The sequence below is a fragment of the Ranitomeya variabilis genome, chromosome 5 (assembly GCF_051348905.1).
Source record: "Ranitomeya variabilis isolate aRanVar5 chromosome 5, aRanVar5.hap1, whole genome shotgun sequence".
Lineage (NCBI taxonomy): Eukaryota > Metazoa > Chordata > Amphibia > Anura > Dendrobatidae > Ranitomeya > Ranitomeya variabilis.
The window spans coordinates 685463795-685534883 of NC_135236.1; the positions used below are offsets into that span (position 1 = coordinate 685463795).

At 54.4% G+C, this 71089-nt stretch overlaps 2 protein-coding genes across 3 annotated transcripts in view; one reads left to right on the forward strand and one right to left on the reverse strand.

Moving 5' to 3' along the window:
• LOC143777143 (sulfotransferase 6B1-like) overlaps nt 1-3981 on the forward strand; it is a 22520-nt gene extending 18539 nt beyond the window's left edge. The window contains exons 5-6 of the mRNA XM_077267220.1: nt 2433-2619; nt 3460-3981. Of these exons, the coding sequence (XP_077123335.1) occupies nt 2433-2619; nt 3460-3578 (306 nt within the window). The 3' untranslated portion in view covers nt 3579-3981. The remainder of the gene's footprint in view (nt 1-2432; nt 2620-3459) is intronic.
• A 23718-nt stretch (nt 3982-27699) lies between these two features.
• On the reverse strand, nt 27700-52359 carry LOC143777144 (N-acylneuraminate cytidylyltransferase-like). 2 transcript variants are annotated; one of them, XM_077267221.1, is made up of 9 exons: nt 52162-52359; nt 51917-52069; nt 48359-48501; nt 48031-48186; nt 47102-47232; nt 46831-46925; nt 46533-46701; nt 30557-30710; nt 27700-28225 (listed from the first exon to the last, which is right to left on the reverse strand). In XM_077267221.1, exons 1-9 carry the CDS (start codon nt 52314-52316, stop codon nt 28053-28055), a joined length of 1329 nt encoding a protein of 442 aa, XP_077123336.1. In that variant the 5' UTR covers nt 52317-52359; the 3' UTR covers nt 27700-28052. The 2 variants fall into 2 exon arrangements, with proteins under 2 accessions (XP_077123336.1, XP_077123337.1); XM_077267222.1 differs by lacking the exon at nt 51917-52069 and having other exon boundaries at nt 52162-52356.
• Between the last annotated feature and the right edge of the window lie 18730 nt (nt 52360-71089).

Sequence of the window (71089 nt, forward strand, 5' to 3'; positions counted from 1 at the left end):
ATGTCGTCCTGTAGGTGCACAGTGCACGCTGGGAGTAGTAGTTATCTATGATGTCTTGTAGGTGCACAGTGCACGCTGGGAGTAGTAGTTATCTATGTCGCCCTGTAGGTGCACAGTGCACGCTGGGAGTAGTAGTTATCTATGATGTCGTCCTGTAGGTGCACAGTGCACGCTGGGAGTAGTAGTTACCTATGTCGTCCTGCAGGTGCACAGTGCACGCTGGGAGTAGTAGTTATCTATGATGACGTCCTGCAGGTGCACAGTGCACGCTGGGAGTAGTAGTTATCTATGTTGTCCTGCAGGTGCACAGTGAACGCTGGGAGTAGTAGTTATCTATGTCGTCCTACAGGTGCACAGTGCACGCTGGGAGTAGTAGTTATCTATGTCGTCCTGTAGGTGCACAGTGCACGCTGGGAGTAGTAGTTATCTATGATGTCGTCCTGTAGGTGCACAGTGCACGCTGGGAGTAGTAGTTATCTATGTCGTCCTGTAGGTGCACAGTGCACGCTGGGAGTAGTAGTTATCTATGATGTCGTCCTGCAGGTGCACAGTGCACGCTGGGAGTAGTAGTTATCTATGTCGTCCTACAGGTGCACAGTGAACGCTGGGAGTAGTAGTTACCTATGTCGTCCTGCAGGTGCACAGTGCACGCTGGGAGTAGTATTTATCTATGATGTCTTGTAGGTGCACAGTGCACGCTGGGAGTAGTAGTTATCTATGTCGTCCTGTAGGTGCACAGTGCACACTGGGAGTAGTAGTTATCTATGTCGTCCTGTAGGTGCACAGTGCACGCTGGGAGTAGTAGTTATCTATGTCGTCCTGTAGGTGCACAGTGCACGCTGGGAGTAGTAGCTATCTATGTCGTCCTGTAGGTGCACAGTGCACGCTGGGAGTAGTAGTTATCTATGTCGTCCTGCAGGTGCACAGTGCACACTGGGAGTAGTAGTTATCTATGTCGTCCTGTAGGTGCACAGTGCACGCTGGGAGTAGTAGTTATCTATGTCGTCCTGTAGGTGCTCAGTGCACGCTGGGAGTAGTAGTTATCTATGTCGTCCTGTAGGTGCACAGTGCACGCTGGGAGTAGTAGTTATCTATGTCGTCCTGTAGGTGCACAGTGCACGCTGGGAGTAGTAGTTATCTATGTCGTCCTGTAGGTGCACAGTGCACGCTGGGAGTAGTAGTTATCTATGTCGTCCTGTAGGTGCACAGTGCACGCTGGGAGTAGTAGTTATCTATGTCGTCCTGCAGGTGCACAGTGCACGCTGGGAGTAGTAGTTACCTATGTCGTCCTGCAGGTGCACAGTGCACGCTGGGAGTAGTAGTTATCTATGTCGTCCTGTAGGTGCACAGTGCACGCTGGGAGTAGTAGTTATCTATGTTGTCCTGTAGGTGCACAGTGCACGCTGGGAGTAGTAGTTATCTATGATGTCGTCCTGCAGGTGCACAGTGAACGCTGGGAGTAGTAGTTACCTATGTCGTCCTGCAGGTGCACAGTGCACGCTGGGAGTAGTAGTTATCTATGTCGTCCTACAGGTGCACAGTGAACGCTGGGAGTAGTAGTTACCTATGTCGTCCTGTAGGTGCACAGTGCATGCTGGGAGTAGTAGTTATCTATGATGTCTTGTAGGTGCACAGTGCACGCTGGGAGTAGTAGTTATCTATGTTGTCCTACAGGTGCACAGTGCACGCTGGGAGTAGTAGTTATCTATGTCGTCCTGTAGGTGCACAGTGCACGCTGGGAGTAGTAGTTATCTATGTCGTCCTGTAGGTGCACAGTGCACGCTGGGAGTAGTAGTTATCTATGTCGTCCTGTAGGTGCACAGTGCACGCTGGGAGTAGTAGTTATCTATGATGACGTCCTGCAGGTGCACAGTGCACGCTGGGAGTAGTAGTTATCTATGTCGTCCTGTAGGTGCACAGTGCACGCTGGGAGTAGTAGTTATCTATGTCGTCCTGCAGGTGCACAGTGCACGCTGGGAGTAGTAGTTATCTATGTTGTCCTGTAGGTGCACAGTGCACGCTGGGAGTAGTAGTTATCTATGTTGTCCTGTAGGTGCACAGTGCACGCTGGGAGTAGTAGTTATCTATGTCGTCCTGCAGGTGCACAGTGCACGCTGGGAGTAGTAGTTATCTATGTCGTCCTGTAGGTGCACAGTGCACGCTGGGAGTAGTAGTTATCTATGTCGTCCTGTAGGTGCACAGTGCACGCTGGGAGGAGTAGTTATCTATGTCGTCCTGTAGGTGCACAGTGCACGCTGGGAGTAGTAGTTATCTATGTCGTCCTGCAGGTGCACAGTGAACGCTGGGAGTAGTAGCTATCTATGTCGTCCTGCAGGTGCACAGTGCAAGCTGGGAGTAGTAGTTATCTATGCCGCCCTGTAGGTGCACAGTGAACGCTGGGAGTAGTAGTTATCTATGATGTCGTCCTGCAGGATCCTTTCCAGTCGGTCAGGAAGATCAGCAGTTTCCTAGGGATCAACATTAATGATAATGAAATCCATGAAATTTGCAAGAAAACGTCGTTCTCGGAGATGAAGATCGGCGCGGAGAATGAGATCAGCGACCTGAGCCCCACGGTGTGCGCCCTCACCTCCAACAAGAGGCTGATATTCCGCAAAGGTGAGACCCCCCAACACAATGACCCCATGTGGCCCCCGACCATCTTATGGGACAGTAGACCCCCGACCACCTTATGGGGCAGTAGACCCCTGACTACCTTACGGGGCAGTAGACCCCCGATCACCTTATGGGACAGTAGACCCCCCGACCTCCTTACGGGGGACCTCCTTACGGGGCAGTAGACCCCCAACCACCTTATGGGACAGTAGACCCCTGACCACCTTACGGGGCAGTAGACCCCTGACTTGACCACCTTACGGCGCAGTAGACCCCTGACTACCTTAAGGGGCAGTAGACCCCCGATCACCTTACGGGGCAGTAGACCCCTGACTACCTTACGGGGCAGTAGACCACTGACCACCTTACGGGGCAGTAGACCCCCAACCACCTTATGGGACAGTAGACCCCCGACCACCTAATGGGGCAGTAGACCCCCGACTTGACCACCTAATGGGGCAGTAGACCCCCGACTTGACCACCTTACGGGACAGTAGACCCCCGACTTGACCACCTTACGGGGCAGTAGACCCCCAACCACCTTATGGGACAGTAGACCCCCGACCACCTAATGGGGCAGTAGACCCCCGACTTGACCACCTAATGGGGCAGTAGACCCCCGACTTGAGCACCTTACGGGACAGTAGACCCCCAACCACCTTATGGGACAGTAGACCCCCAACCACCTTATGGGACAGTAGACCCCCGACTTGACCACCTAATGGGGCAGTAGACCCCCGACTTGACCACCTTACAGGGCAGTAGACCCCTGACCTGTCATCTATTCCCGGGGGGTCGGGCCTCCCGATGTGACTGACACTGTGGTCTTCCTTCTCGCTGCAGGGACAGTCGGGGACTGGAAGGACTACTTCACCAATAAGCAGAACCGGCTGTTCGAAGAGACGTACAGAGCAAAGATGGACGCCAGCAGCCTGGCCAAACACATCCGCTACGAGAACTGAAGTCCGATGCACCTACTGCTCCCTCTACGACCCCCATGTGGGGCTTACGGGGTCAAAGAGGAGCAGAACTGGGGATGCTGCAGTCAATAACGGCACTTAGTGGGAATCAGGGCCCCGAACAGAGCCGGGGCCAAAGGGGCCGCCATTCCGACACCTCCAATAAGACTGTTTACTATGTGATTACATTCAGGGGTACAACCTCCCAACCCTGTGGGCGATTCTCAATGGAGGAGAGTGCGGTATGTGTGCGACATTGACACCAGAGAGAACCATAGGTCAGACCCCTGCAGAGCATCGCACCGCGTGCTGTCCTTCCTCGCGCGCTCCGGCTGTGACCCCCCGGCTGAGTCGCCTCTCGCACTTTCCTGTATATATCTCCTGTAAATAAACCTTTTCCATTCTCTTTTGGTCTCGTCTATCTGTTGTATCCGGAGGTCACAGACTATTATAGACAGGAAGATCTTAGTTACTTACCGGTAATAGGATTTTACAGAACCCATGACGGCATCATGAGCGAGGGAATCCGCCCATCAAGGACAGGAAACCTACACCTCTCCTCCACATCAAGTGGGTTTCAGGGCACGAGAGACCTCCAGACAGTAACACAACCACCATAAACATTTTCACCCTTAAAGTGCAAGCCACTAGTGATAAGACGGGAGGAATATAAGGGTGCCATCATGGTTTCTGTAAAATCCTGTTACCGGTAAGTAACTAAGATGATATTTCCCTTTCTCCCATGACAGCACCACCTGAGAGATTTATGTAGATCAAAAACACTTTATGGAGGGATCACCACTTGTAACATCGTTCTCCCAAAGGACAGATCATCATAAGACAGATCAAGTTGGTACAGTTTATAGAAAGTAGATGGAGAGGACCATGTCGCTGCCTTCTCAGCCCAGGAAGTCACCACAGCCCAGGTGGAATGAGCCTTGAAGTTCTCTGGAACGGGTACTTACTGGCGGAGCAGGCCAAGCTAACGGCGTCCCAGATCCATCTAGCTATGGTTCCCCTTGTCACCTTTAGGCTCTTCCAAAACCCCTGAAATGACACAAACAGGGACTCACTCTTCCTCCATTTTTTGGATACGGCCAAATGCTGAACCAGAACCTGTTTGACGTCTGGTGTATGCAGCTCTTCCGCATTTTTAGGGTTATTAAAAAAGAAGGGGAGAACAATCTCTTGGCTTCTATGAATTTTAGACAGCACCTTTGGAAGCTATGCCGGGTCTGTTATAACCCTATCTTCCAAAATCTTGGTAAACGTGTGGTTGACTGACCCTATGGGCCGATGTTAGGGCCACAGTCACTCTAAAGACTGCTCTATCTTAACCGCTGCTTCTCTCAGAGGTTCAAAGGGAGGTTTGCTAATGGCTACAGGCATAAATTTAGATCCCAAGGGGGTATTCTCGGGGACGGAATCGGCCTTCATCTATCGCATGCCGCAGCCAGGTTATAATTATATAAGGCTCCTAGAGCAGACACTTGCACTTTAACTTTTTCTGCCATTGGACGGGATAGTACGTCAGCTGGCAGAACCCCCGAGCTTTGACGTGGACTCCGTTGGTGAGCCCACCTCAAAGCCGGGACATGTCAAAGCCGGGACATGTCAGCTGTTTTGTACAGCTGACATGTGCCCGCAATAGGCGCGAGTGTAATCGCGATCTGCCCACGCCTGTTATCTAGTTAAATGCCGCTCACACAAGGCCAGTAAAATACATATAAATTTTATTAATTATAATAAAAACAGTAATCAGTAATGGGTATATAACCACAGCACAGGCAAAATGGTGGGACACCCACACAGCAGCTCCAATAATAGTGGTTATAGTAATCATTCCATAACATAATAAACCCCGAAGCATTTCAGTGCGAAACGCGCGTCGGGTGTGGTGGGTCCCCAGGCGCGCTCTATAGGTAATTATTATATTATTACTTGTTGATTTATACATTTGTAATATTTATTTGCTCATTCTTACTGGCATGTTTGTACAAGGTCACATGGCACATTTGTACACGGTTTATTATGTTATGGAATGATTACTATAACCACTATTATTGGAGCCGCTGTGTGGGTGTGCTGTGGTTATATACCCATTACTGTTTTTATTATAATTAATAAATGTTATATGTATTTTACTTGCCTTGTGTGAAGGTTGTCTTTTGGTGCTTTTGTTAATATTCCCTTCATGGTCTGATGCGGAGGATATATGTAGGTGTTTCTAGTTAAATGCCGCTGTCAAACTCTGTCAGCGGCATTTAACAAGTGCTTCCAGCCATCCGGCCGGAAAAGCGCGCACCGATGACCCCCTCACGCGATCGGGGGTCATCGGCGCGTTGGCATGACAACCAGAGGTCTCCTTGAAACCTCTATGGTTGTTGATGCCAGATTGCTGTGGGCGCCACCCTGTGGTCGGCGCTCATAGCAACGCTGTAATTCTACTACATAGAGGTGATCTGAGCATCGCTCCTATGTAGCAGAGCTGATCAGGCTATGGCAGCTTCTAGCCTCCCATGTAGACTATTGAATCAAACGTAAAATAAAAATGTTTTTAAAAATATGAAAATATATATATATATATATATATATATATATATATATATATATATAGATAGAGGTTCAAATCACCCCCCTTTTGCCCCATTCAAAATAAAAAAAAAAGTTTCAAACCTACACATATTTGGTATCGCCGTGTACGTTTTTTGGTCGCCGCGACATTGCATTAAAATGCAATAACGGGCGATCAAAAGAACGTATCTGCACCAAAATGGTATAATTAAAAACGTCAGCTCGGCACACAAAAAATAAGCCCTCACCCGACCCAAGATCCCGAAAAATGGAGACACTACGGGTATCGGAAAATTGCGCATTTATTTATTTTTTTTTGTTGTTAGCAAAGTTTGGAATTTGTTTTCACCACTTAGAACCTAGACATGTTTGGTGTCTATGAACTCGTAAAGACCTGGAGTATAGTAAGGACAGGTCAGTTTTAGCATTTAGTGAATGTCACGATATTGTATGAAATATCACATAAGTTTACTTTCTCTTGTTAGCCCAGGCTGTGGGCTAAAAACCCCCCTTCCCTTTCACTCAGGCAAGAGCTTGCCTTGTCAATGTATGTGGGGGAGTTTTATTGAAGAAAGGAATTTACGACCGGCATAGCTGCAGTGGAAAGTTCTGCTAGCAGAAACTGGTCTGATCTCCCTTTTAAAACATGAGGCTCTTTGTTCTGTTTTAGTAAGATATTGGGCCAACGGTTTTGTCTAGGAAAATGATGGGTCCAGTTTGTGAATCTCCATCGACGGTTCGGTCAGCCACTCTAAACATGAGCTTCTAACTCCATCAGGTAAAAAGTAGGGATTTCTCTGTAATTATGCATCACAAATAGGACATATTTGATCTCATTAGAATGCCAACGTTAATACGAGATGAATGCTGGGTTTGTTATGACTATGACATGTTCTGTAGCGGAGTTATAGGCATTAGAAAAAGTTAGGTTGAATTTAGTTAAACTGAAGAGATAGGAGGGTCTGGGAAAACCAACCCTTTTTGTGATGTCATCAGGCTGAGCTATAAGTCTGCCAGGCACCCCAGCCTGCTGTCTGTCTGCTGGAGTCTGTGTGAGCCTGATCTTACTCCAGAACCCTGATGAATGGGGACATTTGGGAACTCTGCCCACTAGCCTGGTTGCCTCAAATGATCTGAACACATGTAAGTGTTATTTCTCATTTAATCCCTGTTTGTTTTAGAATTACCTTGTACATATTTGCAATTGTCTCTTTTGTAACATCCTTGTAATATTTTTCTATAAACACTGCCTAAACTTTAATGGAGTATAATATTTAATACTAGATTCGTTCTTCATGCTCTAAAACGTACCCTAAGTCTTCTGAAGGGAATTACGCTACTGTTTTGGGTTAGCTTCGGACCCGTTTAATCAAAGCTGGTGGCAGCATCCCGTGTGCGGGCTTTTGGGTGTCGTTGCGACTGCGGCATTGATAAATATTGTTCCAGCCTGAGTGGGAGTATTTATATTGCCTCGTTGCAGCGTGCTCAATAGCCAGTACATAGCAGGCAGCCTTTCTGGTGACTAATTACCCTAGCTGCAGTACCTAATCTGACCTGAGAGAAAGAGGGACGCCAGAGAGCTGCAAGTTTCAAGGGGAACTGTAAGCGGGATATACATAAATCCCTGCAGTTCGTGGTATATTGAAGAGCAGTGGGATACCTAAAATAAGCCCCTGCTGTAAACTAAGAGGTCAATAGCCTTGTGTTTTTTTTTATCACATTGTAGCAGTGGAGGGATAACTAAGATAAGCCCCCCTGCACATGTGATAGCCTTCTGTTGGCCTAAAGTCACCCCGATCCGTGACGTAGGGGTGACGGTCACGGTGTAAATCATGACAAATTGGGTGCAGCGGCGTGGATTCGTGACAAATTGGTGGCAGCGGTGGGATCTTAGAGCATTAGTGATTTGGTTTGAGTGATCATTCCTCTCACTAAAAACTTGCAAAGTTCTTGAGAGAACTCTGCGCAAATAAGTTTGGAGAACGAACTCAGTGTTTATTAGTCCTGAGACAATTGTGTGTACTGGTAGTTATCCCTTCCCTTTCTCTTCGTTTTTCTGTCCTATATTTTATTTGGCAACCATGGCTGCGAAAGGTGAAGCCTGGAACGCCCAGCAGTAGGACGCTCTTGCTGGGATATCCACGTACCATGGCCTGAACTCCCAGTGCAAGACCAAGGCTCAAATGGTCGCTGAACTGGTGCAATTTGAAGCAGACCAAGCCAGGCCACAGAGCCCAGAGGCCGCAGAAGCCAGCACAAGCGAACATGGTGCTGCAGCAGAGGTCCAACCACTGAATACGGGCCCTACTGGCAACCAGGGGGGCGCAGACCTCCGCCTGCAGCTGGCTCTGCAACAATGCTCCGCAGATGACCTAGAGAGACGTCTGCAGCTGATCCAGCAATACCAGGAGCGAGCCGAGCGAAAGGCCCAGGCCCAGCAAGCCGAGCGAGAGGCCCAAGCGGAGCGGGAGTACCAGCTGCAGTTAGCCTGACTGCAAATGCAGGGGTCATCCCAGTCCAGCCGTGAGCCCAGCAGCGCTCAGATACCGAAGCCCCGGCCTGATCACTTTACTGTGATGGAAAAGGATGGGGACTTGGACACTTTTCTGCGGGCCTTTGAGAAAGCCTGCAGACAGTACCAGCTGCCTACACAAGAATGGGCACGATACCTGACACCAGGGCTGAGAGGCAAAGCTCTGGGGGCGTTTGCTGCCCTCCCTCAAGAACAAGATGGTGACTATGAGGCCATCAAGCAGGCTCTGATAGCCAAGTACCAGCTTACACCCGAGGTGTACCGTAGAAAGTTCCGGAACCTCCACCGTGGCCCACATGACAGTTACAGCGATGTGGCCCATGGACTGGGGACCCACTTTGACCAGTGGACCCAGGGACTGTCAGTGACCACCTTTGCACAGCTGGGAGACCTGATGATCAAAGACCAGTTGTTCAATCTTTGCCCAGCTGAGGTGCGACAGTTCGTGATGGACAGAGAACCCAAAGACGTGACGAAAGCAGCGCAGATTGCCGATGCCTATGAGGCCAACCATAGATCGGAAGTGCGGAAGCCAGTCACCACCAGCTGGAGAGTGGGTAAGCCTGCAACCAACGCCAGTACCCCTGCCAGCCAAAACCCCAGAAGTCCTGTCCCCGTAGCCAACAGCATCAGACCTACCACCGAACCTCGCCAGTGTTACGTCTGCAACCGGACTGGTCATATCAGTCCCTACTGCCCAGACAAGCCGAAGAAATCCCCATCCAAGGCCCCCGGGCCTAATGCAGTTCTTTTGGTGGGTGGTGTGGCTGGGAGGGTGTGTGACAATGTACAGCACGTCACCGTGGGAGGCCATGTTGCTACAGGCCTCAAGGACACCGGGGCTGAACGAACCCTCATCCGACCCGAACTGGCGGCCCCTGAAGAAATCATTCCGGGAAAACTCTGTCACTGGGATTGGGGGCATCAGCTGTCCCTTGCCAATGGCCTGGGTTTATATTGATTGGGGTGCCGGGAGCGGGGTGAAGGAAGTAAGGCTGTCTGATAATTTGCCCACTGATGTTTTGTTGGGGACTGATTTGGGGAGGATGGTTGCATACTACGTCCCTGACACCCCTCCCCAATCTGCTAATCAGGGTAACGTTAACCCTGATGATGATGATGATGATGGGAAATCGCATGTGTTACCTGACCATGCTTTATCTCATAATGATGCATCTGATAACCATTTTTTCCCTAGGATTGATGGTGAAAATGTTGTACCTGTGCCAACTGAACCTGATAATGATTTTTCTGTGAAAGTTGATGTGTCCATAGGTACAGGAGTGCTCAGCCACGTCGCTCTGCGGAGTGAGATGGCTGAGGAACCCCTAGCAGGGGCAAGTGTCGGTGCTACAGGAAATGGGGAGATACATGGGAACCGTGAGGAAGGTGATGCCATGCAATTGACCAGTGCCACCGAGGAAGGTAACTGGCCCATAAGTAGCAATGCTCCTGAGGTAATGGGGGTGGATGGGGAGGTAGAGCCCATAGCTGCGTCGGCTGATGGGTCTGTAGAAATCCCCGGGGAGACAGCCTACGTAGCTGCTGTCACCCGCAGTCAGAGTGCCCGGAACGCAGATAACGGTCTGCCTTCCGGACCCTCCTCAGTCACAGGGGCAACTGAACCAGAGGTGGACCCAGAGCAGGTCCCAGAGGGTTCCCGTGGGGAAGGGACCCTGACGTCGCTTCTGGCTTCCTCTAGCCAGGAGTTTCAGGCCGCTTTGGACACAGATGCGAGCCTAGAGAGTTTGAGACAACTCGCCGAGACGCCCATCTCCGAGACTGATAAGGAGAGGGTGTTCTGGGAAAGAGGAAGGTTGTACCGGGAGACAGTACCCAGAAAATCGCAAAAGAAGTGGTTGAGGGAAAGACAGCTGGTCGTCCCGCAGCAATTCCGGGGTGAGTTGTTACGGATTGCCCATGAGATCCCACTAGCTGGACACTTGGGGATCAGCAAAACAAAGGCCCGGCTGTCTCAACACTTCTATTGGCCTAAGATGGGAACAGATGTGTCAAACTACTGCTGCTCCTGTGTCACCTGTCAAAGAGTGGGGAAGGCGGGGCCTGCTCTTAAGGCTCCCCTGATCCCTTTGCCAGTGATAGAGGAGCCTTTCCAGAGGATCACGGTGGACATTGTGGGCCCGCTGGCCGTCCCCAGCAGGTCTGGAAAGCGATACATCCTTACTGTGGTAGACTATGCTACCCGGTACCCAGAGGCAGTAGCTCTGTCGTCAACTAGGGCAGATAAGGTGGTGGATGCCCTGTTGGCTATCTTTTCAACGTGTAGGATTTCCCAGGGAGATGCTTACCGATCAAGGGATCCAATTCATGTCTCGCCTAATGGAGGCTCTCTGTAAGAGAATGCAGGTGAAGCACCTGGTATCGAGTGCATATCACCCATGTGTGGAACCAACGGCAGGTTGCTACGCTGGAGCCTTGCCCTTCAGCAGTTTGACTTCACCATTGAACACAAAACGGGCAGGGAGCATGGAAATGCAGATGGACCGTCCCGCCGGGGTGAACCTGCTGAGGTGAGCATGGAGGCATACCGAGAGGTTCTGCCTCCGTAGTGCACACCAAAAGGGGGAGGTGTCACGATATTGTATGAAATATCACATAAGTTTAGTTTCTCTTGTTAGCCCAGGCTGTGGGCTAAAAACCCTCCTTCCCTTTCACTCAGGCAAGAGCTTGCCTTGTCAATGTATGTGGGGGAGTTTTATTGAAGAAAGGAATTTACGACCGGCATAGCTGCAGTGGAAAGTTGTGCTAGCAGAAACTGGTCTGATCTCCCTTTTAAAACATGAGGCTCTTTGTTCTGTTTTAGTAAGATATTGGGCCAACGGTTTTGTCTAGGAAAATGATGAGTCCAGTTTGTGAATCTCCATCGACGGTTCGGTCAGCCACTCTAAACATGAGCTTCTAACTCCATCAGGTAAAAAGTAGGGATTTCTCTGTAATTATGCATCACAAATAGGACATATTTGATCTCATTAGAATGCCAACGTTAATACGAGATGAATGCTGGGTTTGTTATGACTATGACATGTTCTGTAGCGGAGTTATAGGCATTAGAAAAAGTTAGGTTGAATTTAGTTAAACTGAAGAGATAGGAGGGTCTGGGAAAACCAACCCTTTTTGTGATGTCATCAGGCTGAGCTATAAGTCTGCCAGGCACCCCAGCCTGCTGTCTGTCTGCTGGAGTCTGTGTGAGCCTGATCTTACTCCAGAACCCTGATGAATTGGGACATTTGGGAACTCCTCTCACTATCCTGGTTGCCTCAAATGATCTGAACACATGTAAGTGTTATTTCTCATTTAATCCCTGTTTGTTTTATAATTACCTTGTACATATTTGCAATTGTCTCTTTTGTAACATCCTTGTAATATTTTTCTATAAACACTGCCTAAACTTTAATGGAGTATAATATTTAATACTAGAGTCGTTCTTCATGCTCTAAAACGTACCCTAAGTCTTCTGAAGGGAATTACGCTACTGTTTTGGGTTAGCTTCGGACCCGTTTAATCGAAGCTGGTGGCAGCATCCCGTGTGCGGGCCTTTGGGTGTCGTTGTTGCGACTGCGGCGTTGATAATTATTGTTCCTGCCTGAGTGGGAGTATTTATATCGCCTCGTTGCAGCGTGTCCAATAGCCAGTACATAGCAGGCAGCCTTTCTGGTGACTAATTACCCTAGGTGCAGTACCTAGTCTGACTTGAGAGAAAGGGGGCGCCAGAGAGCTGCAAGTTTCAAGGGGAACTGTAAGCGGGATATACATAAATCCCTGCAGTTCGTGGTATATTGAAGAGCAGTGGGATACCTAAAATAAGCCCCTGCTGTAAACGAAGAGGTCAATAGCCTTGTGTGTGTTTTTTCATCACATTGTAGCAGTGGAGGGATAACCAAGATAAGCCCCCCTGCACATGTGATAGCCGTCTGTTGGCCTAAAGTCACCCCGATCCGTGACGTAGGGGTGACGGTCACGGTGTGAATCGTGACATATTGGCGGCAGCGGTGTGGATTTGTGACAGTGAAACTAGCAAAAAAGCCAAGTGTGGGATTGCACTTTTTTTGCAATTTAACAACACTTGGAATTTTTTTCCCGTTTTCTAGCACACGACATGCTAAATCCAATGATGTCGTTCAAAAGTACAACTCGTTCCACAAAAAATAAGCCCTCACATGGCCATATTGACGGAAAAATAAAAGTTATGGCTCTGGGAAGGAGGGGAGCGAAAAACAAAACCGCAAAACCGAAAAAAAGCTCCGGGGGTTAAGAGTGCTAGTGCCTAGGCCCATTTCCAGCCCCTTCTGAAGAAACATTAGTATGGCTTTAATCGTCACATCCCCCTCCCAGAATTGTCCCAAATTAGTCAAGAATTTTGCCCAAGCCCTGCCAGATATTTTCTTCGTCACTGGCTTCCTGCTCTGAAGCAGAGTAGAGACTAAGGCTGGGGAGAAGTCTCTCTGGATCAACAACCACCTCTCAAAATCCATGCCGTTAAATGCAGGCCCGACCCCTGAGGGTGATAGACGGGGCCCTGGCTGAGGAGATCCGGCATATCTGGAAGGACCCAGGGATCTGATATGGACATCTTTATGGCCTCTTGGGCCAGAATGGAGCAATCAAAATAACCTTTGCCCTGTCTTCTTGTATTATCTTCAGCACTGCGGGAATCAACAGAAAGGCGTAGGCCAGGGCGAAGTTCCAGGGAGTGTGCAGCGAGTCTACTGCATAGGGACTTTCCCTCAGATCTAGAGAGCAGAACTTTCCTATTTTCTTGTTGGCGAACAAAACTATCTCTGGCCGTCTTCATTGATCCACTATTTTCTGGAATACTCCCGGATTCAGGTTTTATTCCCCCTGCTTTAGTGTATTTCGACAGAGTCGTTTTCTTCCCCTCTCACATGCCGTGCTGTTAGTGTTAACTGATGGTACTCCGCGAGCTGCAGGATCCCTTCTGTTGCTACCATCAAGGAGCAGGATCTTGTGCCCCTGATGGTTGATGTAAGTTGTCAGACATGATCTGGACAGGACTTCCCTTTAGCTGGGGAAGAAACCTTATCACTGCATTCTTTACTGCTAGCCACTCTTTTGTTTGATGAATGATGTCTTTCTGCCTCTGACCTGACTCCCTGGACCATGCAATCTCAAAGATGTGCTCCCCAACCTTCCGAGCTTGGGTCTGTTGTAATTACATCCAAGATCTGATAGGACCAAGGGGTTCCCTGTGACAGATTCGCCGAATTCAGCCACCAGGTCATGGAGCGGATAGTCACTCGGGAACGTGTGATCTTCTCGTCTAACTGGCCGTTGAGCTTCTTTTCAACACTTCATATATCGTGCTGCAGGTACCTGCAGTGTACCTGGGCCCACTGCACTGCTAGATAACAAGTCTTCATTGTCCCCAGCAGAGACATAACCGGCCTGGTCACTGCTGCTGACACCAGGGTTATAACTGTAGTTATCTTCTCCTCCAGCAGACGACATATCTTCTTCCCGGAGTCCAGAATAAGCCCCAAGAAGGACTGAATCCTCTGTGAATGCAGCTTTGATTTCTCCAGATTCAGCTTCCATCCCAGTTGGGTCAGACTGGATTTGCATAAGTCGGTCTTTGCTGTCTTCTCTTGATCTGTCCACCACCAGGAAATCATCCAAGTACACAATAATTAGGATATTCTAATGATCTAATAACAGCTAAATCCAAAGGTCATTGCTCTCTGCTGATTCTCCTGGATCTCTCTGCCACATTTGACACTCTGGATCACCAGCTCCTCCTCACTATGCTCCGCTCCATCAGCCTCAAGGACACCGTTCTCTCCTAGTTCTCCTCCTACCTCTCTGACCGCTCCTTAACTGTATCCTTTGCCGGCTCCTCTTCCTCTCTTCGTCCCCTTACTATCGGGGTTCCGCAGGGCTCAGTCCTAGGCCCCCTCCTCTTCTCTTTATACACGGCCCCTATTGGACAAACAATCAGCAGATTTGGGTTCCAGTATCATCTCTATGCTGACGACACCCAATTATACACTTCTTCCACCGACATCACCCCTACCCTAATTCAAAATACCAAGGATTGCCTGTCTGTCTCTAACATCATGTCCTCCCTCTATCTGAAACTAAATCTCTCCAAAACGGAACTTCTTGTGTTTCTCCCCTCTACTAACCTCACTCTACCCAACATCGAAACTACCCTGGAGGGTTCAACCATAACTCCCAAGCAGCATGCCCACTGTCTTGAGGACATTTTCAACACCGAACTTTCTTTTACTCCCTATATCCGATCACTCACTCGCTCTTGTCACCTGCATCTTAAAAACATCTCCAGAATCCGACCTTTTCTCACCTTTGAAACTGCTAAGACTCTTACTGTCGCTCTTATTCATTCCCGTCTGGACTACTGCAACTCTCTTCTGATCGGTCTCCCTCTTACCAAACTTTCTCCTCTCCAATCCATCTTGAATGCGGCAGCCAGGGTCATATTTCTGTCCAGCCACATTACTGATGCCTCCATCTTGTGCCAGTCATTACACTGGCTACCCATTCGCTACAGGGTCCAGTATAAACTCATATCTCTCACCCACAAAGCTCTCCACAGTTCTGCACCGCCTTATAACTCCTCTCATCTCTGTCTATCGCCCTACACGTGCCCTCCGTTCTACAAATGACCTAAGACTAACATCCCCCGTAATCCGAACCTTGCACCTCCGTCTCCAGGACTTCTCTCGTGCTGCGCCAGCTCTCTGGAATGCACTTCCCCAGACGATCAGACTGATACCTAGCCCTGACCTATCCAAGCGCGCTTTAAAAACCCATCTCTTCAAACAAGCCTACCACATCAACTACTCAGTAAACTAACTTTGCCCTTTTCCCTCCTTCCAAATATTATTCTGAATCTGCACCCTACTATTCATCTGTCTCCACACCCTCCATGCACACTGTGAAGAAAGCCCCTGTTCCTCCCACGTCACCAATCCGTGACGTCACTACACAGGCACAGCTCTCCGGCGCCCCCTTTGTCTCTCAGGCCAGTAAGGGAACTGCACCTAGAGCAAATGGCCGCCGGGGAGACTGCCCTGTTACCCACACTGGGTATTCTAGGATTCGCAATCAGAGTAAAAGGATCAGCCCAAAATTAATTTATGATTTAATTGCCTTAAGGGCGCACTAGGTAATTACAAGAAATATACAATCACAATATATCAAGAGTTACAGTCAGAGTACAATACAACAACAATGATACAAGGCTTAAGGTATAAAGCTGGAGGTCACTTTACCAGGTTAGAGGTCGCTTGTGGAAGCCGGGGGGCGCAGCGTTCCGCAGGTCCAAAACTTTAGTTGCCGGGCAGCCCCCAGAAAGCATGTGCTTGCCCCCCTCTGGCTGGCATATGCCCTGTTTCTTAGGTGGTCATCTTCTGTGTGTCACCCACTCTCCACATGGTCCAGCTCTTAACCCTGCCGTGTCCCTCCCCCTGTAGCTGGGTGGGCTTAGCAATCTCCACCCCTCTGCCTCCCTGCAAGATTTATTCCAATATCTAATAAATGGGATAACTGCTCTCAGGATGATCGGATCAGCCCACGGGCAGTACCAGCGCCTGTGGTTTGTTCTGCCGGTCGTACTGGGATCAAACCTGGACCCATTCGGTCCCTGTGGGAGGCTGATCTCTATATCTCGGGTTTCAGACCTCCCACGGATACCGGAGTCGCACTATTAGATGCACCATTTCTTTAGGACGAGGGGAATATTTTTTATGAGCCGGTACCTCGGACGATGCGTCCATAATTCACGATTCCATATCAGAGACGGTTCGGCTGGACGACCATACTAGATGTGTATCCAGTGGCTACTTGACATGCGTGCTTTAATTAAGCCCCCATGCATTTCCAAGCCCCCTGCTGGTGTGGTTTCCTTCCTGAGCTTTGAAGTACCTTCTGCAATCTACACTGAGCTCAGCCAATTACCATACTAATAGGCACTATGTTCATTAGAAAAGGTGGGGGCCAGGAGCACTCCTCTCTGCAGACCTGTGACCAGGAGACAAAATGGAGTCACGCCAATCTGTGTTAGTATGCCCGTCCAAGATGGCGGCTGTTCCCTCATCACACCTCCCTGCTTTAGAGGGCGCTAGGGGGCATCACATTCCTGTGTTCCCCCGTGCGCCCTTCCGCACTTTCTCCTTGCCGGGACAACCCATCAGCATTACCATGGTCTCTGCCCCCTCCTCTGTCTCTCTCTGAGGCTGTCTCTGCCTCTCCCTCTCTCTTTCTGAGGCTGTCCCTGCCTCCTCCTCTGTCTCTCTCTGAGGCTGTCTCTGCCTCCTTCTCTCTTTCCCTGAGGCTGTCCCTGCCTCCTCTGTCCCTCTCTGAGGCTGTCTCTGCCTCTCCCTCTCTCTTTCTGAGGCTGTCCCTGCCTCCTCCTCTGTCTCTCTCTGAGGCTGTCTCTGCCTCCTCCTCTCTGTCTCTGAGGCTGTCCCTGCCTCCTCCTCTGTCCCTCTCTGAGGCTGTCTCTGCCTCTCCCTCTCTCTCTGAGGCTGTCTCTGCCTCCTTCTCTTTCCCTGAGGCAGTCTCTGCCTCCTCCTCTGTCTCTCTCTGAGGCTGTCTCTGCCTCCTCCTCTCTGTCTCTGAGGCTGTCCCTGCCTCCTCCTCTGTCCCTCTCTGAGGCTGTCTCTGCCTCCTTCTCTCTTTCCCTGAGGCTGTCCCTGCCTCCTCCTCTGTCCCTCTCTGAGGCTGTCTCTGCCTCTCCCTCTCTCTTTCTGAGGCTGTCCCTGCCTCCTCCTCTGTCTCTCTCTGAGGCTGTCTCTGCCTCCTCCTCTCTGTCTCTGAGGCTGTCCCTGCCTCCTCCTCTGTCCCTCTCTGAGGCTGTCTCTGCCTCTCCCTCTCTCTCTGAGGCTGTCTCTGCCTCCTCCTCTGTCCCTCTCTGAGGCTGTCTCTGCCTCTCCCTCTCTCTTTCTGAGGCTGTCCCTGCCTCCTCCTCTGTCCCTCTCTGAGGCTGTCTCTGCCTCTCCCTCTCTCTCTGAGGCTGTCTCTGCCTCCTTCTCTCTTTCCCTGAGGCAGTCTCTGCCTCCTCCTCTGTCTCTCTCTGAGGCTGTTTCTGCCCCCTCCTCCCCCTTTCTGAGCGGATAGGGTACCCCTAACTGTCGGTCCCTGGGCCACGCCTCCGGTGAACCCTGCTGGACCGTTACCTGGAACAGCCATCCCTGGTCCCAGACCACCTGCTCGCGGTCTGACTCCCCAGGAGGCTGTGCCGCCTGCTCCTTGAGAGCTTTCAGGCTAGCATCAGCTTCCAACGCTGCCTGAAATCCCTGACTCGATGTGGCGAGAATGGACGACACTGCCACATCCGCTGTCAGCTCCCCGGGATCTGTCTCCTGGCCGCTGTCTGACTCGGCCGCCACTTGGTCAGAGAGGGGGAAGCCGTCGGACCTCTGCAAGGCTCCTTGGGCTCCGGCGCTCCCACTCCTGGTGACAGCGGCCACGACCGCTGTGCCCATGGGTAGCGCCTGCTTCCCCCCGGCTCCTGACCAAGTCGCCGGGTCAGGCAGACTTCCCTGCCCTCCTGACATCCCGGGTGTGGGGAACTCCTGCCCTGGGGTCTTACCTGGTGGCTCCTCTCCTGGGACGCCTCCTCCCCCCATGGCCTGTTCCTCTTCCTGCAGGGGCCCTAGACTCAGCAGGCTGGATTCACTTAGGGGCCCTACACTGCCCATAGCAGCCCCTCCCTCCACCTCTGTGCTCTCCCCTACAGTCTCCTCACCTGTCCTCCCTGTGAGCCCTGTGTGTGTGGTGTCAGTGTATGGATTACCCTCAGGTTTCAATCCCTCCTCCACTGTTGGAGGCACATTCAACACATCAACATTCACAGTAGAGTCATGACATTCTTGGGGAGCCGAACTTGGGGGTTCAGTGGCCACATACTGAGACACTATCCGCCCCAAATCGGTCCCAAGTAATACATTGGCAGGAATATTTGACGTTACTCCCACCTCCCGCACTCCCCTCCCGGCGCCCCAGTCCAAAAACACCTTGGCGACAGGCAGCGCTGGTTCCACGCCTCCAATTCCGGAGACGGAAAGGGTTTTTCCCGGTACCAAGTCTTGAGGGGACACCACCTCAGGACGTACCAGGGTTCGTTCAGCGCCTGTGTCCCGCAGTCCCATGACCGCTGAGCGGCCGATAGTGACGGGTTGGTAATTGTCCAGGGACCTCCCACCACCCCCTCCCACACATAAAACAGTGGACGGTTCCAGGGACAGGGATGGGGCCTTAAGACGCTGGGGACATGCAGACTTGAAGTGTCCCAGCTGGTTGCAGTGATGACAACGTCTGGGTTCTGCGCCTGGCCTGGAGAGGGCAGCAGGGGGGTACACCCCTTGCACTCTGGGGGCTGGGCAAACAGGGGCAGGATTGAGCTTACCCCCTCTCCAGGTGCTGCTGGCAGGCTTCTTCGGCTCAGGCACCCTGTTATTGGCATACTCGTCTGCCAGGGCGGCTGTAGAAGCCCCCTTCGGTTTCTGGTCACGAAGGAACTGCTGGAGGTCCTCTGAGCAGTTCCACAAAAACTGCTCCGTGACGAACAGTTCCTGGACCTCCTGGCGGGTGGCGAGCGCTAGACCCGAGGTCCAGTGCTCTGCAGCTCTCAGCAACGCCCGCATGTGGTCGGTCCAGGTGTCCTTTGGGCCCCGCTGCAGGCTCCGGAACTTCTTGCGGTAGGACTCCGGGGTGAGGTTGTAGTGCTGGATCAGGGCCCGCTTGATGCTGCTGTAGTCCTGCTCCGCCCCGGCAGGTAAGTCCCCCAAAACTTCCAGGGACGTACCCCTCAAACGGGGGGTCAGGTATCTTGCCCACTGATCCGGGGCCAGATGGTGTTGAAGGCAGGTCCTTTCAAAGGCCAGCAAGAAGGAATCCAGGTCTCCATCCTTCTCAAGCAGAGGGAAGTCCTCGGCCCGGACTTTGGAAACCCTGGACTCTGGTGGTGCTGGGGCGTCCAGCGGGAGCCCGTGTTGAGCCATCTCCAGTCGGTGCTGGCGCTCCGCTGCTCTCTCTGCCGCCGCTTGCTCCGCTGCCCGCTCTGCAGCTTTCTCTGCCCGCTCCGCTGCCTCACGGCGTTCTGCACGCTCGGCCTCCGCTTGCTCCGCTGCCCGCTCTGCAGCTTTCTCTGCCCGCTCCGCTGCCTCACGGCGTTCTGCACGCTCGGCCTCCGCTGCTTTCTCTGCAGCTGCCATGAGTCTCATATAGGCGTCTTCATTACCCGCCTCGAGACGTGCCACTGCCACTGCAACAAGGGTCGCTGATGTGGACAGGCTGGGGCGGGTAGGTGGTGGGTAGTCCCTTGCCGGACTAAGCACAGGTGGCTGGCTCCTTGGGGAGTCTGGGCTGAGCTCCCCCTCGCCTTGAACAGTACCATCCACCACCCCCTCCTCCTCGACCATAGCACTGGCCTGCGCCCTCACTGCACTCCTGGTGCCCTCTGCCATCTTTGGAACCTCTGGTTACTGACACAGCTGTAACCCTGACCTTGCACACAACTTATTATATTTACACTCTGACCGTCTAGTGCTGGGCTGACCTTAAGACCCCAGCAGCGAAAGTTACCACTGGTAGTCTTTAGTGTTTGGGAGTAGGAGTCCCACGCACACTATTACTCTGATCCCACTGCTGCCACCACTGTGAAGGAAGCCCCTGTTCCTCCCACGTCACCAATCCGTGACGTCACTACACAGGCACAGCTCTCCGGCGCCCCCTTTGTCTCTCAGGCCAGTAAGGGAACTGCACCTAGAGCAAATGGCCGCCGGGGAGACTGCCCTGTTACCCACACTGGGTATTCTAGGATTCGCAATCAGAGTAAAAGGATCAGCCCAAAATTAATTTATGATTTAATTGCCTTAAGGGCGCACTAGGTAATTACAAGAAATATACAATCACAATATATCAAGAGTTACAGTCAGAGTACAATACAACAACAATGATACAAGGCTTAAGGTATAAAGCTGGAGGTCACTTTACCAGGTTAGAGGTCGCTTGTGGAAGCCGGGGGGCGCAGCGTTCCGCAGGTCCAAAACTTTAGTTGCCGGGCAGCCCCCAGAAAGCATGTGCTTGCCCCCCTCTGGCTGGCATATGCCCTGTTTCTTAGGTGGTCATCTTCTGTGTGTCACCCACTCTCCACATGGTCCAGCTCTTAACCCTGCCGTGTCCCTCCCCCTGTAGCTGGGTGGGCTTAGCAATCTCCACCCCTCTGCCTCCCTGCAAGATTTATTCCAATATCTAATAAATGGGATAACTGCTCTCAGGATGATCGGATCAGTACCCGGGCAGTACCAGCGCCTGTGGTTTGTTCTGCCGGTCGTACTGGGATCAAACCTGGACCCATTCGGTCCCTGTGGGAGGCGGATCTCTATATCTCGGGTTTCAGACCTCCCACGGATACCGGAGTCGCACTATTAGATGCACCATTTCTTTAGGACGAGGGGAATATTTTTTATGAGCCGGTACCTCGGACGATGCGTCCATAATTCACGATTCCATGTCAGAGACGGTTCGGCTGGACGACCATACTAGATGTGTATCCAGTGGCTACTTGACATGCGTGCTTTAATTAAGCCCCCATGCATTTCCAAGCCCCCTGCTGGTGTGGCTTCCTCCCTGAGCTTTGAAGTACCTTCTGCAATCTACACTGAGCTCAGCCGATTACCATACTAATAGGCACTATGTTCATTAGAAAAGGTGGGGGCCAGGAGCACTCCTCTCTGCAGACCTGTGACCAGGAGACAACATGGAGTCACGCCAATCTGTGTTAGTATGCCCGTCCAAGATGGCGGCTGTTCCCTCATCACACACACGATAACTGCACTTGATACTTGACTCTTGCACTTAAACACACGGGCTGATGACCGGATCATGCAGCTTTGTATGAAAATCCCTATGTATTATAATTGCCAGACCTCAAATAACGAGCACTTTTCACCTATTGTGTCCCCCCATTTCCTTGTAGATTGTAAGCTTGCGAGCAGGGACCTCACCCCTAATGTCACTGTTTAAATTGTCTTAACTTGTATTGAATTTATTGTCTGTACATGTCCCCGCTAATTGTAAAGTGCTGCGGAATATGTTGGCGCTATATAAATAAAAATTATTATTATTCTGTTCTCGAAGGTGCGCTGTAACATGTAACATGACCTTCATTAACACCCTCGGAGCCATGGAAAGCCCGAAGGGTAACACCCTGTACTGAAAGTGTCTGATCTGTTGGTCTATGTCCATGGCTACTCTCAGGCACTACTGATCTTCTGCCGGATCAGAACGTGGTAATAAACATCCTTTAAGTCCAGGACACTCATGTAACAACCTGGGAACAGCACCTTGATGGTCGATTTTATGGACTTCATCTTGAAGGCCCTGGGTATCAGAAATTTGTACAGACCCTTCAGGTTGATAATAGTCCTGAAACACCCATCTGGTTTTCTTATTACAAATAGGGGCGAATAAAACCATTCCCCCCGCTGATGTACCAGCACCTCTATCAACACCTGCTTGAGCCTAGTACTTCTGTCTCCTGGGCTAATTGCTCCCCAGGACTCATGGGAAGGATATTCTGAATGGACCTGAACTCTAATTTTAGCCCTGACCTAATTGCTCAGAATCCGTGGGTTGGATGAGATTCTTTGCCGGGCCAGCTGGAAGTAGGACAGCCTTCTTCCCACCTGGGAAAGCCCATCATTTGGAAGGCTTCCTAGCCTCAGAGGAAGGGCCTCCAAACATGAAGCCTCCACTTCCCCTGTTCTCTGTGGGACTTGTCCTATTGTTTCTACTCTTCCGAAGGGAACTTTTATAGTGGGCAAACAATAAGCTAGGAAACCTTCTTTCTGTCCGCTGCCTTGTCCAGTATGTCATCTAGTGCCTGCCCAAAGAGATATTTCCCTTCACATGGGATTGAGCACAGCTTAGTTTTAGACTGGACATCCCCACGCCAGCTCTTCAGACACAATGCTCTACGGGCAGCGTTTGATCTGGCCACAAACCTTAATGGAGTCTGCCGAACAATCAGCGAGGAAGGCCGCCGCTCCCTGCATTAGTGGACGATTTGCTAACAACTCCAGCCTTGGGGTGTTATTTTTCATCTGTTCCTCAAGTTGCTGTAACCAGACCATCATAGACCTGGCCGTGCAAGTTGCTGCTATCGCAGCCTTTAGTGCCCTGCCGTAGACTCCCATGTCTGCTTAAGGTATGTCTTGGCTTTTTATCTAGGGGGGTCTTTAAGGGTTCTCAGATCTTCAAAGGGTAAAGAGGATCTTTTGGAGGATTTTGCCACAGTCAAATGAATATTGAGTGTCTTCTCCCATAATCCTGCTTCCTCCTCGTCAAAGGGGTACCTTCTTTTTGACACTGATGGTAATGGACCCATCACATCTGGTCTTTTCCATTCCTTGTCAACGAGTACCTTAATTTTCTCATTGATTGGGAAGGAGCCCCTCTTTGTTTTAAACCCCCAAACATGACGTCCTGAACTGCCCTAGGAGTGTTAGAATCTGTAATGCCCAAGGTTGATCTAATGGCCTTCACCAGATTATCAGTGTCTTCCAACGGGAAACATGGTCTACCCATTGTGTCACTATCCGAGGAGGAAGAGGAGAAGCCAGAAGAGTAGTCCGAGACGTCCTTATCCTCCATTATTATTGGAACTAGATGCCTGGTGTCTCCCTTTCCCCTTTTTCTGTCCCATTAGCGGTTTCAATGAGTCCTGGACCTCAGATCTTATTATGGATCTCAAATCTGTAGCGATCCCGGGGGTTTCCTCCAAGATGGTCTTCTGAATGTAGTGGGAGCACAGCAGCGTTGTGTATGTGCTGGTAAGGTTTTCCTGCCCAGCGTACATTCTCCGGTATTACGCTTCATGGGCCTTCCCTACTAAGGATATATCACGGATCCCTTACTCCGTGGTGTCACTAATTTGTCATGTGCCGCTCTCAGCACGTGACTTGGGGTTGTGCCTGCAAGTCCATCATTCAACCTCTGTCCTATGCTGTAATAGGAGCATAAATCACACACTGACCCAGGCCACACACCCGCTCATACACGCTGCCACCACTCACCGAATACACGGGCGATGAGTCCCAGAAATATTAATAATAATGTCTACCACTCATAAGGCTCACAAACCTTAGGCTATGGATTCTTTTAGAACATTCAAGGTTCAACTTGTTAAAAGTTTTATACTTTAATACAAAAATTTCAGTGCTTACAGTAAGAAAAAGTTATAAAAATATGATAATAAAAAGACATACAACTTATGCAAAACAGTATAAAATAACAGGAGCAAACTTACAGAAATCATGTAACTGGTAGTTTGCTTTCTGCTCCCTGAGGGGGGGTGAATGGAGTTGGTGGAACACATCAGCGTCGGCCGCCCCCATTATGTGAACACGTTTCTCTGTATACAGCCGTAATTTATAGCTTTGGTCTGGAGGTCAGGTTTCTAGACCAGACCCTCAGGTTAATATCATAATTGCTCGGTTTTTGATTGGACCACGGCCGCGCCCCCAATGAATATATTATTTTCTTTTGAGATCCTTTGTGTAACAGCTCTCACAGAGATACTATCAGGCCGTAATTAACATATCTCTTCCAAGAGCTAGGAGGTGTCAAATGTTACCTTTCTTCTTGGCTTCCAGCAGGACCCCCTGGTGAGATTTGGAGACAGATGTCTACTTGTCCCAGGAAAATACATATTAACACCTGGGTGCGAACCTGTAGCTTTCAGGACAGATGTTCCTAGTCACACAATACCTATACATAAGGTCACTGCACACACATACATATATTATATATATATGTGTGTGTATATATATATATATATATATATATATATATATATATATATATATATATATATATATATATATATATATATATATATATATATACACACATATACACACACATACATATTTCACCACAGGATACATAGAGGAAAGGGACCTATTTAACATGGTGAACATTCTCGGAGATCACTCACCCTTCTGAAGTTCAGTCTAGGGTACCGGAGATGAAGGTCGGGATGGTTCCCATGAACGTTCTCCTCTGGATGTGGTGGACTGATGACCTGCCTTGGTCCTCTGACTGGTCATGCATCCACTTGCCCGACTGCTACTGCTGCGTTCCTGGTGGTGACACTGCTGCCGCTGTGGTGTCTTCTGCATTGCATCCATTGCTGCAAGCTGCAATCATCTTGGTTACTGTGCCTTAAATAGGGAGGGTCCAGTCACACCTCCTCAGATACCGTCCCTCAGGCTACGGCCCCCCAGGACACCTTATCCTTTCAAATCCAGCACGCTGTGCGCAAGGGGCCTCGGCCAGCACTGCGCATGCGCAGTCCCGAATGCTCGTCAATCCACAGCGCGCTGACAACAGGATGTCCTGGATATCCCCACGGGCATCCCTCGTGTGAGCAGACCCCGCAGCTATGCTTTCAGGCGCGCTCGTCAGCAGTATGAGACGGAAGTTCCAGTTGCACAGCCCGCGCATGCGAAGGGACCTCGTGACGCCAGGGACGTTTCCTGAAGAGGTCCCTGTCTGCACGGTGCTGCACCAACCTCATGGTCGGTGAATTGCGATCCCTGGAGAGAAGGCATCCCGTCCTGAACACCTTCCTGTTAAGGCTGCGTACCGCTATTTCCATTCGGTTCAGGAAACCAACTGATGTGGAGGAGAGGTGCTGCCTTTTTATTCAGTAGGTTTCCTGTCTTTCATTGGCGGATACCCTCCCTCAGGTGGTGTCATGGGAGGAGAAAATTCCAAAACTCTGGCATTCCATGCTCTAAATATGCCACAAAAACTAGAGCCGCAGCAAGAACCGTCCGTACGTCACCAGAGCCAGCCTCTCCCAATAGTCCAGAGAAGGATTATCAGATTCTGGCTTGCATGGTATTAAGTAGTGCTGGCTCACAATGCCTCCGTGACAGAGGTGCGGGAAGCCACATAGACAGGTGACATCCTGAAGACGGCAGGCAGATCGCAGAATTACTGAAGATGGCGGGCAGATCGTAGAGATACTGAAGACGGCGGGCAGATCGTAGAGATACTGAAGACGGCGGGCAGATCGTAGAGATACTGAAGACGGCAGGCAGATCGTAGAGATACTGAAGACGGCGGGCAGATCGCAGAATTACTGAAGACGGCGGGCAGATCGTAGAGATACTGAAGATGGCGGGCAGATCGTAGAGATACTGAAGACGGCAGGCAGATCGTAGAGACACTGAAGACGGCGGGCAGATCGTAGAGACACTGAAGACGGCGGGCAGATCGTAGAGATACTGAAGACGGCGGGCAGATTGTAGAGACACTGAAGACGGTGGGCAGATCGTAGAGACACTGAAGACGGCGGGCAGATCGTAGAGACACTGAAGACGGCGGGCAGATCGTAGAGACACTGAAGACGGCGGGCAGATCGTAGATACTGAAGACGGAGGGCAGATCGTAGAGATACTGAAGACGGCAGGCAGATCGTAGAGACACTTAAGACGGAGGGCAGATCGTAGAGACACTGAAGACGGCGGGCAGATCGTAGAGACACTGAAGACGGCAGGCAGATCGTAGAGACACTTAAGACGGAGGGCAGATCGTAGAGACACTGAAGACGGCGGGCAGATTGTAGAGACACTGAAGACGGCGGGCAGATCGTAGATACTGAAAACGGAGGGCAGATCGTAGATACTGAAGACGGAGGGCAGATCGTAGAGATACTGAAGACGGCAGGCAGATCGTAGAGACACTGAAGACGGAGGGCAGATCGTAGAGACACTGAAGACGGCAGGCAGATCGTAGAGACACTGAAGACGGAGGGCAGATCGTAGAGACACTGAAGACGGCGGGCAGATCGTAGAGACACTGAAGACGGCGGGCAGATCGTAGATACTGAAGACGGAGGGCAGATCGTAGAGATACTGAAGACGGCAGGCAGATCGTAGAGACACTGAAGACGGCAGGCAGATCGTAGAGACACTGAAGACGGCAGGCAGATCGTAGAGACACTGAAGACGGCGGGCAGATCGTAGATACTGAAGACAGAGGGCAGATCGTAGAGATACTGAAGACGGCAGGCAGATCGTAGAGACACTGAAGACGGAGGGCAGATCGTAGAGACACTGAAGACGGAGGGCAGATCGTAGAGACCCTGAAGACGGTGGGCAGATCGTAGACACTGAAGACGGCAGGCAGATCGTAGAGACACTGAAGACGGAGGGCAGATCGTAGAGATACTGAAGACGGCAGGCAGATCGTAGAGATACTTAAGACGGCAGGCAGATTGTAGAGCTACTGAAGACGGCGGGCAGATTGTAGAGATACTGAAGACGGCGGGCAGATTGTAGAGATACTGAAGACGGCGGGCAGATTGTAGAGATACTGAAGACAGCAGGCGGAAGGAATCATGGTGGCTGCAGGCAGGTAGCAGACATAACTCTGGAGTAACGAGTCCGCACTGGAGCACAAGACAGTCTAGCAAACCACGGATCAGAGACAGCTCTGTAACCCATGGGTTTCATGGTTGAGGGTAGATGTCAGGGGTCCGGACGTATTACATACAGTAACACAGCACAATGTCACCACGTTGTCATATTGCATAACTCGTTAAAGGGTTCATCGCTACTTCCAACAGGTGGCGCTATAGAGTTTAAATCCTCTTTTTCTCTGAAGAGGCAATTTGTATATTATATTTCCCAGAGGAGCATTGCACGGCGAATAAGCCTCCTTACCTTGACAAGCCAGAGATGGTATGTCACTCTCCATAAGGAGAAACGTTGCCCCTTAGACCCCAGCCCAGAGCCTCTCACCTAGCCAAATCAGTTCTCATGCTTCGCACTGACGAGGGCCAACAGCCCGAAACACCGAGTCTGCGAATTGAGATACTGATTTGGCTCTTATCCTAAGTCATATTGCACGGCTCGTTAGAGGGTTGATTGTGACTTGTAGGATCGCTACTTCCAATAGGTGGCGCTATAGAGTTCAAGTCCTTTTTCTCTGAAGAGGCAATTTGCATACCACGTTATTTATTAATATATATAAATTCTGCACTGTAAAGAATAAATTATCAGAAGCCCCCCGAGGGCTGTAAACAATTCCTGGCTGAGCCACAGGACCAGTGACTACAACCCTCAGCATCCTTCATTCCTATCAGATAAAATTTACATAAAAGAAAGAAAAGTGTCATTTTTCTGATTCATAAAACAGACCCCATGAGCCGGGACGCCATCACAATCTGTCCACAGCTGCACCCACCACAAGGAAAGTGTCCATGATTGCAGGCAGCACTGAAAATGGAAACATAGCAGGGCGAGGGCCGGCGATTCCCGGACGTCTCCCCCTCTCAGAGCGGGTCACCGGCATCACCGGCTCTCCATCAGGGTGAGGATGTGTTCAGCGAACTCCTGGACTGCGCCGGACCCCCCGCCCTGTGTGCAGGAGAAGCTGTCCGTCATCTTGGCAGCGGTCGATGCGTCTGCTGGGACCGCACTAGTGCCGGCGAGCGTGAGGCACTCCACATCTGAGTCATTCCATCCTGCCGGGGACAGAAACGGGCGAGTGTTACTACGGGGCGAGGGACACGGACGAGGGTCACTGCGAGGGAAGGGGGGAGGCAGGCGAGCGTCACAGCGTGGAGAAAGAGGCAGGTGTGACTGCGGGACGAGGGACACGGGCGAGCGTTACTACAAAGGACATGGGCAAGCGTCACTGCGGGGGGAAAGAAGCTGCGAGTATAACCGCAGGGGGAAAGAAACAAGCGTGACTGCGGGGCGAGAGACACGGACGAGGGTCACTGCGGGGGAAGGGGGGAGGCAGGCGAGCGTCACAGCGTGGAGAAAGAGGCAGGTGTGACTGCGGGACGAGGGACACGGGCGAGGGTCACTACGAGGGAAGGGGGGAGGCAGGCGAGCGTCACAGCGTGGAGAAAGAGGCAGGTGTGACTGCGGGACGAGGGACACGGGCGAGGGTCACTACGAGGGAAGGGGGGAGGCAGGCGAGCGTCACAGCGTGGAGAAAGAGGCAGGTGTGACTGCGGGACGAGGGACACGGGCGAGGGTCACTACGAGGGAAGGGGGGAGGCAGGCGAGCGTCACAGCGTGGAGAAAGAGGCAGGTGTGACTGCGGGACGAGGGACACGGGCGAGCGTTACTACAAAGGACATGGGCAAGCGTCATTGAGGGGGGATAGAAGCTGCGAGCATCACCGCAGGGGGAAAGAAACAAGCGTGACTGCGGGGCGAGGGACACGGACGAGGGTCACTACGAGGGAAGGGGGGAGGCAGGCGAGCGTCACAGCGTGGAGAAAGAGGCAGGTGTGACTGCGGGACGAGGGACACGGGCGAGCGTTACTACAAAGGACATGGGCAAGCGTCATTGAGGGGGGATAGAAGCTGCGAGCATCACCGCAGGGGGAAAGAAACAAGCGTGACTGCGGGGCGAGGGACACAGGTGAGCGTGACTGTGGGAGAGGGAAAGGGGACAGCGTGACTGTGGAGAGAGGGAAATGAGAGTTACTACAGGGCAAGGGAAACGGGCGAGGGTCACTGCGTGGAGAAAGAGGCAGGTGTGACTGCGGGACGAGGGACACGAGAGAGGGTCACTACGAGGGAAGGGGGGAGGCAGGCGAGCACCACAGTGTGGAGAAAGAGGCAGGTGTGACTGCGGGGCGAGGGACACGGGCGAGGGTCACTACGAGGGAAGGGGGGAGGCAGGCGAGCGTCACAGCGTGGAGAAAGAGGCAGGTGTGACTGCGGGACGAGGGACACGGGCGAGGGTCACTACGAGGGAAGGGGGGAGGCAGGCGAGCGTCACAGCGTGGAGAAAGAGGCAGGTGTGACTGCGGGACGAGGGACACGGGCGAGCGTTACTACAAAGGACATGGGCAAGCGTCACTGAGGGGGGAAAGAAGCTGCGAGCATCACCGCAGGGGGAAAGAAACAAGCGTGACCGCGGGGCGAGAGACACGGACGAGGGTCACTGCGGGGGAAGGGGGGAGGCAGGCGAGCGTCACAGTGTGGAGAAAGAGGCAGGTGTGACTGCGGGGCGAGGGACACGGGCGAGCGTTACTACAAAGGACATGGGCAAGCGTCACTGAGGGGGGAAAGAAGCTGCGAGCATCACCGCAGGGGGAAAGAAACAAGCGTGACCGCGGGGCGAGAGACACGGGCGAGGGTCACTGCGGGGGAAGGGGGGAGGCAGGCGAGCGTCACAGCGTGGAGAAAGAGGCAGGTGTGACTGCGGGGCGAGGGACACGGGCGAGCGTTACTACAAAGGACATGGGCAAGTGTCAGTGCGGGGGGAAAGAAGCCTCCAGCATCACCGCAGGGGGAAAGAAACAAGCGTGACTGCGGGGCGAGAGACACGCGTGAGTGTGACTGTGGGGAGAGGGAAAGGGGAGAGTGTTACTACAAGGCAAGGGAAACAAGTGAGCGTCACCGCGCGGAGAGTGAAATAGGCGAGCGTCACCGCGCGGAGAGGAAAACCGGCGAGCGTCACCACGCGGAAAGGGAAACGGGCGAGTGCTACTGCGGGTAAGTTCTCTGCCTTTCACACTACAACTCCCAGCATGCACTGAAGGAAGCCCAAAAAGAGCATTACAGTAATGATATTTTGGATTCTTTTTTTTTATCACCAATTCAGAAAATCGCTGGATAAAATTCAGCTTTGATTGTCAGAGCATGCTGGGGGTTGTAGTCCTTTACCAGGTGGAGAGCTACAATACAAAAAGGTATGGAAGCCCCTCCCCATGATGAGTACTCATCCCTCATTACAGAAGCCCCACCCCTTTCATAAGAGCTCCTCCTAATAGCAGAAGCCCCTCCCCTTTACAACAGCTCCTCCCCTTCAGAAGCCCCTCCTCCTCTCACCCATGTAGGCGGTCTCGCTCAGGGACAGTCCCATCTCCCTTGTCCATCGCTGGAGAGCTTCCCTCTTGTCGGTGACGTTCACCTCGATCTTACACGGCAGCTTCAGGGCAGAAATCAGCGAGGGGCCGATCATCCTCTCCGAGATCAGCAGGACCTGAGGGCGGGAATGACAAAAGGAACAATCAGAGGGGAGGAGCGAGGGTCCGCCCAGCCGGTCGGAGGAGCGAAGCTCCATCTATATATATAATAGGCTAAGGGGTACTTCCGTCTGTTTGTCTGTAACTTCCGTAACGGAAATCCCAGGTCACTGATTGGTCGCGGCCGGCCTGGCGCGACCAATCAGCGATATTGGGGCGGGATTTACCGCTTCACTTTTTACTATTGATGCTGCCTATGCAGCATCAATAGTAAAAACATAGAATGTTAAAAAGAATAAAAAAAAACAAACATTATATTATCACCTTCCGCCGCAGTCTTTCCGGCTCCTCACGACACTCCCAGGAATGCATTGAGGCAATGACCCGACATCACGTGGTGGTATCGTGAGACCGCTACATGATCACGGGTTATTGCCGCAAGGCATTACTGGGACCGGAGCGTTGCGAGGAGCATCGGTAAAGACCTCGGCTGGATCCGGGGGCCAACGGAAGGCGAGTATATAACTATTTTTAATTTTCATTGCTTTTTTTAACAGGCATATGGTGCCGACATTGCTATTTACTGTGTGGGCTGTGTTATATACTGCGTGGGCTGTGTTATATACTGCGTGGGCTGTGTTATATACTGCGTGGGCTGCGTTATATACTGCGTGGGCTGCGTTATATACTGTGTGGGCTGTTATATACTGCGTGGGCTGGGCTATATACTACGTGTTGGTTGCGCCCGGCCGGCCGCAAACAATCAGCGACAGGCACAGTCCAGCCGCGAATTGGCGCGGGATTTGAACCACGCTTCGCTGATTGGTCGCGCCCGGCCGGCCGAATCCTGTGTATTCATTGCATTATTCTGAAATCTTCATAAATAAACTACATCCATATTCTAGAATACCCGATGTGTTAGAATCGGACTACCGTCTAGTATAATATAAATCACACATGAACTGGTGCATAGTGGAGTAGCTAGGGCACGAGATGACAAGCTAAAGGGCTCAGAACCCCTCGATGCTGTAAAATTACTCGAGGGCGTCTCTATAAAGGCAGGTGACGCAGTTAACCCCTCGATGCTGATAAATTACTCGAGGGCGTCCCTATAAAGGCAGGTGACGCAGTTAACCCCTCGATGCTGTTAAATTACTCGAGGGCGTCCCTATAAAGGCAGGTGACGCAGTTAACCCCTCGATGCTGTAAAATTACTCGAGGGCGTCCCTATAAAGGCAGGTGACGCAGTTAACCCCTCGATGCTGATAAATTACTCGAGGGCGTCCCTATAAAGGCAGGTGATGCAGTTAACCCCTCGATGCTGTAAAATTACTCGAGGGCGTCCCTATAAAGGCAGGTGACGCAGTTAACCCCTCGATGCTGTTAAATTACTCGAGGGCGTCCCTATAAAGGCAGGTGACGCAGTTAACCCCTCGATGCTGTTAAATTACTCGAGGGCGTCCCTATAAAGGCAGGTGACGCAGTTAACCCCTCGATGCTGTTAAATTACTCGAGGGCGTCCCTATAAAGGCAGGTGATGCAGTTAACCCCTCGATGCTGTTAAATTACTCGCGGGCGTCCCTATAAAGGCAGATGACGCAGTTAACCCCTCGATGCTGTTAAATTACTCGAGGGCGTCCCTATAAAGGCAGATGACGCAGTTAACCCCTCGATGCTGTAAAATTACTCGAGGGCGTCCCTATAAAGGCAGGTGACGCAGTTAACCCCTCGATGCTGATAAATTCCTCGAGGGCGTCCCTATAAAAGGCAGGTGACTCAGTTAACCCCTCGATGCTGTAAAATTACTCGAGGGCGTCCCTATAAAGGCAGGTGATGCAGTTAACCCCTCGATGCTGTTAAATTACTCGAGGGCGTCCCTATAAAAGGCAGGTGACTCAGTTAACCCCTCGATGCTGTAAAATTACTCGAGGGCGTCCCTATAAAGGCAGATGACGCAGTTAACCCCTCGATGCTGTTAAATTACTCGAGGGCGTCCCTATAAAAGGCAGGTGACTCAGTTAACCCCTCGATGCTGTAAAATTACTCGAGGGCGTCCCTATAAAGGCAGGTGACGCAGTTAACCCCTCGATGCTGATAAATTACTCGAGGGCGTCCCTATAAAGGCAGGTGAAGCAGTTAACCCCTCGATGCTGTTAAATTACTCGAGGGCGTCCCTATAAAGGCAGGTGACGCAGTTAACCCCTCGATGCTGTAAAATTACTCGAGGGCGTCCCTATAAAAGGCAGGTGACGCAGTTAACCCCTTGATGCTGTAAAATTACTCGAGGGCGTCCCTATAAAGGCAGGTGACGCAGTTAACCCCTCGATGCTGATAAATTACTCGAGGGCGTCCCTATAAAGGCAGGTGAAGCAGTTAACCCCTCGATGCTGTTAAATTACTCGAGGGCGTCCCTATAAAGGCAGGTGACGCAGTTAACCCCTCGATGCTGTAAAATTACTCGAGGGCGTCCCTATAAAGGCAGGTGACGCAGTTAACCCCTCGATGCTGTTATATTCCTTGAGGGCGTCCCTATAAAGGCAGATGACGCAGTTAACCCCTCGATGCTGATAAATTCCTCGAGGGCGTCCCTATAAAGGCAGGTGACGCAGTTAACCCCTCGATGCTGTAAAATTACTCGAGGGCGTCCCTATAAAGGCAGGTGACTCAGTTAACCCCTCGATGCTGTTAAATTACTCGCGGGCGTCCCCATAAAGGCAGGGGATGCAGTTAACCCTCGATGCTGTTAAATTCCTCGAGGGCGTCCCTATAAAGGCAGGGGATGCAGTTAACCCTCGATGCTGTTAAATTCCTCGAGGGCGTCCCCATAAAGGCAGGGGATGCAGTTAACCCTCGATGCTGTTAAATTCCTCGAGGGCGTCCCTATAAAGGCAGGGGAAGCAGTTTCGCTGGGGAGAGGCAATTGGGCATTAGCCTCAGCTTACCGAGCAGTTCTCAGTTGTTGAATAACTTATCTCAGGCTGAACAGACATTAATTGAATCTGGAGGAAAACAGGTTGTGCTGGATGCAATCAATAATTATTGAAAGATAAACTAGAGCACTACCAAAATGTGGCTGAAAAACCACAGTAAAAGTAAAGGAAAAGTAAATAAGTAGAAGGTGCAGAGATCTGTTGCCTCTGCTTCAGTGAGATGGGATCCTGATACATGGGATGGGGATATTTGGGATCCACGGGCGAAAGATCCCTATATTCCTATCCGAAATCAGGATGTACCTTTAGGTCCCTCATAAAAAAAAAAGTTCCGCCAATAAAGCGGAGATCTGAACGGGTAGAATATGGACCAGACGACCTGTTCAAGGTCCAGGGGGACAGTATCTGATGAAGACTGAAATCCTGTGTTTGACCGGAATGAAACACCCAGTATATGCGGATAAACCAGTATATGCGGACGAACCAGTCCCGCACCCCCGGTATCGTACCGCCACTGAAGAGTTTTCTCAGGGTGAGGTTCCTGATATACTCACCCGATTCAGACGTAAACCTGGAGAAAGTGATGTGGCCTGGTGAGTAAGAGTCTACGATCGTGGCGCCACTAGCCTCTCATTGGATCCCGGTGATGCGTTACGCTTTCTAACCATTACTCCACATCCAGTGATTTTAAAATCTTTTACAAATTATTTTTCAGATCATCAAGGAATACAGATGCAAAAATTTATTTTGGGTGGTGGTTGCAGGATTTTTGGATTAATATCCCAGTGAATCAGACCTATCAATAAATCAAAAAACCGTGGTTCACCTTAAGGGACGGTATGGAAAGATTAAGGAGGAAGCAATGCGATCCTCAGGAACGATGATGGAAGACTACCAAGACTCTGTCCTTTCAGCGAGTGTCTGAAACAGGACAATAAAAGCAACACCCCGCCTACAAGACCGATATAATGACATTACTTTTAGCCTCAACTGGACAAGCTGAGAGTTGGGAGAATGGGATAAAACCAGTGGGACATCGCGCCCATCAAATCCCAAAACTCCCCATAATCCAAATTGGAAACACAATCAGGATACGGATGGAAACCCCAGGAGTTTCTCGAAAAGATATGTCCCAGGCACTATTAAAGAGTCCATAGACGGCAAAGATACTGCCGTATTGTGGAAACTGTATGAACAAAAAGTACTTTCAAATCAGAAGGTGACAAAGGAAAAGGAGAAGACAAGTGGTTTTAAAAAGGACAAGAGTAAGAAAGAGGAGAGTCAGGAACCATCAATACCAAAAACTCTTGAATGGGAGGATTTTCAGAAGATATATCCTTGGGAAGAAATGGCTACGATGGTGGCTACAAAAGTGCAAGAGGGGATTTCCTCTGCCCCTCCAAAGGAGGATTAAAGGCGACTCTGATTCCTCAGCATAGGTAGCCAGCCAAGCCCCCACATGGATAACAAGGGATGAAAGACCCTACATCCAACTGTCTATCCATTGGAAGGGGGGCAATGTCCAAAGGGTCCCAGCCTTAATAGACATGGGCGCGGAGGCTACCATAATTTACGGAAATACTAAGAAATTTAAAGGACCTCGAATCCAAATATCAGGATTAGGAGGAAGAGTGACCGAAGGAGTTCAAACTTGAGTTACGTCAAAAATAGGAAATCTACCCTTAAGAAAATATACCATGCTGGTTGCTCCAATACCAGAGATATCATTGGCATCGATATACTCAAGGGAATGACTTTACATTTGGGAGAAGGAAAATATGCTTTTGGGGTCCGTGACAGTAGGCAAAGTAAAAATACCTCCAGTACTTGTTCCTCCAGCCACTAAGATGGTAGCGATGAAACAATATCGTATTCCTGGAGAACATAAGGAAATTGGAGAAACAAGAAAAGAACTAGTGGAAGTAGGAGTAATGCGACCTACAACCACAGCATGGAATAACATTGTTTGGCCAGTGAAAAAGAGTGATGGATCATGGAGAACGACCGTAGATTATAGGGACCTGAATAAACATACCCTCCCTTACCGGCAGCAGGACCAGATACAACCACAATTGTGGAGAACACTCAGAGCCATGATGGAACTTGGTACGCTGCCATTGATTTGGCCAATGCTTTCTTTACAATACCAATAGAAGAAAAAGCCCAAGATTGATTTGCATTTACGCGGCTGGGAAGGCAGAATACATTTACTAGACTCCCACGAGGTGGATTCATAGTCCAAGTATCTGTCACCGGCCGGTGGCCCAACATCTGGATGACTTTGATCTTTCAAAACAAATGCAGTTCTCTCATTGTATCGATGCTATAATGATACAAGGACCAGATGAGAAATGTGTTAAGGGGCAATTAGACAAGTTGTCGCTTCATACGAGAAACAAAGGATGGGAAATAAATGACAACAAGGTTCAAGGACCGTCACAAACAGTGAAGTTCCTGGGGATCCAGTGGAACAAGGGTCACAGGGAAAATGTTGAGGCTTCCCATTCCTAAGTCAAAACAGGAGACCCAATCGTATATTGGCTTGTTTGGTTTTTGGAGACAACATATCCCTCATCTTGGACAACTTTTGGCCCCTCTGTACAAGGGAACTCAGGAAAAATATGAATTTACTTGGGAGGAGGAAAACAAACTGCGTTTGAAATGGTAAAAGAGGCCATTCACCAAGCTGTAGATCTATGGGCCGTAAAAGAAGGAGAGGTGGAATGACATGTATCCGGGAAACATCAATATGCCGATTGGTCTTTGTGGCAAAAACAGGGCAAAAAAAGAGTGCCCTCAGGCTCCTGGAACTGGAAATCACCCGATGCTGGAGGAAAATACACTCCTCTGGAGCAACAATTGTCAGCATGTTACTGGGCTTCGGGGGTAACTTTAAATCATGAGGTACTGAAGAGACCACGGACACCTATTATGCGGTGGGTTATGTCAAACCCCAAAATCCAACAGAACTGGACATGCTCAGGAACAGAGTGTTATCAAATGGAAATGGTACTTTTCAGAGAGGGCCACAAAAGGTGAAGGAGCGGTAGCTCTTCAGATAATTAACAACAGGCTCATTACTGACTCCATGACACCACTCATGAGAACGCCGACACCTAATCTGAGCAGACATGAGATACTGGAAGTTACATGAGGAAGCACAGGCTCCTTATCGTCCTGCTCCCGGATTATATGCTATAGAAGCAGTAGTGATGGTGCCAGGAAAGTACAAGCTCAACAAGTTTAGGAAGTCAAAGTCCTGCAGGGCATTCTGGTCAAATTGCTACCAGACCTAGCTTTGCTATATAGGGAGCAGTAGAGGTGGGGGAGGGTAATAGATTCAGATTTCCAAGGGGAAATGAAAGTTATCATGATCAATCTCGGCAATGAGCCTTTAATAAGGGGACAACGAATGGCCCAATTACTATTGACTGCCCCCACTGAACTCACGGGGATAAAGGTTTGGACTCTGCTAATGTAGGAGCTACAATTTGGGTCCAGAATCCTCGAGGACCGCCATCTCCCACTGAAGTTATTGCGGTAGGAAAACGTAGAACTTTTCTTATAATGAGACCAGGAGTAGAAAAGTGGGAATACGTCCCTCAAGAAAAATGTTATTTGCCGGAATAATGCTGTTTAGATATTACTCTAGAACCGAAAGCTGCCGGTATTTGGAATCCTTGGATCGTGTGTTGGGGCATTCCGCTAAGTGAAGCACGGACTCCAGGGACCCACTGACTCAAGAACGATTTATTGAATCAACGGAGGGATGGAATCGATTTCCTGGAGATTGGGGGTGTTCTCGAGGACCGGTTGTGATACAAATGGGACCAGACTGATTGTATGGACGTAATAGATCGGGATCCAGATGCATATAGTGATAAATATGGTTTCTTCTTTACAGTACGAGGTTATTATAGGACAAACTATGGCTGCAGAAGGAGAATAATCCAGATGACACTAGCTCGGATTACTCGTTACACATGAGCTTAAGATCCTCAAAAAACAAAGTAACTGCTCACATGAGGTGATCACCCGCCAGAATATTCTAGATGGTTGTACCGCGATTGCGCCAACGTTATCAGTTACATTTAGCTACATAACATGGATACAAGGGACTTTCCGGAAGGAATCGGGACTTCATTTGAGGTCAAGCAGACGTGCTAAGAGCGTTTTCCTGGTTCCTCCTGCTGCGATCGTCTTGAAGTCCCCGATCTCGGAGTGATGCCACAATATGCGGTGATGTATGGATGATTACGTTATGATTTATTCTTATTATTGGGATGTTTTCATGTACTAGAATGTTAGTCTAGAAAAGAAAACTCATCTTGTTTAACTCAAAAACTGTCCTCAGCTGTGACTAACATGTATGTTAATGAGCGAGCTGCAGATTAAAACGTGAGCAGGTAAAACATCAGCCCAGTCAGCCGGAGGAGCGTTGGTCAGCCCAGTCAGCCGGAGGAGCGTTGGTCAGCCCAGTCAGCTGGAGGAGCGTTGGTCAGCCCAGTCAGCCGGAGGAGCGTTGGTCAGCCCAGTCAGCCGGAGGAGCGTTGGTCAGCCCAGTCAGCCGGAGGAGCGTTGGTCAGCCCAGTCAGCCGGAGGAGCGTTGGTCAGCCCAGTCAGCCGGAGGAGCGTTGGTCAGCCCAGTCAGCCGGAGGAGCGTTGGTCAGCCCAGTCAGCCGGAGGAGCGTTGGTCAGCCCAGTCAGCCGGAGGAGCGTTGGTCAGCCCAGTCAGCCGGAGGAGCGTTGGTCAGCTGTTGTGAATTACTTTTTGGCTCCCTCTTGTGGTTACTTGTGATATTACTCTGGGATTGTCTTTCCTCAGTTTGGCACCCACCTGGGTCGTTAGTCCAGGGGTGTTGCTATATAAGCTTCCTGGATCCTTAGTCCAGTGCCTGGCATCGTTGTAATCAGATCCTTTCTGTTTGCTCCTGTCTGCTGGTCTTGGTTCGTGCTAAATTAAGCTAAGTCCTGCTTCTTTGTTTTTTTGGTTATTTGCTTTGCTCTTAATTTTGTCCAGCTTGTACTAAATGTGATTCCTGACTTTGCTGGAAGCTCTAGGGGGCTGGTGTTCTCCCCCCGGGCCGTTAGACGGTTCGGGGGTTCTTGAATATCCAGCGTGGATATTTTGATAGGGTTTTTGCTGACCGTATAAGTCATCTTACTATATTCTGCTATTAGCTAGTGGGCCTCTCTTTGCTAAATACCTAGCTCATTCTTACGTTTGTCTTTTCCTCTTACCTCACCGTTATTTGTTGGGGGCTTGTATCCAACTTTTGGGGTCTTTTCTCTGGAGGCAAGAAAGGTCTTTCTTTTCCCTTCTAGGGTTAGTTAGTTCTCCGGCTGGCGCGAGACGTCTAGAACCAACGTAGGCACGTTCCCCGGCTGCTATTTGTGGTGCTAGGATTAGATATATGGTCAGCTCAGTTACCACTGCCCTATGAGCTGGTTTTTTGTGTTTGCAGACTTAGTAATTATTTCTGAGACCCTCTGCCATTGGGGTCATAACAGTATGCCAGGCCCAACATTGAATGTTTAATGCATTGCAGAAGTGGGATAATAAGAAAGGAAATTCTGAGTTTTTTTTTTTTTTTTGCTCTCTTCCTCCCCTTTACCTCTGAGTGGCTTGTGCTTGCTGCAGACATGAATGTCCAGACCTTGATTACAAGTGTAGACCAGCTTGCTGCTCGTGTGCAGGGCATACAAGATTTTTTTACCAGTAGTCCAATGTCTGAACCTAAAATACCTATTCCTGAACTGTTTTCTGGAGACCGATTTAAGTTTAGGAATTTTAGGAATAATTGTAAATTGTTTCTATCTCTGAGACCCCGTTCGTCTGGAGACTTAGCTCAGCAAGTTAAAATTGTTATCTCTTTCTTGCGGGGCGACCCTCAGGATTGGGCTTTCTCGCTAGCGCCAGGAGATCCGGCATTGGCAAATATTGATGCGTTTTTTCTGGCGCTCGGATTGCTTTACGAGGAACCCAATCTTGAAATTTAGGCAGAAAAAGCTTTGCTGGCTATCTCTCAGGGCCAGGATGAAGCTGAAGTGTATTGCCAAAAATTTCGGAAATGGTCCGTGCTTACTCAGTGGAATGAGTGTGCTCTGGCCGCAAATTTCAGAAATGGCCTTTCTGAAGCCATTAAGAATGTGATGGTGGGTTTCCCCATTGCTACAAGTCTGAATGATTCTATGGCCCTGGCTATTCAAATTGACCGGCGTTTGCGGGAGCGCAAAACCGCTAATCCTCTGGTGGTGTTGTCTGAACAAACACCTGATTTAATGCAATGTGATAGAATTCAGACTAGAAATGAGCGGAAAAATCATAGACGTCAGAATGGGTTGTGTTTTTACTGTGGTGATTCTACACATGTTATATCAGCATGCTCTAAACGCTTAACAAAGGTGGTTAGTCCTGTCGCCATTGGTAATTTGCAACCTAAATTTATTTTGTCTGTGACTTTAATTTGCTCATTGTCTTCTTACCCTGTTATGGCGTTTGTGGATTCAGGTGCTGCCCTGAGTCTTATGGATCTGTCATTTGCCAAGCGCTGTGGTTTTGTTCTTGAACCGTTGGTAAATCCTATTCCTCTTAGAGGTATTGATGCTACGCCATTGGCGGAAAATAAGCCACAGTTTTGGACACAGGTTACCATGTGCATGACTCCTGAACATCGGGAGGTGATTCGTTTTCTTGTTCTGCATAAAATGCATGATTTGGTCGTTTTGGGTTTGCCATGGTTACAGACCCATAATCCAGTCTTGGATTGGAAGGCAATGTCTGTGTCAAGTTGGGGCTGTCAGGGAATTCATGGTGATTCCCCGCCGGTGTCTATTGCTTCCTCTACTCCTTCGGAAGTTCCTGAGTATTTGTCTGATTATCAGGATGTGTTCAGCGAGTCCAGGTCCAGTGCTCTTCCTCCTCATAGGGACTGTGACTGCGCTATAGATTTGATTCCAGGTAGCAAATTTCCTAAGGGAAGACTATTTAATCTGTCTGTACCTGAGCATACCGCAATGCGTTCGTATATCAAGGAGTCTCTGGAGAAGGGGCATATCCGTCCATCCTCTTCCCCTCTTGGTGCGGGATTCTTTTTTGTGGCCAAGAAGGACGGATCTTTGAGACCTTGTATTGACTATCGGCTTCTGAATAAAATCACTGTTAAATTTCAGTATCCTCTGCCTCTGTTGTCGGACTTGTTTGCCCGGATTAAAGGTGCCAAGTGGTTCACCAAGATAGATCTTCGTGGTGCGTACAACCTTGTGCGCATTAAGCAAGGAGATGAATGGAAGACAGCATTTAATACGCCCGAAGGTCATTTTGAGTACTTGGTGATGCCTTTCGGGCTCTCTAATGCTCCTTCAGTGTTTCAGTCCTTTATGCATGATATTTTCCGGAAGTATCTGGATAAATTTATGATTGTTTATCTGGATGATATTCTGGATTTTTCTGATGATTGGGATTCTCATGTAAAGTAGGTCAGGATGGTGTTTCAGGTTTTGCGTGATAACACTTTGTTTGTTAAGGGCTCAAAGTGTCTCTTTGGAGTGCAGAAGGTTTCCTTTTTGGGGTTTATTTTTTCCCCTTCTGCTGTGGAGATGGACCCAGTCAAGGTCCGAGCTATTCATGATTGGACTCAACCCACGTCAGTTAAGAGTCTTCAGAAGTTCTTGGGTTTTGCTAACTTCTACCGTCGTTTTATCGCTAATTTTTCTAGCGTTGTTAAACCTTTGACGGATATGACCAAGAAAGGTTCTGATGTTGCTAACTGGGCTCCTGCAGCCGTGGAGGCGTTCCAAGAGTTGAAGCGCCGGTTTACTTCGGCGCCTGTTTTGTGCCAGCCTGATGTCTCACTTCCCTTTCAGGTCGAAGTGGATGCTTCTGAGATTGGGGCAGGGGCCGTTTTGTCGCAGAGAGGCCCTGGTTGCTCGGTAATGAGACCATGTGCTTTCTTCTCTAGGAAGTTTTCGCCTGCTGAGCGGAATTATGATGTTGGCAATCGGGAGTTGTTAGCCATGAAGTGGGCATTTGAGGAGTGGCGTCATTGGCTCGAGGGTGCTAAGCATCGTGTGGTGGTCTTAACTGATCACAAAAATTTGATGTATCTCGAGTCTGCTAAACGCCTGAATCCTAGACAGGCCCGCTGGTCATTGTTTTTCTCCCGTTTTGACTTTGTGGTCTCGTATTTACCAGGTTCAAAGAATGTGAAGGCTGATGCTCTTTCAAGGAGCTTTGTGCCTGACTCTCCTGGAGTCGCAGAACCAGTTGGTATTCTTAAAGAGGGAGTTATCTTGTCGGCCATTTCTCCTGATTTGCAACGTGTTTTGCAGAGATTTCAGGCTGGTAGACCTGACTCTTGTCCACCTGACAGACTGTTTGTTCCTGATAAGTGGACCAGCAGAGTCATTTCCGAGGTTCATTCCTCGGTGTTGGCAGGGCATCCGGGAATTTTTGGCACCAGAGATCTGGTGGCTAGGTCCTTTTGGTGGCCTTCCTTGTCACGGGATGTGCGGTCATTTGTGCAGTCCTGTGGGACTTGTGCTCGAGCTAAGCCTTGCTGTTCTCGTGCCAGCGGGTTGCTCTTGCCCTTGCCTGTCCCGAAGAGGCCTTGGACACACATTTCCATGGATTTCATTTCAGATCTCCCGGTGTCTCAGGGCATGTCTGTCATCTGGGTGGCATGTGATCGCTTTTCTAAAATGGTCCATTTGGTATCTTTGCCTAAGCTGCCTTCCTCTTCCGATCTGGTTCCTGTGTTCTTTCAGAATGTGGTTCGTTTACACGGCATTCCTGAGAATATCGTGTCTGACAGAGGATCCCAGTTTGTTTCCAGGTTCTGGCGATCCTTTTGTGCTAGGATGGGCATTGAGTTGTCGTTTTCGTCTGCCTTTCATCCTCAGACTAATGGACAAACGGAGCGAACTAATCAGACTTTGGAGGCTTATTTGAGGTGTTTTGTTTCAGCAGATCAGGATGATTGGGTGACCTTCTTGCCGTTGGCTGAGTTTGCCCTTAATAATCGGGCTAGTTCCGCTACTTTGGTTTCGCCATTTTTCTGCAACTCTGGTTTCCATCCTCGTTTTTCCTCGGGACATGTGGAGCCTTCTGACTGTCCTGGGGTAGATTCTGTGGTGGATAGGTTGCAGCAGATCTGGAATCATGTGGTGGACAACTTAAAGTTGTCACAGGAGAAGGCTCAGCGTTTTGCCAACCGCCGCCGCGGTGTGGGTCCCCGACTTCGTGTTGGGGATTTGGTATGGCTGTCTTCTCGATTTGTTCCTATGAAGGTCTCCTCTCCTAAATTTAAGCCTCACTTCATCGGTCCTTACAAGATATTGGAAATCCTTAATCCCGTGTCCTTTCGCTTGGATCTTCCGGTGTCGTTTGCCATTCACAACGTGTTCCATAGGTCTTTGGCGGTACGTTGTACCTGTGGTTCCTTCTGTTGAGCCTCCTGCTCCGGTGTTGGTTGAGGGCGAGTTGGAGTACGTGGTGGAGAAGATCTTGGATTCTCGTCTCTCCAGACGGAGGCTTCAGTATCTGGTCAAGTGGAAGGGCTATGGTCAGGAGGATAATTCCTGGGTGGTTGCTTCTGATGTGCATGCGGCCGATTTAGTTCGTGCCTTTCACGCTGCTCATCCTGATCGCCCTGGTGGTCTTGGTGAGGGTTCGGTGACCCCTCCTTAAGGGGGGGGTACTGTTGTGAATTAGACTTTTTGGCTCCCTCTTGTGGTTACTTGTGATATTACTCTGGGATTGTCTTTCCTCAGTTTGGCACCCACCTGGGTCGTTAGTCCAGGGGTGTTGCTATATAAGCTTCCTGGATCCTTAGTCCAGTGCCTGGCATCGTTGTAATCAGATCCTTTCTGTTTGCTCCTGTCTGCTGGTCTTGGTTCGTGCTAAATTAAGCTAAGTCCTGCTTCTTTGTTTTTTTGGTTATTTGCTTTGCTCTTAATTTTGTCCAGCTTGTACTAAATGTGATTCCTGACTTTGCTGGAAGCTCTAGGGGGCTGGTGTTCTCCCCCCGGGCCGTTAGACGGTTCGGGGGTTCTTGAATATCCAGCGTGGATATTTTGATAGGGTTTTTGCTGACCGTATAAGTCATCTTACTATATTCTGCTATTAGCTAGTGGGCCTCTCTTTGCTAAATACCTAGCTCATTCTTACGTTTGTCTTTTCCTCTTACCTCACCGTTATTATTTGTTGGGGGCTTGTATCCAACTTTTGGGGTCTTTTCTCTGGAGGCAAGAAAGGTCTTTCTTTTCCCTTCTAGGGTTAGTTAGTTCTCCGGCTGGCGCGAGACGTCTAGAACCAACGTAGGCACGTTCCCCGGCTGCTGCTATTTGTGGTGCTAGGATTAGATATATGGTCAGCTCAGTTACCACTGCCCTATGAGCTGGTTTTTTGTGTTTGCAGACTTAGTAATTATTTCTGAGACCCTCTGCCATTGGGGTCATAACAGTCAGCCCAGTCAGCCGGAGGAGCGTTGGTCAGCCCAGTCAGCCGGAGGAGCGCTGGTCAGCCCAGTCAGCCGGAGGAGCGTTGGTCAGCCCAGTCAGCCGGAGGAGCGTTGGTCAGCCCAGTCAGCCGGAGGAGCGTTGGTCAGCCCAGTCAGCCGGAGGAGCGTTGGTCAGCCCAGTCAGCCGGAGGAGCGTTGGTCAGCCCAGTCAGCCGGAGGAGCGTTGGTCAGCCCAGTCAGCCGGAGGAGCGTTGGTCAGCCCAGTCAGTCGGAGGAGCGTTGGTCAGCCCAGTCAGCCGGAGCAGCGTTGGTCAGCCCAGTCAGCCAGAGCAGCAAGGGTCAGCCCAGTCAGCCGGAGGAGCAAGGGTGAGCCCAGTCAGCCGGAGGAGCAAGGGTCATCCCCGTCAGACGGAGGAGCAAGGGTCAGCCCAGTCGGAGGAGCAAAGGTCAGCCCAGTCAGTTGGGGGAGCAAAGGTCAGCCCAGTCAGTCGGAGGAGCAAGGGTCAGCCTAGTAAGTCGGAAGAGCATTGGTGTCACGAATCCCACCGGATATGTCAGGGATCCTACCGATATGTCACCGTTCACGGGGAAATACCATTATCATCCCCACCACTCACACCAATTTGTCACGAATCGGGGTTGTTTGGTTGCCCATGGTTCCTTCTGAAGGGGATTTGGAACTTGCAGCTCTCTGGCGCCCCCCTTACCCTCAGGTCAGTCAGGGTACTGCACCTAGGGTAATTAGTCGCCAAAAGGAGCAGGAACTGCTAACTTTTTTCACACATTGGATTGAAGACACGTTGGGTCAGGACAGGTTCCGTGCACCTGTGAAGCGAATCGGTGAGCTGGCTGAGGCATCGCCTCATATTTATTTATTTACTTTATAATTAGTCGCCAGAAAGACTGCCTGCTATGCACTGGCTACTGGGCACGCTGCAGCAAGGGCGATATAACCACACAGGCAGGAACAATAATTATCAAAGCCGCCGGTTGCTGCAAAGATGCCCAATTGCACAGGACAAAGTACGCTGCCACCAGCTCCGATTTTCCAAGTATTAACGGGTCTGGAGCTAACACAATCAGTAGCGTCATTCACCTCAGAGGATGTGACAGTTCGTTATAGAACAAGGAGAGACAAGCTAATAAATTGTATATTTTACTCACAAAAAAAGGTAGGCAGTGTTTACAAGGTATAAATCGATATTATAAAAGGAGACAATTATCATATGTACAATACATTTACAAATAAAATGGGATTAAAGTTGAAAAAACACTTACATAGCGTTCAGATCATTTCATCTCCTTTTGCCCATATGCTCAGGAGACACATCAAGATGCATGTCATATCTATAGAGCAGCTGGACCCCGGAAAAGAAGACCCTGAAGACTCCTGTCCTAAAGTTATCTCACAGCCCAAAACCCAGGCACTTCCCCTGTGGTGACATCACTTAAGAGGCTGAAACCTCCCCTTTAGATTTATGAAAACTTTATTTATGCCTAGCTCGCTGCATGAATCTCGTATACGAAAGACACGATGATCAGAATGTGCCCCACATCATGGGGATTCTTTTAAGTGTACACACTAAGTAATTACCTGAACCGATTACCGAGAAATCCACGCTTTGCGTATAGCTGCCAGAGGTTTCAGTGGGTTATAGATCTATCGATGGACATCCGGAATATATAATTCTTATATCTCTAGCCCGGATCGATGCCCCTATATATCACTTTAATAGAACAATGTTAGGGCATGTTAGGTTAGGCTATGGGTTGAACTAGATGGACTTAAAGTCTTCCTTCAACCTCAATAACTATGTAACTATGTAACTATGTAATAGAAGCTCATGCAGTTTGGAAGTGGCTATACCAGTTTTGGCTGGTATTATGCGGGAGGAGGGAATGAGTAGTTTTCACAGAGTCTGGTATTTGCAGTGTAGGTATAAACTGCTCAGTGGGGATTGCTACACATTGGTATCAAGTTACACAGAGTGCCTGCCATAGGGCTTTGTTTTTGTATCAGAGAATGCAGTGGGGGAGAAAGGGTGGTCGAATCAGCAGCGTGTGTCTGTGCCATGGTACCTTCTAGAACTAAATTTACAATATGTCATTTTTACATTATTGTAACAGTTGGTCAGCCCAGTCAGTCGGAAGAGCGAGGGTCTGCCCAGTCAGTCGGAGGAGCGAGGGTCTGCCCAGTCAGTCGGAGGAGCGAGGGTCCGCCCAGTCAGTCGGAGGAGCGAGGGTCCGCCCAGTCAGTCGGAGGGATCCCACCCTTCGCTGCTTCCAACATAACATAGGACTTGGGGGTCCTGCTGGTTTGGACCCGCCACTACCGGCCTTCGCTCAGATTCCTGATATTTGGAGCAGAGCAGCAGCACCAGGGCTGATAACATTGGAGCTTGAGGTCTCCAGTTCTGAGCTAATCCCCCCGAACAAGCCCCTCACTCACTGTGACTCCGCGATCCAGCAGTTTCCGGATCCCGTCCAGATCCCGCAGACTGTAGGAGATCATCTCCTGCTCCTGGCTGAGGTAGACGCGGCCGTCAGTGAGGCAGCCATCGATGTTACAGATCAGCAGCTTCACCACGGTGGGCGCCGCCTTACCGAAATAGCCGTACCTGGGGAGCGACACATGGTGAAGTGTTACCTTACGTCACAAGCAGGGGCAGCCGCCATGTTACAGGAGGCGGTGTCCCCAGCAATATATTCCGTGATGGGGGGAGCCTGCCTTTGCGGTCTCATCTCACCTTTTAACCCTTTGCTCTGCAATGGGCCAGTCCAGTTCGATGTCGATGTCTACGCTGTGCTCCGGCTTCATCTCGTAGTACGCGACCCTCCCGCCCTGCAAAGAAACAACACGTCAAAACATCGCCAACAGCACCACCGCGCTATCACCCACCGGGTACAGGGGTCACAGCGATACTACAGAGAGGGAGGGGAACAACAGGCCGGCAAGAGGGGCCGCAGGGGATGGGAACCACACGTCTACAAGATGCGTCCAGGGAGGGAACCACGCACCAGTGGGATACCGCGGACGATCAGCTCCTTGGTGGCAAAGTAGAGGGATCCGTTCTCGCAGAGCTCCCCCCTCCAGTCCTGGCGATGCGGCCGGTGCTCCTGGTTCAGGTTCTCCGGTACCGTGGACTCACCTGGTGGAATATGATCAGGGTCACTGGTAAGAACACTGGGACTTGTAGTTCAGCTGCCATGCACACCAACTCCTATAAGTAGCGGGTGAGATTGTTAGAGTTGGAAGGGACCCCGGGGTCCTCGTGTCCAACCCCCCGCTCAATGAAGGAGGCACTACACCATCTCAGACAGATGTCTGTCCAGCCTCTGAAGACTTCCATTGTAGCAGAACTCACCACCTCTCGTGGTCGCCTGTTCCACTTATTGATCACCCTCACTGTCAGCCTCCTAATATCTAATCTGTATCTTCTCCTTTCAGTTTCCTCCCATTGCTTCTCGTGTTTCCATGTGTAGATGAGAATAATGATGCTCCCTCTACACTGTGACAGACCCTCAGATATTTGTAGACAGCTATTAAGTCTCCCCTTTATCCTTCTTTTTTGCAGCTAAACATTCCCAGATCCTGTAACCATTCCTCGTAGGACATACTTTGCAGTCCGCTCACCATCCTGGTCGCTCCTCTCTGAACTTGGTCCAGATTCTCAATGTCTTTTATATAATGTGGAGTCCAGAACTGGGCCCAGTATTCCAGATGAGACCTGACCGAGGAGGAGTGGAGGGGGATAATGACTTCACGTGATCTAGACTCTGTGCTTCTCTTACTTAATACATCCCAGAACTGTATTTGCCCTTTTTGCTGCTGCATCACACTGCTGACTCCTGTGCAGTCTGTGATCTATTACTACACCTAAGTCTTTTTCACACGCGCTGTTGCTTAGTTCTATTCCATTGCAATCACGACTTTCCTGCCTGCTCACCTGGCGCCTTCACTTCTCGCCACCGGAAACGGTGATGGCGGACGACTGAGACAACGGATTCGTAGCCCTGAGTGCAGATCATATCCACCACATTGATGAGGTCTCCGGGGTGGAGGCACGGAGAGGTGGCCTGCATATTCCCCACAACGTCCACCTCTGCGAAAGAGAAGAGGGTGAGAGACCGAGCCAGGCGTACAGCGCACATGTTGGGGGACACTGCCAGAGCGGGAAACAAAGGGACGGGAAATGGGAAGCCTCCGCTCGTTACTAAACGGTGGCAGTTCCCGGAGGTCCGCAGTCACCCCGCCGGGCGCCGCTGACCTCTGACCTGGGTGATGCTGCACAAACTCCTGGATGGTCTCCAGGGAGGAGGTTGTGTCCTTAGACACCTCCGCGCTCCTCCGATGAACCTGCGCCCCGTAATCCAGCGCCACCTTCTCAATCTCATCGCTGTCTGTAGAAACCCAGACACTGGAAGAAAAGGAAAATTGTGAAAACCCAGAAATCCGGGGGGTGAGAGAGAAGACAGGGACGGAACGGAACGAGAAAGAAGAGAGATGAAATGGGGAGAGGGAGAGAAGAGCAACGGAACAGGGAGAGAGAAGAGAGCGAAAAGAGCAACGGAACGGGAGAGCGACGACGGAACGGGGAGAGAAAAGAGAGCGACGGAACGGGCAGAGGGAGAGAGAAGAGGGACAGAATGGAGCGAGACAGAAGAGAGCGACGGAACGGGGAGAGGGAGAGAGAAGAGAGCAACGGAACGGGGAGAGAGAAGAGAGCGACGGAACGGGGAGAGAGAAGAGAGCAACGGAACGGGGAGAGAGAAGAGAGCAACGGAACGGGGGGAGGGAAGAGAGCAACGGAACGGGGGGAGGGAGAGAGAAGAGAGCAACGGAACGGGGAGAGAAGAGAGCGACGGAACAGGGAGAGAGAAGAGAGCAACGGAACGGGGAGAGGGAGAGAGAAGAGAGCAACGGAACGGGGAGAGAGAAGAGAGCGACGGAACGGGGAGAGAGAAGAGAGCAACGGAACGGGGAGAGAGAAGAGAGCAACGGAACGGGGGGAGGGAAGAGAGCAACGGAACGGGGGGAGGGAGAGAGAAGAGAGCAACGGAACGGGGAGAGAAGAGAGCGACGGAACAGGGAGAGAGAAGAGAGCAACGGAACGGGGAGAGGGAGAGAAGAGAGCAACGGAACGGGGAGAGAGAAGAGAGCAACGGAACGGGGAGAGAGAAGAGAGCGACGGAACGGGGAGAGAGAAGAGAGCGACGGAACGGGGAGAGAGAAGAGAGCGACGGAACGGGGAGAGAGAAGAGAGCGACGGAACGGGGGGAGAGAAGAGAGCGACGGAACGGGGAGAGGGAGAGAGAAGAGAGCAACGGAACGGGGAGAGAACAGTGTGACAGAATGGGGAGAGAGAGAAGAGAGCAACAGAATGGAGTGAGAGAGAGAGCCCCAGGAGCCTGATATGTCATGGACCCCTGTGCCCCACCCTGGACATGTCCCCATCCTCTAGTAGGAGCCTGATGTCATGGGCCCCTGTGCCCCACCCTGGACATGTCCCTATCCTCTAATACAGTGTTCCCCAACTCCAGTCCTCAAGGCCCACAAACAGATCATGTTTTCAGGATTTCCTTTGTATTGCACAGGTGATGCAATTATCACCTGGGCAAGACTAAGGAAATCCTGAAAACATGACCTGTTGGTGGGCCTTGAGGACTGGAGTTGGGGACCCCTGCTCTAATAGGAGCCTGGTATGTCATGGACCCCTGTGCCCCACCCCGGACATGTCCCCATCCTCTAGTAGGAGCCTGATGTCATGGGCCCCTGTGCCCCACCCTGGACATATCCCCATCCTCTAATAGGAGCCTGATATGTCATGGACCCCTGTGCCCCACCCTGGACATATCCCCATCCTCTAATAGGAGCCTGATATGTCATGGACCCCTGTGCCCCACCCTGGACATATCCCCATCCTCTAATAGGAGCCTGATATGTCATGGACCCCTGTGCCCCACCCTGGACACGTCCCCATCCTCTAGTAGGAGCCTGGTATGTCATGGGCCCCTGTGCCCCACCCTGGACACGTCCCCATCCTCTAGTAGGAGCCTGATATGTCATGGGCCCCTGTGCCCCACCCTGGACAGGTCCCCATCCTCTAATAGGAGCCTGATATGTCATGGACCCCTGTGCCCCACCCTGGACATGTCCCCATCCTAATAGGAGCCTGATATGTCATGGGCCCCTGTGCCCCACCCTGGACACGTCCCCATCCTCTAATAGGAGCCTGGTATGTCATGGGCCCCTGTGCCCCACCCTGGACAGGTCTCCATCCTCTAATAGGAGCCTGATATGTCATGGGCCCCTGTGCCCCACCCTGGACATATCCCTATCCTCTAATAGGAGCCTGATATGTCATGGGCCCCTGTGCCCCACCCTGGACACGTCCCCATCCTCTAATAGGAGCCTGGTATGTCATGGGCCCCTGTGCCCCACCCTGGACAGGTCCCCATCCTCTAATAGGAGCCTGATATGTCATGGGCCCCTGTGCCCCACCCTGGACCATATCCCTATCCTCTAATAGGAGCCTGATATGTCATGGACCCCTGTGCCCCACCCTGGACAGGTCCCCATCCTCTAATAGGAGCCTGATATGTCATGGACCCCTGTGCCCCACCCTGGACACGTCCCCATCCTCTAGTAGGAGCCTGGTATGTCATGGGCCCCTGTGCCCCACCCTGGACAGGTCCCCATCCTCTAGTAGGAGCCTGGTATGTCATGGGCCCCTGTGCCCCACCCTGGACAGGTCCCCATCCTCTAGTAGGAGCCTGGTATGTCATGGGCCCCTGTGCCCCACCCTGGACAGGTCCCCATCCTCTAATAGGAGCCTGATATGTCATGGACCCCTGTGCCCCACCCTGGACATATCCCTATCCTCTAGTAGGAGCCTGGTATGTCATGGGCCCCTGTGCCCCACCCTGGACAGGTCCCCATCCTCTAATAGGAGCCTGATATGTCATGGACCCCTGTGCCCCACCCTGGACAGGTCCCCATCCTCTAATAGGAGCCTAATATGTCATGGACCCCTGTGCCCCACCCTGGACACGTCCCCATCCTCTAGTAGGAGCCTGGTATGTCATGGGCCCCTGTGCCCCACCCTGGACAGGTCCCCATCCTCTAGTAGGAGCCTGGTATGTCATGGGCCCCTGTGCCCCACCCTGGACAGGTCCCCATCCTCTAATAGGAGCCTGATATGTCATGGACCCCTGTGCCCCACCCTGGACATGTCCCCATCCTCTAGTAGGAGCCTGATATGTCATGGACCTTTGTGCCCCACCCTGGACAGGTCCCCATCCTCTAATAGGAGCCTGATATGTCATGGACCCCTGTGCCCCACCCTGGACATGTCCCTATCCTCTAGTAGGAGCCTGATATGTCATGGACCCCTGTGCCCCACCCTGGACACGTCCCCATCCTCTAGTAGGAGCCTGATATGTCATGGGCCCCTGTGCCCCACCCTGGACATGTCCCCATCCTCTAGTAGGAGCCTGATGTCATGGGCCCCTGTGCCCCACCCTGGACATGTCCCCATCCTCTAGTAGGAGCCTGATATGTCATGGGCCCCTGTGCCCCACCCTGGACATGTCCCCATCCTCTAGTAGGAGCCTGATATGTCATGGGCCCCTGTGCCCCACCCTGGACATGTCCCCATCCTCTAGTAGGAGCCTGATATGTCATGGGCCCCTGTGCCCCACCCTGGACACGTCCCCATCCTCTAATAGGAGCCTGATATGTCATGGGCCCCTGTGCCCCACCCTGGACACGTCCCCATCCTCTAGTAGGAGCCTGACATATCCTCCATATTCCCCCTTACCCCCTATTTTTACCATTGTTCGCTTGTTCCTAGTCCTGGCTGCCAATAAAGCTCCTTTGAATTGAGTAGAGAGGACAGACAGCAGATGATAAGAATTCCAGTGACATCACGTGACCACCACGACTCCCATCCTCCGCTACATTTCCTATTCGGCTCCGCTGTGACACTGTGGGTGGGGAATGGTTGGTGTCTCCATGGTGACGGATCACACTGTGGGGGGGTCTCTATGGTGACGGCGCCCCCCGTCGCCATGGTTACCTGTGGAAGGCTCCGCTGTCCAGGGCCGCCCGCAGCACCCAGCCAATCAGCGGCCTCCCCGCTAATATCCTGATGTTCTTCAGCGGAATCCCCTTACTGCCGCCCCGGGCCAGGACCAGCGCCGCCACATGCCGCGTCCCGCGCTCCGCCGCCATCGTCTGCTGGTACTACGTGTCCGCCCCGCCCACCTCCCCCACGTGACCGGGCAAAGAGCGGAGCAGCCAATCACAGCGCAGCGCTACCACGTGACCGCGGAAGGCGCAGAGTAGCCAATCACTGCTCGGTTGCGTCTAAAGTAGAGTAAATTTTTTCAGGCCCTCACACCCTCCAGAGCAGCTGGACCCAGGACCCCCGCACCCCCCAGAGCAGCTGGACCCAGGACCCCCGCACCCCCCAGAGCAGCTGGACCCAGGACCCCCGCACCCTCCAGAGCGGCTGGACCCAGGACCCCCGCACCCTCCAGAGCGGCTGGACCCAGGACCCCCGCACCCTCCAGAGCAGCTGGACCCAGGACCCCCGAACCCTCCAGAGCAGCTGGACCCAGGACCCCCGCACCCCCCACAGCAGCTGGACCCAGGACCCCCGAACCCTCCAGAGCGGCTGGACCCAGGACCCCCGCACCCCCCAGAGCAGCTGGACCCAGGACCCCCGAACCCTCCAGAGCAGCTGGACCCAGGACCCCCGCACCCCCCAGAACAGCTGGACCCAGGACCCCCGAACCCTCCAGAGTAGCTGGACCCAGGACCCCCGCACCCCCCAGAGCAGCTGGACCCAGGACCCCCGCACCCTCCAGAGCGGCTGGACCCAGGACCCCCGCACCCTCCAGAGTGGCTGGATCCAGGACCACCGAACCCTCCAGAGCAGCTGGACCCAGGACCCCCGCACCCCCCACAGCAGCTGGACCCAGGACCCCCGCACCCTCCAGAGCGGCTGGACCCAGGACCCCCGCACCCCCTAGAGCAGCTGGACCCAGGACCCCCGCACCCCCCAGAGCAGCTGGACCCAGGACCCCCGCACCCCCCAGAGCAGCTGGACCCAGGACCCCCGCACCCTCCAGAGCGGCTGGACCCAGGACCCCCGCACCCTCCAGAGCGGCTGGACCCAGGACCCCCGCACCCTCCAGAGCAGCTGGACCCAGGACCCCCGCACCCCCCAGAGCAGCTGGACCCAGGACCCCCGCACCCCCCAGAGCAGCTGGACCCAGGACCCCCGCACCCTCCAGAGCGGCTGGACCCAGGACCCCCGCACCCTCCAGAGCGGCTGGACCCAGGACCCCCGCACCCTCCAGAGCAGCTGGACCCAGGACCCCCGAACCCTCCAGAGCAGCTGGACCCAGGACCCCCGCACCCCCCACAGCAGCTGGACCCAGGACCCCCGAACCCTCCAGAGCGGCTGGACCCAGGACCCCCGCACCCCCCAGAGCAGCTGGACCCAGGACCCCCGAACCCTCCAGAGCAGCTGGACCCAGGACCCCCGCACCCCCCAGAACAGCTGGACCCAGGACCCCCAAACCCTCCAGAGTAGCTGGACCCAGGACCCCCGCACCCCCCAGAGCAGCTGGACCCAGGACCCCCGCACCCTCCAGAGCGGCTGGACCCAGGACCCCCGCACCCTCCAGAGCGGCTGGATCCAGGACCCCCGAACCCTCCAGAGCAGCTGGACCCAGGACCCCCGCACCCCCCAGAGCAGCTGGACCCAGGACCCCCGCACCCCCCAGAGCAGCTGGTCCCAGGACCCCCGCACCCCCCAGAGCAGCTGGACCCAGGACCCCCACACCCTCCAGAGCAGCTGGACCCAGGACCCCCGCACCCCCCAGAGCGGCTGGACCCAGGACCCCCGCACCCTCCAGAGCAGCTGGACCCAGGACCCCCGCACCCCCCAGAGCAGCTGGTCCCAGGACCCCCGCACCCCCCAGAGCAGCTGGACCCAGGACCCCCACACCCTCCAGAGCAGCTGGACCCAGGACCCCCGCACCCCCCAGAGCGGCTGGACCCAGGACCCCCACACCCTCCAGAGCAGCTGGACCCAGGACCCCCGCACCCCCCAGAGCGGCTGGACCCAGGACCCCCGCACCCTCCAGAGCGGCTGGACCCAGGACCCCCGCACCCTCCAGAGCGGCTGGACCCAGGACCCCCGCACCCTCCAGAGCAGCTGGACCCAGGACCCCCGCACCCTCCAGAGCAGCTGGACCCAGGACCCCCGCACCCCCCAGAGCAGCTGGACCCAGGACCCCCGCACCCCCCAGAGCAGCTGGACCCAGGACCCCCGCACCCCCCAGAGCAGCTGGACCCAGGACCCCCGCACCCCCCAAAGCAGCTGGACCCAGGACCCCCGCACCCCCCAGAGCAGCTGGTCCCAGGACCCCCGCACCCCCCAGAGCAGCTGGACCCAGGACCCCCACACCCTCCAGAGCAGCTGGACCCAGGACCCCCGCACCCCCCAGAGCGGCTGGACCCAGGACCCCCGCACCCCCCAGAGCGGCTGGACCCAGGACCCCCGCACCCCCCAGAGCAGCTGGACCCAGGACCCCCGCACCCCCCAGAGCAGCTGGACCCAGGACCCCCGCACCCCCCAGAGCAGCTGGTCCCAGGACCCCCGCACCCCCCAGAGCAGCTGGACCCAGGACCCCCACACCCTCCAGAGCAGCTGGACCCAGGACCCCCGCACCCCCCAGAGCGGCTGGACCCAGGACCCCCGCACCCTCCAGAGCAGCTGGACCCAGGACCCCCGCACCCCCCAGAGCAGCTGGTCCCAGGACCCCCGCACCCCCCAGAGCAGCTGGACCCAGGACCCCCACACCCTCCAGAGCAGCTGGACCCAGGACCCCCGCACCCCCCAGAGCGGCTGGACCCAGGACCCCCGCACCCTCCAGAGCGGCTGGACCCAGGACCCCCGCACCCCCCAGAGCAGCTGGACCCAGGACCCCCGCACCCCCCAGAGCAGCTGGACCCAGGACCCCCGCACCCCCCAGAGCAGCTGGTCCCAGGACCCCCGCACCCCCCAGAGCAGCTGGACCCAGGACCCCCACACCCTCCAGAGCAGCTGGACCCAGGACCCCCGCACCCCCCAGAGCGGCTGGACCCAGGACCCCCGCACCCTCCAGAGCGGCTGGACCCAGGACCCCCGCACCCCCCAGAGCAGCTGGACCCAGGACCCCCGCACCCTCCAGAGCAGCTGGACCCAGGACCCCCGCACCCCCCAGAGCAGCTGGACCCAGGACCCCCGCACCCCCCAGAGCAGCTGGACCCAGGACCCCCGCACCCCCCAGAGCAGCTGGACCCAGGACCCCCGCACCCCCCAGAGCAGCTGGACCCAGGACCCCCACACCCTCCAGAGCAGCTGGACCCAGGACCCCCGCACCCCCCAGAGCGGCTGGACCCAGGACCCCCGCACCCTCCAGAGCGGCTGGACCCAGGACCCCCGCACCCCCCAGAGCGGCTGGACCCAGGACCCCCAGAGCAGCTGGACCCAGGACCCCCGCACCCTCCAGAGTAGCTGGACCCAGGACCCCCGCACCCCCCAGAGCAGCTGGACCCAGGACCCCCGCACCCTCCAGAGCGGCTGGACCCAGGACCCCCGCACCCTCCAGAGCAGCTGGTCCCAGGACCCCCGCACCCCCCAGAGCAGCTGGTCCCAGGACCCCCGCACCCCCCAGAGCAGCTGGACCCAGGACCCCCGCACCCTCCAGACCAGCTTGACCCAGGACCCCCGCACCCCCCAGAGCAGCTGGACCCAGGACCCCCACACCCCCCAGAGCAGCTGGACCCAGGACCCCCGCACCCCCCAGAGCGGCTGGACCCAGGACCCCCGCACCCTCCAGAGCGGCTGGACCCAGGACCCCCGCACCCCCCAGAGAAGCTGGACCCAGGACCCCCGCACCCTCCAGAGCAGCTGGACCCAGGACCCCCGCACCCCCCAAAGCAGCTGGACCCAGGACCCCCGCACCCCCCAGAGCAGCTGGACCCAGGACCCCCGCACCCCCCAGAGCAGCTGGACCCAGGACCCCCGCACCCTCCAGAGCAGCTGGACCCAGGACCCCCGCACCCCCCAGAGCAGCTGGACCCAGGACCCCCGCACCGTCCAGAGCGGCTGGACCCAGGACCCCCGCACCCCCCAGAGCAGCGGGACCCAGGACCTTCGCACCCTCCAGAGCAGCTGGACCCAGGACCCCCAGAGCAGCTGGACCCAGGACCCCCGCACCCTCCAGAGCAGCTGGACCCAGGACCCCCGCACCCCCCAGAGCAGCTGGACCCAGGACCCCCGCACCCTCCAGAGCAGCTGGACCCAGGACCCCCGCACCCCCCAGAGCAGCTGGACCCAGGACCCCCGCACCCCCCAGAGCAGCTGGACCCAGGACCCCCGCACCCCCCAGAGCAGCTGGACCCAGGACCCCCACACCCTCCAGAGCAGCTGGACCCAGGACCCCCGCACCCCCCAGAGCGGCTGGACCCAGGACCCCCGCACCCTCCAGAGCGGCTGGACCCAGGACCCCCGCACCCCCCCAGAGCGGCTGGACCCAGGACCCCCAGAGCAGCTGGACCCAGGACCCCCGCACCCTCCAGAGTAGCTGGACCCAGGACCCCCGCACCCCCCAGAGCAGCTGGACCCAGGACCCCCGCACCCTCCAGAGCGGCTGGACCCAGGACCCCCGCACCCTCCAGAGCAGCTGGTCCCAGGACCCCCGCACCCCCCAGAGCAGCTGGTCCCAGGACCCCCGCACCCCCCAGAGCAGCTGGACCCAGGACCCCCGCACCCTCCAGAGCAGCTTGACCCAGGACCCCCGCAACCCCCAGAGCAGCTGGACCCAGGACCCCCGCACCCCCCAGAGCAGCTGGACCCAGGACCCCCACACCCCCCAGAGCAGCTGGACCCAGGACCCCCGCACCCCCCAGAGCGGCTGGACCCAGGACCCCCGCACCCTCCAGAGCGGCTGGACCCAGGACCCCCGCACCCCCCAGAGAAGCTGGACCCAGGACCCCCGCACCCTCCAGAGCAGCTGGACCCAGGACCCCCGCACCCCCCAAAGCAGCTGGACCCAGGACCCCCGCACCCCCCAGAGCAGCTGGACCCAGGACCCCCGCACCCCCCAGAGCAGCTGGACCCAGGACCCCCGCACCGTCCAGAGCGGCTGGACCCAGGACCCCCGCACCCCCCAGAGCAGCGGGACCCAGGACCTTCGCACCCTCCAGAGCAGCTGGACCCAGGACCCCCAGAGCAGCTGGACCCAGGACCCCCGCACCCTCCAGAGCAGCTGGACCCAGGACCCCCGCACCCCCCAGAGCAGCTGGACCCAGGACCCCCGCACCCCCCAGAGCAGCTGGACCCAGGACCCCCACACCCCCCAGAGCAGCTGGACCCAGGACCCCCGCACCCCCCAGAGCGGCTGGACCCAGGACCCCCGCACCCTCCAGAGCGGCTGGACCCAGGACCCCCGCACCACCCAGAGCAGCTGGACCCAGGACCCCGCACCCTCCAGAGCAGCTGGACCCAGGACCCCCGCACCCCCCAGAGCGGCTGGACCCAGGACCCCCGCACCCTCCAGAGCGGCTGGACCCAGGACCCCCGCACCCTCCAGAGCGGCTGGACCCAGGACCCCCGCACCCTCCAGAGCGGCTGGACCCAGGACCCCCGCACCCTCCAGAGCGGCTGGACCCAGGACCACCGCACCCTCCAAAGCAGCTGAACCCAGCGGCTGGACCCAGGACCCCCGCACCCTCCAGAGCGGCTGGACCCAGGACCCCCGCACCCTCCAGAGCGGCTGGACCCAGGACCCCCGCACCCTCCAGAGCGGCTGGACCCAGGACCCCCGCACCCTCCAGAGCGGCTGGACCCAGGACCCCCGCACTCTCCAGAGCAGCTGGACCCAGGACCCCCGCACCCCCCAGAGCAGCTGGACCCAGGACCCCCGCACCCTCCAGAGCAGCTGGACCCAGGACCCCCAGAGCAGCTGGACCCAGGACCCCCGCACCCTCCAGAGCAGCTGGACCCAGGACCCCCGCACCCCCCAGAGCAGCTGGACCCAGGACCCCCGCACCCTCCAGAGCGGCTGGACCCAGGACCCCCGCACCCCCCAGAGCGGCTGGACCCAGGACCCCGCACCCCCCAGAGCAGCTGGACCCAGGACCCCCGCACCCCCCAGAGCAGCTGGACCCAGGACCCCCGCACCCCCCAGAGCAGCTGGACCCAGGACCCCCACACCCTCCAGAGCAGCTGGACCCAGGACCCCCGCACCCCCCAGAGCGGCTGGACCCAGGACCCCCGCACCCTCCAGAGCGGCTGGACCCAGGACCCCCGCACCCCCCCAGAGCGGCTGGACCCAGGACCCCCAGAGCAGCTGGACCCAGGACCCCCGCACCCTCCAGAGTAGCTGGACCCAGGACCCCCGCACCCCCCAGAGCAGCTGGACCCAGGACCCCCGCACCCTCCAGAGCGGCTGGACCCAGGACCCCCGCACCCTCCAGAGCAGCTGGTCCCAGGACCCCCGCACCCCCCAGAGCAGCTGGTCCCAGGACCCCCGCACCCCCCAGAGCAGCTGGACCCAGGACCCCCGCACCCTCCAGAGCAGCTTGACCCAGGACCCCCGCAACCCCCAGAGCAGCTGGACCCAGGACCCCCGCACCCCCCAGAGCAGCTGGACCCAGGACCCCCACACCCCCCAGAGCAGCTGGACCCAGGACCCCCGCACCCCCCAGAGCGGCTGGACCCAGGACCCCCGCACCCTCCAGAGCGGCTGGACCCAGGACCCCCGCACCCCCCAGAGAAGCTGGACCCAGGACCCCCGCACCCTCCAGAGCAGCTGGACCCAGGACCCCCGCACCCCCCAAAGCAGCTGGACCCAGGACCCCCGCACCCCCCAGAGCAGCTGGACCCAGGACCCCCGCACCCCCCAGAGCAGCTGGACCCAGGACCCCCGCACCCTCCAGAGCAGCTGGACCCAGGACCCCCGCACCCCCCAGAGCAGCTGGACCCAGGACCCCCGCACCGTCCAGAGCGGCTGGACCCAGGACCCCCGCACCCCCCAGAGCAGCGGGACCCAGGACCTTCGCACCCTCCAGAGCAGCTGGACCCAGGACCCCCAGAGCAGCTGGACCCAGGACCCCCGCACCCTCCAGAGCAGCTGGACCCAGGACCCCCGCACCCCCCAGAGCAGCTGGACCCAGGACCCCCGCACCCTCCAGAGCGGCTGGACCCAGGACCCCGCACCCTCCAGAGCAGCTGGACCCAGGACCCCCGCACCCCCCAGAGCAGCTGGACCCAGGACCCCCGCACCCCCCAGAGCGGCTGGACCCAGGACCCCCGCACCACCCAGAGCAGCTGGACCCAGGACCCCGCACCCTCCAGAGCAGCTGGACCCAGGACCCCCGCACCCCCCAGAGCGGCTGGACCCAGGACCCCCGCACCCTCCAGAGCGGCTGGACCCAGGACCCCCGCACCCTCCAGAGCGGCTGGACCCAGGACCCCCGCACCCTCCAGAGCGGCTGGACCCAGGACCCCCGCACCCTCCAGAGCGGCTGGACCCAGGACCACCGCACCCTCCAAAGCAGCTGAACCCAGCGGCTGGACCCAGGACCCCCGCACCCTCCAGAGCGGCTGGACCCAGGACCCCCGCACCCTCCAGAGCGGCTGGACCCAGGACCCCCGCACCCTCCAGAGCGGCTGGACCCAGGACCCCCGCACCCTCCAGAGCGGCTGGACCCAGGACCCCCGCACTCTCCAGAGCAGCTGGACCCAGGACCCCCGCACCCCCCAGAGCAGCTGGACCCAGGACCCCCGCACCCTCCAGAGCAGCTGGACCCAGGACCCCCAGAGCAGCTGGACCCAGGACCCCCGCACCCTCCAGAGCAGCTGGACCCAGGACCCCCGCACCCCCCAGAGCAGCTGGACCCAGGACCCCCGCACCCTCCAGAGCGGCTGGACCCAGGACCCCCGCACCCCCCAGAGCGGCTGGACCCAGGACCCCGCACCCCCCAGAGCAGCTGGACCCAGGACCCCCGCACCCCCCAGAGCAGCTGGACCCAGGACCCCCTCACCCCCCAGAGCGGCTGGACCCAGGACCCCCGCACCCTCCAGAGCAGCTGGACCCAGGACCCCCGCACCCCCCAGAGCAGCTGGACCCAGGACCCCCGCACCCTCCAGAGCGGCTGGACCCAGGACCCCCGCACCCCCCAGAGCAGCTGGACCCAGGACCCCCGCACCCCTCAGAGCGGCTGGACCCAGGACCCCCGCACCCCACAGAGCGGCTGGACCCAGGACCCCGCACCCCCCAGAGCGGCTGGACCCAGGACCCCGCACCCTCCAGAGCGGCTGGACCCAGGACCCCCGCACCCCCCAGAGCGGCTGGACCCAGGACCCCCGCACCCCCTAGAGCGGCTGGACCCAGGACCCCCGCACCCCCCAGAGCATCTGGACCCAGGACCCTGCACCCTCCAGAGCGGCTGGACCCAGGACCCCCGCACCCTCCAGAGCGGCTGGACCCAGGACCCCCGCACCCTCCAGAGCGGCTGGACCCAGGACCCCCGCACCCTCCAGAGCGGCTGGACCCAGGACCCCCGCACCCTCCAGAGCGGCTGGACCCAGGACCCCCGCACCCTCCAGAGCGGCTGGACCCAGGACCCCCGCACCCTCCAAAGCAGCTGAACCCAGCGGCTGGACCTAGGACCCCCGCACCCTCCAGAGCGGCTGGACCCAGGACCCCCGCACCCTCCAAAGCAGCTGAACCCAGGACCCCCGCACCCCCCAGAGCAGCTGGACCCAGGACCCCCGCACCCCCCAGAGCAGCTGGACCCAGGACCCCCGCACCCTCCAGAGCGGCTGGACCCAGGACCCCCGCACCCCCCAGAGCGGCTGGACCCAGGACCCCGCACCCTCCAGAGCAGCTGGACCCAGGACCCCCGCACCCCCCAGAGCAGCTGGACCCAGGACCCCCGCACTCCCCAGAGCGGCTGGACCCAGGACCCCCGCACCCCCCAGAGCAGCTGGACCCAGGACCCCGCACCCTCCAGAGCGACTGGACCCAGGACCCCCGCAACCTCCAGAGCGGCTGGACCCAGGACCCCCGAACCCTCCAGAGCGGCTGGACACAGGACCCCCGCACCCTCCAGAGCGGCTGGACCCAGGACCCCCGCACTCTCCAGAGCAGCTGGACCCAGGACCCCCGCACCCCCCAGAGCAGCTGGACCCAGGACCCCCGCACCCTCCAGAGCAGCTGGACCCAGGACCCCCAGAGCAGCTGGACCCAGGACCCCCGCACCCTCCAGAGCAGCTGGACCCAGGACCCCCGCACCCCCCAGAGCAGCTGGACCCAGGACCCCCGCACCCTCCAGAGCAACTGGACCCAGGACCCCCGCACCCCCCAGAGCGGCTGGACCCAGGACACCGCACCCTCCAGAGCAGCTGGACCCAGGACCCCCGCACCCCCCAGAGCAGCTGGACCCAGGACCCCCGCACCCCCCAGAGCGGCTGGACCCAGGACCCCCGCACCCCCCAGAGCAGCTGGACCCAGGACCCCGCACCCTCCAGAGCAGCTGGACCCAGGACCCCCGCACCCCCCAGAGCGGCTGGACCCAGGACCCCCGCACCCTCCAGAGCGGCTGGACCCAGGACCCCCGCACCCTCCAGAGCGGCTGGACCCAGGACCCTCGCACCCTCCAGAGCGGCTGGACCCAGGACCCCCGCACCCTCCAAAGCAGCTGAACCCAGCGGCTGGACCCAGGACCCCCGCACCCTCCAGAGCAGCTGAACCCAGGACCCCCGCACCCTCCAGAGCGGCTGGACCCAGGACCCCCGCACCCCCCAGAGCGGCTGGACCCAGGACCCCCGCACCCTCCAGAGCGGCTGGACCCAGGACCCCCGCACACTCCAGAGCGGCTGGACCCAGGACCCCCGCACCCTCCAGAGCGGCTGGACCCAGGACCCCCGCACCCTCCAAAGCAGCTGAACCCAGCGGCTGGACCCAGGACCCCCGCACCCTCCAAAGCAGCTGAACCCAGGACCCCCGCACCCCCCAGAGCAGCTGGACCCAGGACCCCCGCACCCCCCAGAGCGGCTGGACCCAGGACCCCCGCACCCCACAGAGCAGCTGGACCCAGGACCCCGCACCCTCCAGAGCAGCTGGACCCAGGACCCCCGCACCCCCCAGAGCGGCTGGACCCAGGACCCCCGCACCCTCCAGAGCGGCTGGACCCAGGACCCCCGCACCCTCCAGAGCGGCTGGACCCAGGACCCCCGCACCCCCCAGAGCGGCTGGACCCAGGACCCCCGCACCCTCCAGAGCAGCTGGACCCAGGACCCCCGCACCCCCCAGAGCAGCTGGACCCAGGACCCCGCACCCTCCAGAGCGGCTGGACCCAGGACCCCTGCACCCCCCAGAGCGGCTGGACCCAGGACCCCCGCACCCTCCAGAGCAGCTGGACCCAGGACCCCCGCACCCTCCAGAGCGGCTGGACCCAGGACCCCTGCACCCCCCAGAGCGGCTGGACCCAGGACCCCCGCACCCTCCAGAGCGGCTGGACCCAGGACCCCCGCACCCTCCAGAGCGGCTGGACCCAGGACCCCCGCACCCTCCAGAGCGGCTGGACCCAGGACCCTCACACCCTCCTCACACTCTTGTGTCCCCTGATTTGGCTTTTTTTATGGAATTGCTGAAGGTGTTAGTGGCGCAGACACCACAGGTCTGACTGGAACGTTTTTACACTGTTGTATTTTATGGATTTTTGGCAAAATTCATTTCTCCCTGATGAATAACTGACATAATTATTATTATTGTCACGATATGGTATGAAATATCATATAAGTTTAGTTCTGTTGCTAGCATGCTGTGGGTTAAAAACCCCCCTTCCCTTTCACTCAGCCAAGAGCTGCCTTGTCAATGTACATGGGGAAGAGAGTTTTATTGACGAAAGGTATTTACGACCAGTATTTCCTGTGGGGGAAAGTGCCCAGCTTTAACTAGATTAGAACCTTCCAGAAAATGAAAGTCTTTTGTTCTGTTTTTGGAAGATATTAGGCAAATCGTTTAAGTTAAGACCACGAAAACATATATTTGTAATCTCCATCGAAGGAGCTACCCATCACTCTAAACATGAGCTTTTAACTCCATCAGGGGAAGAAGTAGGGATTTCTCTGTAAATATACATCCCAAATAGGACATATTTGGTCTCACTAGAATGCCAGCGATAATACGAGATGAATGCTGGTTGTATTACGGCTATGAGATGTTCAGCAGCGGAATTACAAGTCTTAGAAAGATTTAGCTTATACTTAGAATGCAGAGAGAGGAGGGACTGGGATAGCCAGCCTTTTTGGTGATGTCACCAGGTTAAACTATAACTGTTTTGGCCGGACTCCAGCAGTGAGTCTGTTGCTGGAAGAACATGGGGGTCTGACCTGAAGAGCTGTACCTCATGCATTGGGATTTTTGGGAGCCCCTCCCCCCTAGCATGGTGTTTGCCTGAACTGATATGAACTAAGAGCATGTGAGTTATCTTTTCTTCCTTTAATCCCTTTATTTTCATAATTACCTTGTACATATTTGCAATTGTCTCATTTGTAACATCTGTAAAATATTTTGATAAACACTGCATAAACTTTATGGGTATATTATTTCATGCCAGTTATTTCTCCATGCTCTAAAAACGTACCGTCTCTTGAAGGGAAAGTACGCTACTGTTTTGGGGTTTGCTTCGGACCCGTTTAATCGAGGCTGGTGGCAGTGATACCGTGTACTGTGCAGGCTTTTGGGTTTCACTGTAGCGACTGCGGCTTGATAATTATTGTTCCTGCCTGAGTGGGAGTAGTTATCGCGTCGCTGCAGCGCGCCCAATAGCCAGTACATAGCAGGCAGCCTTTCTGGCGACTAATTACCCTAGGTGCAGTACCTAATCTGACCTGACGGTAAGGGGGGCGCCAGAGAGCTGCAAGGTTCAAGTGGAACTGTAAGCGGGATACACAAATCCCTGCAGTTCATGGTATATTGAAGAGCAGTGGGATACCTAAAATAAGCCCCTGCTGTAACCTAAGAGGTCAATAGCATTGTGTGTGTTCTTTTCATCACATTGAGGCAGTGGAGGGATAACTAGGATAAGCCCCCTGCACATGTGATAGCCGTCTGTTGGTCTAAAGTCACCCCAATCCGTGACATATTGTGGGCAGCGGCTAAGGGATCTTGACAGTCACGGTGTGAATCGTGACATATTGGTGGCAAGGCGGTGGGATATTAGAGCATTAGTGATTTGGTTTGAGCAATCATTCCTCTCACTAAAAACTTGCAGAAAGTTCTTGCGAGAACTCTGCGCAAATAAGTTTGGAGAACGAACTCAGTGTTTATTAGTCTTGAGACAATTGTGTACTGGTGATTATCCCCTCCCTTTTTCTTCGTTTTTCTATCCTATCTTTTATTTGGCAACCATGGCAACGAAAGGAGAAGCCTGGTACACCCAGCAGAAGAAATACACTCTTGCTGGGATATGCACGTATCATGGCCTGAACCCCCAGAGCATGACCAAGACTCAAATGGTCGCTGCATTGGTGCAATGGGAAGCCGCTCTAGACCACTCACAGAGCCCAGAAGCCGCAGATGCCAGCACCAGCGAACGTGGTGCTGCAGCAGAGGTTCAACCACTAAATACGGGCCCTACTGGCAACCAGGGGGGCGCAGACCTCCGCCTGCAGCTGGCTCTGCAACAATGCTCCGCAGATGACCTAGAGAGACGTCTGCAGCTGATCCAGCAATACCAGGAGCAAGCCGAGCGAGAGTCCCAGCGAGAGGCAGAGAGAGCCGAGCGAGAGGCAGAGAGAGCCGAGCGAGAGGCCCAGCGAGCCGAGCGCCAAGCCCAGCGAGAACATGAACTGGAGATGCTCCGGCAGGGGGGGGACGCCTTCCACTGCCCAGAGCCGTGAGCCCAGCAGCGCTCAGACACCAAAGCCCCGGCCCGACCACTTTCCTGTTATGGAAAAGGATGGGGACTTGGACACTTTTCTGCGGGCCTATGAGAAAGCCTGCAGGCAGTACCACCTGCCTACACAAGAATGGGCACGATACCTGACACCAGGGCTGAGAGGAAAAGCTCTGGAGGCGTTTGCTGCCCTCCCTCAAGAACAAGATGGTGACTATGAGGCCATCAAGCAGGCTCTGATAGCCAAGTACCAGCTTACACCCGAGGTGTACCGTAAAAAGTTTCGGACCCTCCTACGTGGCCCACACGACAGTTACAGTGATGTGGTGCATGGACTGGGGACCCACTTTGACCAGTGGACCCAAGGACTGTCAGTGACCACCTTTGCACAGCTGCGACACCTGATGATCAAAGACCAGTTCTTCCATCTTTGCCCAACTGAGGTGCGACAGTTCGTGATGGACAGAGAACCCAAAGACGTGACGAAAGCAGCGCAGATTGCCGATGCCTATGAGGCCAACCGTAGATCGGAAGTGCGGAAGCCAGTCACCTCCAGCTGGAGAGGGGGTAAGCCTGCAACCAACGCCAGTACCCCTGCCAGCCAACACACCAGAGGTCCTGTCCCCGTGGCCAACAGCACCAGACCTACCCCCGAACTTCGCCAGTGTTACCACTGCAGGCAGACTGGACACCTCAGTCACCGATGTCCAGCCAAGCAGAAGAACCCCTCATCCCAGGCCCCAGGGCCTAACGCAGCAGTTCTTTTGGTGGGTGGTGTGGCTGGGAGGGGGTGTGATAACGTACAGTCTGTCATTGTGGGAGGTCATGTTGCTACAGGCCTCAAGGACACCGGGGCTGAACGAACCCTCATCTGACCCGAACTGGCGGCCCCTGAATAAATCATTCCGGGGAAAACCCTAACTGTCACTGGGATTGGGGGCATCAGCTGTCCCTTACCGATGGCCCGGGTTTTTATTGATTGGGGTGCCGGGAGCGGGGTGAAGGAAGTGGGGCTGTCTGATAATTTGCCCACTGATGTTTTGTTGGGGACTGATTTGGGGAGGTTGGTTGCATACTTCGTGGATGACCCTCCTCCCCAATCTACTAATAAGGGTAACGTTAACCCTGATGATGATGATGATGATGGGAAATCGCATGTGTTACCTGACCATGCTTTATCTTGTAGTGATGCATCTGTTAACCATTTTTTCCCTAGGATTGATGGTGAAAATGTTGTACCTGTGCCAACTGTATCTGATAATGATGTTTCTGTGAAAGTTGATGTGTCCATAGGTACAGGAGTGCTCAGCCACGTCGCTCTGCGGAGTGAGACGGCTGAGGAACCCCTAGCAGGGGCAAGTGTCGGTGCTACCGGAAATGGGGAGATACATGGGAACCGTGAGGAAGGTGATGCCATGCAATTGACCAGTGCCACCGAGGAAGGTAACTGGCCCATAAGTAGCAATGCTCCTGAGGTAACGGGGGTGGATGGGGAGGTAGAGCCCATAGCAGCATCAGCTGATGGGTCTGTGGAAACCCCCGGGGAGACAGCCTACGTAGCTGCTGTCACCCGCAGTCAGAGTGCCCGGAACGCAGATAACTGTCTGCCTCCCGGACCCTCCTCAGTCATCAGTGTGACTGAACCAGAGGTGGACCCAGAGCAGGTCCCAGAGGGTTCCCGTGGGGAAGGGACCCTGACATCGCTTTTGGCTTCCCCTAGCCAGGAGTTTCAGGCCGCTCTGCACACAGATGCGAGCCTAGAGAGTTTGAGACAACTCGCCGGGACGTCATTCTCCGAGACTGATAAGGAGAAGGTGTTCTGGGAAGGAGGAAGGTTGTGCTGGGAGACAGTACCCGGAGAATCACAAAAGGAGTGGTTGAGGGAAAGACAGCTGGTCGTCCCGCAGCAATTCCGGGGTGAGTTGTTGCGGATTGCCCATGAGATCCCGCTAGCTGGACACTTGGGGATCAGCAAAACTAAGGCCCGGCTGTTTCAACACTTCTATTGGCCTAAGATGGGGACAGATGTGTCTAACTACTGCTGCTCCTGTGTCACCTGTCAAAGAGTGGGGAAGGCGGGGCCTGCTCTTAAGGCTCCCCTGATCCCTTTGCCAGTGATAGAGGAGCCTTTCCAGAGGATCGCGGTGGACATTGTGGGCCCGCTGGCCGTCCCCAGCAGGTCTGGAAAGCGATACATCCTTACTGTGGTAGACTATGCTACCCGGTACCCAGAGGCAGTAGCTCTGTCATCAACTAGGGCAGATAAGGTGGTGGATGCCCTGTTGGCTATCTTTTCAACGTGTAGGATTTCCCAGGGAGATGCTTACCGATCAAGGGATCCAATTCATGTCTCGCCTAATGGAGGCTCTCTGTAAGAAAATACAGGTGAAGCACCTGGTATCGAGTGCATATCACCCACAGACCAATGGCTTGTGTGAACGCTTCAATGGTACCCTCAAACAGACGCTACGCATGCTGGTTGAGACACAAGGGCGCGACTGGGAGCGGCACCTCCCACACCTGCTATTCGCTTACCGAGAGGTTCCGCAGGCCTCGACAGGGTTCTCCCCCTTCGAGCTCCTGTACGGCAAGCGAGTCCGGGGACCCCTTGGGTTGGTAAGAGAATCCTGGGAAGAGGAGCCGAACCCTTCTGAAGTGTCAATAGTGGAGTATGTCATGCGCTTCCGTGACAAGATGTAGACCTTGACGCAGTTGGTGCATGACAACATGACGCAGGCTCAGGCTGACCAGAAGCACTGGTACGACCAGAACGCCCGGGAGCGGACCTACCACGTGGGTCAAAAGGTGTGGGTGCTGGTCCCCGTACCAACGGATAAGCTTCAAGCAGCCTGGGAGGGCCCGTACGTTGTCCACCAACAGCTCAACCCAGTCACCTACGTGGTCACGCTTGACCACGCTCGGGGTAGGCGAAAGGCTTTTCACATCAACATGATGAAGGCTCATCACGAACGTGAACCTTTCGTCCTACCAGTCTGCAGCTTACCCGAAGACGGGGAGGAAGACACCCTCCTGGACATGCTGGCCCAAGCCAAGGCCGGTGGGTCCATTGAGGACGTGGAGGTAAGCGCCTCGCTAACTGAACCACAGCGGTTGCAGTTGCAAACCACACTGGAACCCTTCCGGGTCGTGTTTTCCAACCGACCTGGAAGGACTGAGTTAGCAGTCCACGAGGTGGACACCGGGAATCATGCCTCACTACGGCGAACACCCTATCGAATCTCCGACCAGGTGCAGCAGGTTATGCGCCAGGAGATCGATGAGATGTTACAGCTGGGGGTGATTCGACGGTCAAAGAGCGCATGGGCCTCCCCCGTAGTTCTCGTTCCAAAGAAGGACCGGACCACCCGGTTCTGCGTGGACTACAGGGGGCTCAACGCCATTACAGCCTCTGACGCGCACCCAATGCCGCGCATCGAGGAGCTGCTTGAGAAGTTAGCTGGCGCAAAATACCTGACAATAATGGATCTGAGTCGAGCATACTGGCAGATTCCCCTGAGCCCCGAGGCGCAGGAGAAGTCCGCCTTTATCACACCCTTTGGACTGTACGAGTCCACGGTCATGCCCTTCGGCATGAAGAATGCCACTGCCACTTTCCAGCGGATGGTCAACCTCCTGCTTCAGGGACTGGAGAAGTATGCAGTGGCGTACTTGGATGACATTGCCATCTTCAGTCCCTCCTGGGAGGAACACCTGCAGCATCTCGAGGAGGTACTCAGGCTAATTCACCAAGCAGGACGGGAAAGTGCCAGATGTGCATGAGGGAGGTCCACTACCTGGGACACCGGGTAGGCGGAGGCACCCTGAAACCGGAGCCTGACAAAGTGGGCGTGATCGTGAACTGGCCCACTCCCAGGAACAAGAAACAGGTGATGTCCTTCCTGGGCACTGCAGGGTACTATAGGCGCTTCGTGCAGCACTATAGTAGCCTGGCAAAACCTTTGACGGACCTCGCCAGGAAGAAGCTACCCCACATCGTCAACTGGACAGATGGCTGTGAGGGGGCCTTCCAGGCGTTGAAGACAGCACTGTGCAACGCCCCTGTGTTGAAAGCAGTCGACCATTCTTGGTACAGACCGACGCCAGCGAGTTTGGCCTTGGTGCTGTGCTCAGCCAGGTGGACTCGGAGGACCAAGAGCACCCCGTGTTGTACCTGAGCCGGAAACTTTTGCCGAGGGAAGTGGCCTACTCCACCATTGAGAAGGAGTGCCTGGCCATAGTCTGGGCCCTGCAGCGCTTGCAGCCCTACTTGTACGGTCGCACCTTCACGGTGGTGACCGACCACAACCCTCTGCGCTGGCTAAGCACCATGTGTGGAACCAATGGCAGGTTGCTACGCTGGAGCCTTGCCCTTCAGCAATTTGACTTCACCATTAAACACAAAGCGGGCAAAGAGCATGGGAATGCAGATGGACTCTCCCGCCAGGGTGAACCCACGGAGGTGCGCATGGAGGCATACCGAGAGGTTCTGCCGCCGTAGCGCACGCTAAAAGGGGGAGGTGTCACGATATGGTATGAAATATCATATAAGTTTAGTTCTGTTGCTAGCATGCTGTGGGTTAAAAACCCCCCTTCCCTTTCACTCAGCCAAGAGCTGCCTTGTCAATGTACATGGGGAAGAGAGTTTTATTGACGAAAGGTATTTATGATCAGTATTTCCTGTGGGGGAAAGTGCCCAGCTTTAACTAGATTAGAACCTTCCAGAAAATGAAAGTCTTTTGTTCTGTTTTTGGAAGATATTAGGCAAATCGTTTAAGTTAAGACCACGAAAACATATATTTGTAATCTCCATCGAAGGAGCTACCCATCACTCTAAACATGAGCTTTTAACTCCATCAGGGGAAGAAGTAGGGATTTCTCTGTAAATATACATCCCAAATAGGACATATTTGGTCTCACTAGAATGCCAGCGATAATACGAGATGAATGCTGGTTGTATTACGGCTATGAGATGTTCAGCAGCGGAATTACAAGTCTTAGAAAGATTTAGCTTATACTTAGTCTGAATGCAGAGAGAGGAGGGACTTGGATAGCCAGCCTTTTTGGTGATGTCACCAGGTTAAACTATAACTGTTTTGGCCGGACTCCAGAGTGAGTCTGTTGCTGGAAGAACATGAGGATCTGACCTGAAGAGCTGTACCTCATGCATTGGGATTTTTGGGAGCCCCTCCCCCCTAGCATGGTGTTTGCCTGAACTGATATGAACTAAGAACATGTGAGTTATCTTTTCTTCCTTTAATCCCTTTATTTTCATAATTACCTTGTACATATTTGCAATTGTCTCATTTGTAACATCTTTGTAAAATATTTTGATAAACACTGCATAAACTTTATGGGTATATTATTTCATGCCAGTTATTTCTCCATGCTCTAAAAACGTACCCTGTCTCTTGAAGGGAAAGTACGCTACTGTTTTGGGGTTTGCTTCGGACCCGTTTAATCGAGGCTGGTGGCAGTGATACCGTGTACTGTGCAGGCTTTTGGGTTTCACTGTAGCGACTGCGGCTTGATAATTATTGTTCCTGCCTGAGTGGGAGTAGTTATCGCGTCACTGCAGCGCGCCCAATAGCCAGTACATAGCAGGCAGCCTTTCTGGCGACTAATTACCCTAGGTGCAGTACCTAATCTGACCTGACAGTAAGGGGGGCGCCAGAGAGCTGCAAGGTTTAAGTGGAACTGTAAGCGGGATATACACAAATCCCTGCAGTTCATGGTATATTGAAGTGGGCAGTGGGATACCTAAAATAAGCCCCTGCTGTAACCTAAGAGGTCAATAGCATTGTGTGTGTTCTTTTCATCACATTGAGGCAGTGGAGGGATAACTAGGATAAGCCCCCTGCACATGTGATAGCCGTCTGCTGGTCTAAAGTCGCCCCAATCCGTGACATATTGTGGGCAGCGGCTAAGGGATCTTGACAGTCACGGTGTGAATCGTGACAATTATCATTATTATTACTTATATGAGTTACCTAACAAGGCACGAAGTGACGCATAAGAAGGTGAATACAAATGTTATT

Excerpts from the sequence above, each read along its gene's own strand:
- LOC143777144 (XM_077267221.1), bottom strand. The coding sequence starts at position 52,316 with ATGGCGGCGGAGCGCGGGACGCGGCATGTGGCGGCGCTGGTCCTGGCC. Across the intron at positions 52,070-52,161 it reads GACAGCGGAGCCTTCCACAG|TGTCACAGCGGAGCCGAATA; the intron begins GTAACCATGGCG and ends CCCCACCCACAG. Across the intron at positions 47,233-48,030 it reads GCGAGAAGTGAAGGCGCCAG|GTGAGTCCACGGTACCGGAG; the intron begins GTGAGCAGGCAG and ends ATATTCCACCAG.